Raw genomic sequence first — 63,969 nt, 5'->3', positions numbered from 1 at the left:
TCTTAACATTTCTTAATGAAGCATCCCTATATTCTTGTTGCTTCTTGCTGTTTCTTTATTTGAGGTTCTTGAGCCATTGCTAGCTTTAAAATAAGTCTAAGTTCATCTAAAACGGGATTCGTATGCATCTTCTATTGCGTTTTCATGTTTGGAGGTTTTACCGGTTTGTTTTTTTATAGATAGGCCAAACCTTTTATATTGTTGTTCTTACTCAATGGTTGGACTATGATGTTCCTATGCATAATGTTTTAGATCTCGTTGTCGTGATTCCAACGAGCCCACAAGATCATCGAAATCGGAGCTCGGATGCAAAAATTGTCGCATTTTCGGCGTGTGGCTCGGCTAGCTGGGTGCTGTTGTCGGGTAGGTCGGCAGCCAGCTGATGTCTACGGGTGCTTCTATTCTTGTAGACAGTGTTGGGCCTCCAAGAGCAGAGGTTTGTAGAACAGCAGCAAGTTTCCCTTAAGTGGATCACCCAAGGTTTATCGATCTCAGGGAGGAAGAGGTCAAATATATCCCTCTCAAGCAACCACTGCAACCACAAAGCAAGAAGTCTCTTGTGTCCCCAACACACCTAATACACTTGTCGGATGTATAGGTGCACTAGTTCGGCGAAGAGATAGTGAAATACAAGTAATATGGATGGATATGAGTGGTAATAGTAATCTGAATGAAATATGGCAGCGAGTAAACATGTAACAAAACATTAAACAAACGGAGATTCGATGCTTGGAAGCAAGGCCTAGGGATCCTGCTTTCACTAGTGGACACTCTCAACAATGATCACATAATAGGACTACTCTACACCCTCTTGTTGGATGATGAACACCACTAATTGTGTAGGATTACACGAACCCTCAATGCCGGAGTTAACAAGCTCCACAATATTCAATGTTCATATTTAAATAACCTTAGAGTGTAAGATAGATCAACACAATTACACCAAGAACTAACATAGCATGCACACTTGTCACCATCATACCATGAAGGAGGCATAGATCATATCAATACTATCATAGCAATAGTTAACTTCATAATCCACAAGAGATTACAATCATAGCCTACGCCAAGTACTAACACGGATGCACACACTCTGTCACCATTACACCGTGCAGGAGGAATAAAACTACTTTAATAACATCACTAGAGTAGCACATAGATGATATTCAACTAGATCACATAAAGAGAGAGATGAACCACATAGCTACAGCGGAGCCCTCGGCCCAGGGGTAGATTACTCCTCCTCATCATGGAGGCAGCGATGGCGGTGAAGATGGCGATGGAGATGGCTCCGGGGGCAATTCCCCGTCCGGTAGGGTGCCGGAACAGAGAGTTCTGTCCCCCAAATTGGACTTTCGCGATGGCGGCGGCTCTGGATGGTTTTCTCTGTTTCCGTCCTTCTGCCCGATGTTTTTAGGTCAGGGACGAATATATAGGCCGAGAGTCGGCGCAAGGATGCGGCTGGGGCCCCCACACCATAGGCTGGCGCGGCCAGGGGGCCACCCGCGCCGCCTTATGGTGTGGGCCCCCTGCTGCCCGCCTCCGACTCTCCTTCGGTGTTCCGGAAGCTTCCGGGAATTCTAAGACTTTCGGTGTTGATTTCGTCCGATTCCGAGAATATTTCCTTACTAGGATTTCTGAAACCAAAAACAGCAGAAAACAGCAACTGGCCTTTCGGCATCTCGTCAATAGGTTAGTTCCGGAAAACGCATAATAATGACATAAAGTGTGATCAAAACATGTCGGTATTGTCATAAAACAAGCATGGAACATCGAAATTATAGATACGTTGGAGACGTATCAGCATCCCCAAGCTTAGTTCCTACTCGTCCTCGAGTAGGTAAACGATAAAAGATAATTTCGGAAGTGACATGCTACCAACATAATCTTAATCATACTATTGTAAAGCATATGAGATGAATGCAGCGATTCGAAGCAATGTTAATGCACTGAGTAAACAATTGAATCATATAGCAAAGACTTTTCATGAATAGTACTTTCAAGACAGGCATCAATAAGTCTTGCATAAGGGTTAACTCATAAAGCAATAAATTCAAAGTAAAGACATTGAAGCAACACAATGGAAGATTAAGTTTCAGCGGTTGCTTTCAACTTGTAACATGTATATCTCATGGATAATTATCAATGCAAAGCAATATAACAAGTATAATATGCAAGTATGTTAGAATCAATGCACAGTTAATCACAAGTGTTTGCTTCTAAGATAGAGAGAAATGGGTAAACTGACTCAACATAAAAGTAAAAGAATGGCCCATTCGCAGAGGGAAGCATTGATTTCTATATTTGTGCTAGAGCTTTGGTTTTGAAAACATGAAACAATTTTGTCAACGGTAGTAATAAAGCATATGAGTTATGTAAATTATATCTCACAAGTTGCAAGCCTCATGCATAGTATACTAATAGTGCCCGCACCTTGTCCTAATTAGCTTGGACTACCGGATCATCGCAATACACATGTTTTAACCAAGTGTCACAATGGGGTACCTCCATGCCGCTCTGTACAAAGGTCTAAGGAGAAAGCTCGCATTTTGGATTTCTCACTTTTGATTATTCTCAACTTAGACATCCATACCGGGACAACATGGACAACAGATAATGGACTCCTCTTTAATGCATAAGCATGTGGCAACAATTAGTGTTCTCATATGAGATTGAGGATATATGTCCAAAACTGAAACTTCCACCATGATTCATGGCTTTAGTTAGCGGCCCAATGTTCTTCTCTAACAATATGCATGCTCCAACCATTAAGGTGGTAGATCTCTCTTACTTCAGACAAGACGGACATGCATAGCAACTCACATGATATTCAACAAAGAATAGTTGATGGCGTCCCCAGGAACATGGTTATCGCACAACTAGCAACTTAATACTCCCTCCGTTCCTTTCTATAGTGCCTATTGTTTTTTGGCACGGAAATTAGCGCGAGCCATTTTTTCACACAAAACCCCCCAACGATATCACAAACAAAATAGGAAACTGAAAATAGATCTCAGAAATACATGAATAGATCGGTTTCCAGAATTTCTGGACTTGACCTGATCGGTGAAAGGGGTTCTTTGCAAAAAAAACATAGCTTTTCTCTTATATTCTGAAACAAATGCTAAAAAACAATAGGCATTATAGAAAGGAACAGAGGGAGTAAGAGATAAAGTGCATAAGTACATATTCAATACCACACTAGTTTTTAAGCTATTTGTCCCATGAGCTATATATTGCAAAGGTGAATGATGGAAATTTTAAAGGTAGCACTCAAGCAATTTACTTTGGGATGGCGGATAAATACCATGTAGTAGGTAGGTATGGTGGACACAAATGGCATAGTGGTTGGCTCAAGGATTTTGGATGCATGAGAAGTATTCCCTCTCGATACAAGGTTTAGGCTAGCAAGGTTATTTGAAACAAACACAAGGATGAACGGTGCAACAAAACTCACATAAAAGACATATTGTAAACATTATAAGACTCCACACCGTCTTCCTTGTTGTTCAAAACTCAATACTAGATGTTATCTAGACTCTAGAGAAACCAAATATGCAAACCAAATTAGCAAGTTCTAAGTGTTTCTTCATTAATGGGTGCAAAGTATATGATGCAAGAGCTTAAACATGAGCACAACAATTGCCAAGTATCAAATTATCCAAGACATTTTAGAATTACTACATGTAGCATTTTCCAATTCCAACCATATAAAAATGAACGAAGCAGTTTTAACCTTCGCCATGAACATTAAAAGCTAAGAACACATGTGTTCATACGAACCAGCGGAGCGTGTCTCTCTCCCACACAAGCATTTATTCAAACAAAAACAAAAACAAAAGCACACGGACGCTCCAAGTAAAGTACATAAGATGTGGCCGAATAAAAATATAGTTTCAAGAGAAGGAACCTGATAATTTGTCGATGAAGAAGGGGATGCCTTGGGCATCCCCAAGCTTAGATGCTTGAGTCTTCTTTAAATATGCAGGGGTGAACCACCGGGGCATCCCCAAGCTTATACTTTTCACTCTTCTTGATCATGGTATATCATCCTCCTCTCTTGACCCTTGAAAACTTCCTCCACACCAAACTTGAAACAACTCATTAGAGGGTTAGTGCACAATAAAAATTAACATGTTCAGAGGTGACACAATCATTCTTAACACTTCTGGACATTGCTCAAAGCTACTGGACATTAATGGATCAAAGAAATTCATCCAACATAGCAAAAGAGGCAATGCAAAATAAAAGGCAGAATCTGTCAAAACAGAACAGTCCGTAAAGATTAATTTTAAAAGGGCACCAGATTTGCTCAAATGAAAATGCCCAAATTGAATGAAAGTTGCGTACATATCTGAGGATTACTCACGTAAATTGGCATAATTTTCTTAGTTACCTACAGAGAATTAGAACCAGATTCGTGACAGCAAAGAAATCTGTTTCTGCGCAGTAATCCAAATCTAGTATTCACTTTACTATCAAAGACTTTACTTGGCACAACAAAACATAAAACTAAGATAAGGAGAGGTTGCTACAGTAGTAAACAACTTCCAAGACACAAATATAAAACAAATTACTGTAGCAAAATAACACATGGGTTATCTCCCAAGAAGTTCTTTCTTTATAGCCATTAAGATGGGCTTAGCAGTTTTAATGATGCACTCGCAAGAAATAGTAGTTGAAGCAAAAGAGAGCATCAAGAGGCAAATTGAAAACACATTTAAGTCTAACATGCTTCCTATGCATAGGAGTCTTGTAAATAAACAAGTTCATGAAGAGCAAAGTAACAAGCATAGGAGGATAAAACAAGTGTAGCTTCAAAAATTTCAGCACACAGAGAGGCATTTTAGTAACATGAAAATTTCTACAACCATATTTTCCTCTCTCATAATAACTTTCAGTAGCAACATGAGCAAACTCAACAATATAACTATCACATAAAGCATTCTTATCATGAGTCTCATGCATAAAATTATTACTCTCCACATAAGCATAATCAATTTTATTAGTTGTAGTGGGAGCAAATTCAACAAAGTAGCTATCATTATTATTCTCATCAAGTGTAGGAGGCATAGTATAATCACAACAAAATTTACTCTCCATAGTAGGTGGCACCAAAAGACCACTATTATAATCATCATAAATAGGAGGCAAAGTATCATCAAAGAAAATTTTCTCCTCAATGCTTGGGGGACTAAAAAGATCATGAAAACCAGCTTCCCCAAGCTTAGAACTTTCTATATTATTATCAAAAATGGTGTTCAAAGCGTTCATACTAATATTACTACCAGCATGCAAATAAGATTCCATAGGTTTTTTAATTTTCGCATCAAACAATCCAAGTTTTAAATCAGGAAATAGAATAATAAGCTCATTGTTGTCCATTATGCCAAACTAGTGTAAACAAGAAACAAAAAGATGCAATTGCAGGATCTAAAGGAAATAGCTTCGAGCACAAACACAATGGCGCCAGAAAAGTACTGCATTACGGAACCGGAGTATGAGTGCCTTTTTACCTTTCCTACCCGGCAACGGCGCCGGAAAAGTGCTTGATGTCTACGGGTGCTTCTATTCTTGTAGACAGTGTTGGGCCTCCAAGAGCGAGAGGTTTGTAGAACAGCGAAGCAAGTTTCCCTTAAGTGGATCACCCAAGGTTTATCGATCTCGGGGAGGAAGAGGTCAAAGATATCCCTCTCAAGCAACCCCTGCAACCACAAAGCAAGAAGTCTCTTGTGTCCCCAACACACCTAATACACTTGTCGGATGTATAGGTGCACTAGTTCGGCGAAGAGATAGTGAAATACAAGTAATATGGATGGATATGAGTGGTAATAGTAATCTGAATGAAATATGGCAGCGAGTAAACATGTAACAAAACGATAAACAAACGGAGATTCGATGCTTGGAAGCAAGGCCTAGGGATCCTGCTTTCACTAGTGGACACTCTCAACAATGATCACATAATAGGACTACTCTACACCCTCTTGTTGGATGATGAACACCACTAATTGTGTAGGATTACACGAACCCTCAATGCCGGAGTTAACAAGCTCCACAATATTCAATGTTCATATTTAAATAACCTTAGAGTGTAAGATAGATCAACACAATTACACCAAGAACTAACATAGCATGCACACCTGTCACCATCATACCATGAAGGAGGCATAGATCATATCAATACTATCATAGCAATAGTTAACTTCATAATCCACAAGAGATTACAATCATAGCCTACGCCAAGTACTAACACGGATGCACACACTCGTCACCATTACACCGTGCGGGAGGAATAAAACTACTTTAATAACATCACTAGAGTAGCACATAGATGATATTCAACTAGATCACATAAAGAGAGAGATGAACCACATAGCTACAGCGGAGCCCTCAGCCCCGGGGGTAGATTACTCCCTCCTCATCATGGAGGCAGCGATGGCGGTGAAGATGGCGATGGAGATGGCTCCGGGGGCAATTCCCCGTCCGGCAGGGTGCCGGAACAGAGAGTTCTGTCCCCCGAATTGGACTTTCGCGATGGCGGCGGCTCTGGATGGTTTTCTCTGTTTCCGTCCTTCTGCCCGATGTTTTTAGGTCAGGGACGAATATATAGGCCGAGAGTCGGCGCAAGGAGGCGGCTGGGGCCCCCACACCATAGGCTGGCGCGGCCAGGGGGCCACCCGCGCCGCCTTATGGTGTGGCCCCCCTGCTGCCCGCCTCCGACTCTCCTTCGGTGTTCGGAAGCTTCCGGAATTCTAAGACTTTCGGTGTTGATTTCGTCCGATTCCGAAAATATTTCCTTACTAGGATTTCTGAAACCAAAAACAGCGAGAAAACAGCAGCTGGCCTTTCGGCATCTCGTCAATAGGTTAGTTCCGGAAAACGCATAATAATGACATAAAGTGTGAACAAAACATGTCGGTATTGTCATAAAACAAGCATGGAACATCAGAAATTATAGATACGTTGGAGACGTATCACCAGCCTGGCCTGCCGGGATCAGCACCGGGTTGGCTTGATTTATGTCTCAAACGGTCATATTTGGATGGCCTATAAAAGGGGTCTTCTTCCCTATTGTTCTAAGTGTTCTTTAGCACGTTTTTGACCATCATTGTTGAACCTCTTAAGCTTGCTTTCTCCCCCTTCACTCCTATGATTCTTGCATCTTTTTAGGGCTTTGTAAGAGGAGATCTAGATCTACAATCCCCACCAAATAAATCCTCCTCTAAGTGAGGGGAACTCTTGGGATCTAGATCTTGAAGTCATTTGTTGATTTCCACCATTATTCTTCCTCTCTAGTTTCTTCATAGCATTTGTTGCTTTGGCGGAATTTGAGAGAGAAGGACTTGAGCACTTTTCTTGGTGTTCTTGCTTTGCATTCTTGTATAGTGTTGAGCTTTCCAATATGATTATTTCGAGTGAGAGACCGCGAGCTTGTTACTCTTGGAGGGGTGACCTCCTAATTGGCTTGGCGGTTAGTGCTCCAGTGACCTCTTCGTAGAAGATTATGAAGAGGCCCGAACTTATCCTTTGTGGAGCTTGTGAAGTGGTTGTAGAGCTTGATATCTCCGGAGTGGAGAAAAAGCTAGCCATAAGGGAAATGTCTTTGTCCTTCGTGGTATTAGCTTAGAGAAGAAGGTGAGCTTTCGTGATATTCGGGAGACCTTCGTGGTGGCCCGCATCTCTCCAACTCCAACGTGACGTACCTCACCTTGTGTGGGGTAACACGGGAATACATCTTCATCTCCGCGTGCCTCGGTTATCTCTATACCCGAGTTTACTTTTTGTGATAGTCACAGTGCCTTGTTAAAAGTTTATAAATTTCACACATTTATAAAAAACATCTTTTCCAATAGGGCCATTTTTGAGATTTTTTTATGAGCTTTTAAATGTGGGTTTTACAAAACTTTCCACTGGCAGTGTGATTGTTTGCTTTTGTTTGTTTTTTTATCTCACACGCGATTTTCAGACGGTATTTTCTGATTTTTTCATAGCAAATCCGCGAGGACGCCCTCTCTTCCATCTTCAGTCTGCCGCTCTCCTCCTATCCACCACCGCCGTCGACCCGCGCGACCTCACCTGCCCACACTCGCCGGCCATGCCGCCACCGCTCTCCTTCCTCCACATCCCTCCCAACCCTCCCGTGCTCCACCCCTCGCCCTTCCTCCCTCGCTCCCACCACCGCCTCTCCCTCCGCACCGACCCCCCACCCCGAGCGGCGGCGGCGGCCGAGAACCCGTTCGCGGCGGCGCCCACTGCACCGGACGTCGAGATGTTCCGCGGCGGGGACGGCGTGTGGACGGCGCGCACCCCTACGGTGGTGGTGCTGTGGGACCTCGACAACAAGCCCCCGCGCGGGCCGCCGTTCGAGGCGGCCACGTCCCTCCGCGAGGCGGCCTCCCTCCTCGGCCGCGTCGACTCCGTCTCCGCCTTCGCCAACCGCCACGCCTTCACCCACCTCCCTGCCTGGGTCTCCGCCGACCGCCGCGACCGGCGCGACCTCGACCGGGCCGAGCGCGCGGGAGTCGTCGCCCCGCCGGTCCCCTACTCGTGCGCCGTCTGCGGCCGCCGCTTCCCGACCCGCCCCGACCTCACCCGCCACTTCCGCCAGCTCCACGAGCGCGAGCGCAACAAGAAGCTCGGCCGCCTCCGCTCCCTCAAGGGCAAGAAGCGCCAGAAGTTCCACGAGCGGTACATCGCCGGCAACACCAAGTACCAGGACGCCGCGCGGGAGCTCCTCACCCCCAAGGCCGGCTACGGGCTCGATTCCGAGCTCCGACGCGCCGGCGTGCACGTCCGCACCGTCCCCGACAAGCCGCAGGCTGCCGACCAGGCGCTCAAGCGGCAGGTGAAGCACGCTATTGCCTGCGGCGTCGACTGCGTCGTGCTCGTCTCAGATGATTCCGACTTCACCGACACGGTGCGCAACGCACGCGCTGCCGCCCTCAGGATGGTTGTGGTCGGGGATGGGTGCCGCGCGCTCGGGAAGGTTGCTGACATTTGGCTGCCTTGGGACAGCGTGCAGAATGGGGAGGTTGATGAGGAGATGATGCGCAGTGGGAGGGTTCCGGAATTTAGATATGAAGAGGACGACGATCAAAATGAGGACGATGAGTTCGTAGTGGATTGGGATACGAATGAATTGGATGATGTTGTAGATGACATTGTTACAACAAGGACCAAAATGTTTGGTGCCACAACAGTGTCTGCATTTGCCGAAGAGGACATTGTTGATGGTATATTGGGGCGTCGATTGAAGGAGGACGACATTCTCTGGAGTAGTGACGACGAGGATGATGATGGTTATTTGTGAGATCCACATGGACTGGCAGGTAAACAATTGGAGATGTCTGCAAATTTCTTTTCATTTTGATATATGTACCATGGCCAGTTGGTCCTACTGTAGGGTTAGTAACAAGATGGTCAGTGCTGCATGCAGTTTGCTTCAGCCTTTAGTTACTCGTCGCCTGCATTCTGTGCCACAGTTTTCGCAGATATGCTTGATAGTTGAGCTTAATGAATATTCTTTTTTGACTTTTTGAGACTTGAGCCATCTGCTTTGTTAATATATAATGATTACACTTGTTCATTACAACATTCTTCTGAATTTGAGGAACCAACATAGGACCAAGTACTTAAGTCATTATCAGCAATTCAGCAGACTGCCAAATTTAGTTAACTTGGCGATCTCAGATTTGCTGATCAGCAGGTTTAGACATTTAGTCAGGTGCAGGAGGGAAGACTCTGTACTGCAATGATCAACTGTTCAACACGAAGATAACACTGGCATGTGTCCTTGGAATTTTATCATGCTACAGATATGTCTGACGCCAGGACTAACTTAACCCAAGTTTGATTGCTTTCCTAAGTGCTACTCTGCACGCAAGTAGCCGAGAATTTTAGGATCTTTTGTCTCTTCAGTTCATTTACTGCCACTTTCATTTCCTGGTTGGTCTCAGACGATCACTTATCCACCTCATTAAAGAGCACCATCGCCGACCTTCATCAGGTGGCTTTAATGTCTCTAGAATGTAAAAAAGGCCGCTAACTTAACCGCTCGTTAATGTTACTTAATTGAACATCATAGCATCAGCTGTCTTTTTTCTGGCAGTTTCATCTTGTCACCTCCATAAGCAAGATTGTCTGTTCATGACATCTCATAGAAACCCTTCACCCCGATCATGTGAGCGTTGTTCAGCCTCTTTATTTCTCTCTGCAGTTCTCGAACCAATGTCATCTGACATTTCTTTTGCTAATTTTCCGCAGTTGGTGTCCTTGATTTCTTTGGCAATCTTTCCAAACCTCGTTAGATTAAGAACCTTGCCGGAAAGTATCTTTAATTGTTTCCTCTGACCAAGATGGGGACACTAAACTTCTGTTTTGACGTTCCTACATAAAATAATCACCAGACACCGACCTACTAGAAATATAAACAATACTTTTTAGGTATTATAAACGTTACTTATCCGAACTTCTTTGCTGATTGTTGGAACACATGCTTATGTGATGAATTTGTAACTGTTGCAGCGAAATGCTGGTATATGACGGATTGCTGAGCGAACAGTTCTTGTGATTAGCACGTCTAGAGATTTTAGTGTTCAGTTGCTTCAGGATGAGCAGGGTATCCTGTAGGCCCTGGGTGCAGGGAACCCAAGTTACAGGATGCATTCTGTACTGAAGCTTGTGCTTGCATCTAAGGTTTGAGGATGGCTCGTGATCTTGGAGTTAGCACGATGGTAGTCGAGTCCGACGCGCAAAATCTGGTTGATGCCTCCTCACTAAATAGATTTGGACTGAGAACAAACCTACTATCACTTTTCATGTTAGACACATGACTTTATTGTAGTTATGGTTTTGCATTACCATAGAGGTAACAAGTTAACCTATGGAAGTGCAAGTCATGGTGTATTAGTTTTGTGGCCAATCCCAAACTAGTGCTTTTGAAGACAAAGGTAGGCTCATTCCCAAATAACAGAGCGAGCCCTTAAAGATATTGAGGTTAGGGTGAATTTACCTCCTCTCCGGTGATATTTTTAAAGATAAATTTATTTGGACACAAGGACAGATCACCATCAGGTTGACAACTAAATTAGAATGGAAGACTGGCTGCTAACTAATCCAGTCCAACCTGGCATAAACAAGATTTAGTTCCTACCACTAATAACCCAACTTGACATAAACAAGAAGCAGTTGCAAAAAAAAATTCACCTCTAAGGACCAAATAAAAGAGGCTGCAAATTTGATCATGTTAGTGACTATGAAGTTGATTATTCTGCAGTTAAGACGTACACAACAAGTATAAGTTCCCTCTTTCGTCGAAGTTGAGCCTGCTTTCATTTCGTCTTGAGCAAGTCTTCTGAACTACTTATAAAGTATATGTCCTTTTAACAAGCCTTGGTTTTTTTTCTATTCGGCATTGTGTGCCTATTTATATCGCTTTGGATGCCAAGTACAGAAGACCACAGCAAACAAGCATCAAGAAAGCTATGCTACACTATACCACTATGAGAACATCTCACACAGCATTCCTTGTCCTCTTCATCCTCTCGTGCCTTGGCACCGGCTACTCTGGCGGTGGCCAGAACCGCTTCACCTCCATCATCAGCTTTGGCGACTCCTACACCGATACAGGTAACCTTGTCAGGTGGGCTGACCCTGTCCTTGCACCACAGCCTATCAACAATCTCCCCAATGGCGAGACTTTCTTCGGTCGCCCGACCGGACGGGCCAGCAATGGCCGTATTGTGCTGGACTTCATTGGTAAACTTCATAGGCAGTTCTTAATTAACTACTGTGTATAAGTTAACCATTGCTGATCTTTGCTTCTTTTTTTTTGCACACCTGGTGTAGCGGATGCTTTGGGTCTGCCATTTGTGAAGCCGTATCTGGCCAAGGGGAAGGCCAACTTTGCCACCGGAGTAAACTTTGCGGTGGCTGGAGCTCCGGCTCTCAACCTGACATACCTGCAGGGGCAGAACATGACGGTGAATCCCCCGATTAAAAGCTCCCTCGGCGACCAGCTCGTGTGGTTCGAGAAACTGAAGCCTTCGCTCTGCAAGGGTAGGTAGCTGAACATCCTTTCAAAATTGACTTCATGACTTTCAGGAAGGACAGTAACTTACCTGATCGTTCATGGCATGCAGGACAAGGCGCTGAGTGTTTCGCGAGCACTCTATTTGTAATGGGAGAGTTTGGAGCAAATGACTTCAGGACCTTCATAAACTCGAACAGGACCGTGGAACAAGCTAGAGCTTATGTTCCTACAATTGTCGACAGCATTTCCAGGGGCGTGGAGGTACTATACCATAACACTGGATGAATGAAATGTCATGTTCTGCATTTGATTCCCACAAACTAATACTCTGAATCGTTTGTCTTCTTTGACCTTGTTAAGTCTGCAATGCAACACTTGGTATATCTTGATTTTGAGGATTGGATCGGTGAAGTTTATTCACGTAATAACTAGAGAAAAAAGGGTCAAGTTGATTAAGGAACCACTTTAAAACATATAGTATTCTCTCCAACTAAATCTGCGACAAGTTATATGGATCGGACGAAGTATATGTGGAAAAACTATAAAAATGATTCAAACCAGGTTACAAAATCAATTTCATTTTACTTTTGGGATGTTTTATTACTGGATCCAAAATCAAATTCCAATTTGTGGGTTTTGGAACTAGAATACTGAAAAGTACTAATAAAAGTCCAACTGGAATGCAATATATCTAATTTTGTCAAAATAATGCTATTGATAAGAGGACAACTAGATTATCAAGATATGCAATACACGGGAATGGATGACATGTCTTTTTGTATGCTATATGTTAAGAGTAAAACTGAGAAATTGACAATCAACCGTGTGCAGAGATTGATCCAGCATGGTGGCAAGTACATCGTTGTGGCGGACATCTTCCCGGTTGGCTGCTTGCCAATGGTACTCACTCTGCTCGCTAGCAGAGACAAGGCAGACTATGACCAACACGGATGCCTCAGGGGTGTAAACAGGCTAGTGCCGCAATACCAAAACTCTCTCCTCCGGCAACGGATCAAGGTGCTTCGGAACAAATATCCGCACACAACGATCATCTCCGCCGAGTACTACGGACCCCTCATTGCATTTCTGCATAAGCCAGGACATTTTGGTGAGCTGGTCCTCTCACTTACGTTTTTTTACAAGGGAAACAACGCAACCGTGCTGTAGCTTCATTTCTGATATTTTATCCCAAAATATACGTACTGTGGCAGGATTGAACGGCAGCACGACCCTCCTGACCTGCTGTGGAGCAGGAGGCCCTCCATACAACTCCAACTCCAGCACATTCTGCGGCCTGCCAGGCGTAATGGCGTGCACAGAACCATCGGAGGCACTTCAGTGGGATGGTTTCCACCTCACGGAGGCCGCCTACAGGCTCATCGCCGACGGGTGGCTCCACGGACCATACGCGGATCCTCATATACTGCATGTTGCACACTAGTTCCATGTCAGGTAGACTTTACTTGAATGCAGCGGGTGTGTAAAATTCTTCCCTATATGTTTTGTCTTCATGAAGTCATGCTTTTACTGTAATTTAGTAAATGGGAGAATGTTCCTACTGTTTTTTGGACAATATTATCTATAGCTTTACTTTCTTTTCTGAGATCAACTACTGCGATTTATATTAATACTCTGAAATATCCAGTACAGGCCGCAATCAAATTTAGTTAACTTGGCGACCTCAGATTTGCTGATCAGCAGGTTTAGACATTTAGTCAGGTGCAGGAGGGAAGACGCTGTACCGCAATGATCAACTGTTCAACACGAAGATAACACTGGCATGTGTCCTTGGAATTTTATCATGCTACAGATATGTCTGACGCCAGGACTAACTTAACCCAAGTTTGATTGCTTTCCTCAGTGCTACTCCGCACGCAAGTAGCCGAGAATTTCAGGATCTTCTGTTTCTTCAGTTTGTTTACTTCCACTTCATGTTCCTGGTTGGTCTCAGACGATCACTGGTTCACCTCATTAAAGAGAGCACCATCGCCGACCTTCATCAGGTGGCTTTAATTTCTCTTTAATAAACTTAATTGAACATCATAGCATCAGCTGTCCTTTTTCTGGCAGTTTCATCTTGTCACCTCCATAAGCAACATTGTCTGTTCACAACATCTCATAGAAACCCTTCACTCTGATCATGTGAGTTCAGCCTCTATATGTCTTTTGCTAGTTTTCAGCAGTTAATGTCCTCGATTTCTTTGACAATTTTGCCAAACAGTATAAGAACTGTTGAATATGTGTACAAGTTGGGCTAATGTTGGACTTGTAATTAGCGGTAGGTTACGTGTTGGAATCAAACTCTTATAACCTGGGTCTAATATATAAGGCACCGCGGGGTAGCCAAAAGAGACTAGGCGCAAGTTGTAGGTTAGACACAAGGTTGGTTTGAGGACGGTCCGGCGCTCGTGGCAGGGGCTGCCCGGACCGGCGCGGCGGTTGGAGACCTCAACGGTATGTTTCACAAGTGGTATCACAGCGAGATTGATTTCGAGGTCTCGGATATGTTTGATCTAGAGGGCGATGTTGGAAAGTTGATCAACCGATGTGGAAGATGATGACGCCGGACACGCCGTGGGATAGATCAAGCGTCGATGTATCAGAAGCTTGTCATGGAAGGCAACATCAGTTGTAAGTGAATCCGGTAGCAGATTGGTAGAGCCGATATGGCAAGGCAGATTGCCAGCGGTGGTTGGTCTCTGAAAGCTAAATTGTGTGATGCAGAGAAGAATTTTTCGGCGGAATCTTCTAAGAGCACTAAGGGCATCTCCAACCGGGCGACCCAAACGGACGCGCTGGGCCGTCCGTTTTGGGCCGTTTGCGTGCCCGAGCGGACGCGCGGACGGTGCCCCGCGTCCGCGCGTCCGTTTGGGTCGCGCGCTGCGCCCAACGCGCCAGATTTGGGTCGCGGCGCCCTCATGGTATGTTTTTCTTGTAAAATCACTAGAAAAACGCAAAATAAATTATAGAAAAAATATATAAAATAGTTGAAATGCTCTAAATGTATTATACATTACATAGTCCATGTAATCAAGGATAAAGTATTATTCAAATAAAATGAAGAAACGATACAAAATGCTCTAGGCTCCTTCATCATTGTTGTTTGCAGCATTGTTGCCTACATGCTGCCACATGTGCTCGACCAAATCAGCCCGAAGCTGGTTGTGTACAGACTAGATCTCGAATTTCATGGTGCGCATGAAGAATGTCCCTGGAATGATGCCGGAGCACGTTGAGGAGTAACCAACTCTCCTTGGCCGTCCCATTCATTATCAAAGAGTGAATCATCCCGCTCTACCTCAACAATCATGTTATGCATGATTACACAAGCGGTCATCACCTCCCACAGAGTTTGCACATCCCGGGCTCGGCAGGGTGTCCGACGATAGCCCAACGAGCTTGGAGGATGCCAAACGCCCGCTCGACATCTTTCCGGGCTGCCTCCTCGCTCTTTGGCAAACCTTGCCTCCTCGCTCCGAGCCGGGGTTTCGGATTGTCTTCACGAGTGTAGCCCAAGGTGGATAGATACCATCGGCAAGGTAGTACCCCTTGGTGTAGTGGTGGCCATTGATCTCAAAATCCACATCGTGGGACCGACCGTACGCTAGCCTATCAAACACCGGAGAGCGCTGCAGCGACATTGATGTCATTGTGCGAGCCAGCCCATTCCGAAGAATGAGTGCCAAATCCATGTGTCATGGGAAGCAACAGCTTCAAGAATGACCGTGCACCCCTCGGAATGGCCGTCGTATGACCCCTGCCAACCAAAGGGGCAGTTCTTCCACTCCCAATGCATGCGGTCTATGCTGCCAAGCATCCCGAGAAACCCCCGGAAGCGTTGATCGACAACGGACGAGCCGTGTCCTCTCGCATTTGGTTGCCGGAGGTACTTGTTCTCCGAACGAACCGATGACCGCTCTGCAGTAACCCGTACATCGATTCCAGGCCGGTTGACTCACTCATGCGCGTGTACTCATCTACGAAATCACCGGCAACGCCATATGCGAGCATCCTAATCGCTGCCGTGCATTTCGGTACGAAGAGAGGCCTACCTTGCCAAGTGCATCCACTTTCGCACGAAGTAGTCGTCGTAGATCTTGACGCCATCCATTATCCGGCGGAACAGCGGCCTGTTCATCCGAAAACGACGGCGAAACAAGTGCGGCACGAACAATGGATTGGGTTGGAAGTAGTCGTTGTAGAGCTGGTCGTGGCCGCGTTCTCTTTTGCGGTCCAAGGCGGCCGCGCGACCCGGCAAGGACCCCGGAACACGGGGATCCGCGAGACAATGTGCTCGTGGATGAGCACCGCAAAGATCCGTGAAAAATTCGTCGTCGGACTCCTCTTCCGACGACGTGTCGATGAAGTTCTTGAAGTAGTACTCGTCGTCGCTGTCCACCATGATCCGAAAAGGGACACATATTAGTTCGAGCTTTGAACGAACACCTCGCAGGCGGAGGCGATCCAAATGCTTCTCTTGGGACTCCGCAGCCATGGCCGTCTCGGCCGACTTGCGGTCCGGAAACACGGTGCAGGAGGGCTCACCTACGGCGGAAACGGCGCAGGCTGCGAACGGCGGGAGGTGTCGCGACGGTGAGAGGACAACAACGCCGGCGCCGGCGTCCTCCGACTACTGCTACGACGCGGCGAAAGCGACGCGGGACCTCGACCTATGCTTCCGCCCGCTTGCCGGCGTCTCGACGACGATGGCCGGCGTCGACGCGCTCCGAAATCGCCGGTCCGTGGGTGGCGGCGGAGCGGGTGGGGAGATGTGTGCGGCGGCCTTGTGTTTTGGGTGGCAGACGGGCGGGCTGGGCGGACAAGGGGAGGACGCGAGCGACCGGCCTTTCGCGTCCGCGTGCCACGCAAACCCGGCCAAGATTTGGGCCGGGTTTGGGTCGTCCCGGACGCCGCGGCCATCCGTTTTAGGGATGGGTCCGCGCGCTGGGCCGCGTTTTTGTCCGTTTCGACCCATCCGGACGCGCGGGCGCGGGATGGGTCGCCCGGTTGGAGATGCCCTAAGCTCCCAGTATCGGGGGCGATTCTGGTCGATTTGCCCGTCGCTTTCATGGGCCCCGCCCAGAGGATGTTCGCACTGCGTTTTTTTCGGTCTGGTGCTGCGTTTTTTTCGGTCTGGCGGTAGGCGGTGATTTGGGCCAGCGTGCGCGTGTCATTGCAATGCAGTGTCTACGTATGTGTTCGACGTGTCGGCGGCGCCAATGGACTGCGAGTCGGTTCGGGGTAGGGGTTCCTTTGACCGCGGCTTCATCCATTGGTTGTTTCTTGCCTGCGGAGGCAGTTCTCCTCGCCTAGTTGTGCTCTGTTTCTCCTCTTCTGTCCTGGATTTGCGGCGGCGCGGTTATTCGGTGGCGTTAATGTGGCCGCCGGTCTTCCCCGTCGCATCTGATTCTCTGAGCTGGTTCGTTTCCCCTCCTTTCTTCTTTTAGTTTTTGTGTGGATATTTTGCCTGGTGTGTGTTGTCTGTCCTGCATCGGAGTGTGTGCGGTCGGGTCTTGCGGATTGGGCTCATTCTGCGTGTGTTTGGGGCGCATTGCTGCAGATTCGTCGAGTTTGGGGCACATTTTGCTGGGTTGCGGATTGTCTATAATTTGGTTAGAAGCACCGGCCGTCTACAATTCATCGGGGAGAGATAGAACCAAAATGGGTTTGAGGAGCGACCAGCGACCGGATGGAGAAGGGCTTCGTCGCCCCTGTCAAGAATCACGGCCAGCGCGTTGAGAAATTTCAACTCTTGAGCGATCCTATGTGCTGGTTAGATGTGATTCTCATATTCTCTGAATTGGAATCTCACATCTGAGTGCGTGCACCTCAATTTTATCTCAGTTCTTTTGCATCCCAAATCAATGATTAAAAGGCTTGCTGTTGTGCTAAACAGAATTCGGTTCGGCTTGGTTGGCTACAAAAAAATCCAGTACAGTTTGGTTAGTTGTAGTCTAATTGCTTTCAAATGTGCTTCTTTTCTTCATATTTTGCTTATGAAGAAATATAGGCCAACTGGTATTTGTGATTCCCTATAGTTTTGTAGTGTTTTTAGTAGCATTTCTTTTCATATCACCTGAATTGATGGTTCTGCTATCATATTTCTACATAAATAATGTTTCTAGAGGAATGGCCATGCCGCAGATGATTATGAAACTAGGACCTGCACCTCATAAGAACCAGGGAACCCGTTTAAGCAGGATGATGACTGCACGAGCCTTTAAATATCATCAGTATATCAGGTATAATCTGCAGCTTGCCGAAGTTTCATGTAGTTCTTTTTTCGGCATGCTTGATGATGTTCTCTTGATTTTGTTACATCTCAACTTGGAGTTGGATAATCTACATGTATGCACTGGCGGCGCTGCTAGTGGACCATACTGGGCCATGGCCCAGTCTTCTGAAATTGCAGACAAAAATTAGGGTGTTTTATGTTCCAGTGCTATGGGCCGGTTTGTTCCAATCGGTGGAAATTAAAGCCTCCCTAGTTTACCAGCTAGGCCACGTTCCGTTATGTACGTCTTCTCTATTCTCAGCTTCACAGTTCGTTTCTAAATTTTCCCATGGCTGCTAGCTTAGGTTCTCTTTCTTCCCCAAAATCCCCATTCATAGCCTTATATTTCTCATTCCCCTTCACTCACTGGTTCAAGCCAACTCAAATGGCTGCCGCACATCTAGTCTTGGGATTTTCTTAGAAGTTCTAAAGCTTCATCATCAGATCGGCTATGCAACACACGGGAACTTCTCTTCTCCTATCTTGTTTTACAAATCCTTAGCTGGAATGGAGCCTTTTCGGTTGCTTGATTATTCTAGATAAATACCAATATTAATTAAATTTTGAATCAGTGTTTGCCGATTGGAGATATCTGTGTATTTTAGCCACACATTATTTGAGATTTGTATATGCTTTGCAAGTTTGGATAAACTGACAATTAGGTGTTTGTAAAATCCAGTTCGACTCATGAGCGTGTTCTGCCTTGAAATTGCAGCTGTGATTTGTGATTGTTCTATGGTTACAAAATCTGCATTTTTTTTTGGGTCAATTGGCCCCTCCTTTGATGTGCGTCTAGCTCCGCCACTGCATGTATGTGTTGTTGTTAGGTTAGTTCTAATCACATAGCTATTCACTGCAGTATTTGTAAGCATTATTAAAATATATATGCTTTTTTCAAGTATGAGCAGCAATCAAAGTGCCAGGCAACACCCTAAAGGATGTTTCACTGAAGGAATGCTGCATTACCGAGTTCTGCAGGTGGTGGCAACTGATGAATCCACAACTCCTACAGCCTGGGAGACTTGACAAGCATGTTTTCTGCGACTCAGCTGCACCCAAGATGGCAAGATGTCATGGGATTGGGATGTCGTTGGGAATATTTGCTTCAGGTTTATATCTTTACTCTTACCTAGACATTCCTTTCATTTCTATGTTCCTTTCATTTCTATGTACATGATGATAATTGCTACCTAGGATGGGTTCATTCAGTCAGAATTAAGGGCACACATACACTCATTTCTTTCGGCAAATTGGTACCATCGGCACCTGTATTTCCAAGGGAGCTAGCTATTCCAATAGAGGCTATTTCTGTATTATTTTTCCAAACCATTGGTCATGTTTAATTCAGCCTCTCTGTATCGATATTGGCATCTATTTTAGTTGTGCATTTACTCTCGAACATGTTTCAGCAGTTTGAATTTTACTTAATCTGTAAATGATGATAAAGCTCCAGCAATCCTGACGATGGCAATCTGTGCTGAATATTTTTCCAAGGGACATAATGTGATTGATCGCTTTACATTTCTTTCATATTACTTGTCCAATGCAATACAATTGCTGCCCTACTATACTTTATGTTATTGTTCACTCTTTTTGATCACTTGTTCTATAAACATGGAAAAATATCAGCTACCAACAACATAGGATTATCTTGCTGCTTATGTTATTAGGAATGCTTTATTTCAGACCATTATAATTTTGTACTAACTATTGCACTCTACTGTTTTGACGGGGTAGGTCTCCTTGTGCATATATCTGCTGCATTCTTCGTTTAACATAGGTGAGACCCATGTGACATACTCACATGATCCTAAAGCCCTCTTTCTTTTAGCTATCAGGGAGATCATAAAATCCTAGCTTATGGTACGGTGGTCACTAGAACTGCAATTTGTTAAATTTATTTGAAGATATGCAACTCCTGCCTAGCACACGGAAACAAACTGAAGTACTTCCTTTTTCGTTTAGTAGGTTAAAATACCTTACTAAAATGTCTTATATTTTGCTATGGAGGTAGTACATATGATTCTTGAGCTCACTGTTGTTGCACTAAATTAACACAAAATGGATCAGGCACATGGGGGCTGTTTGGTTACCCGAGACAATTCATTATTCCTGTTTGTTCACAACTCTATAGTTTACTATATATATAGATTGTTTTTATCTTTCCAAAGAATGGAAGTAACAATCCAACAAGTAGATTAGAGAAAATGGCGGAAACCAAATGTTTGTGTGATTTGATAAGGACATGTGCTGCTATAGTCATTACCATTTCCTACCTGCGATCTGAACCTGTCTAGATCATATCTTTGACGGCTCTAGCATCTTCAAGAGCTTTGTCATGGCCATTATCTTCGAGTTAGTTCGTATCCACATCAATTTGATTCAGTTGGTTCAGTTTTTGTTCAGTATGCACTTGTATGAATTGGTCATCTTGTGGATGTGATTCCAAACTAAAATTGGAAGTACAAGCTGTTCCTCCAGTTTTAGAGAGACAAATATGTTTATTCATTTGGATTAGTTGTGAACTCAAGTGGATGTGATTCCAAACTGAAAACACACTAGGCATGCTATCATTAAAATTGGGGCCATCATATTCTCGGTGAGCAGCGGGAGAAGGTGCTATGATTTCAGTTTCCATTATTTATATATTACTCTACATTCTTTATAGTCGGCGATTATCAGTTTCTAAATTGTTTATTAAGTTTTAGAGTTTGAGACCTACTATACTTAATGGTATGAAAATTGAAAAGTCAAATAGCTCATGCATCAGACTGTGTGAGGGGGACATGATTTTTATTTGCATCTGTATGTCTGAATTGTAATGAATATGGTCGGTGTACTCTCGAAAAAAGGAAGAGGTCAATTTTACGTTGGTCAATTTTTCATCTGTCAAGTAGCCAAGGGTTATTGTGTAAAGAAGTAGCAGGAAGTTCTGCATCTATTAAGTTTGTCATCCAGCAAAGGTTATTTTAAGAGACTATAATATGTATGTCATACAATGTTATAGTCAGAAATTAACTTTGAGCGTACTTTACGTCTTTATGGAGACACAATGAACAGTAATTTGTTTCCAGAATACATCTTCCCATGCATTCTTCTTCTCCATTGCATTTTGAGTAAGTAAGAACTGCACCTGTGGAAAATTCAAAGCAGGTCCATATGTGGAACAAAAAGATGCATGTTCGAGCCGACTATAAAAACTAACGCGCGCCGCAACGCGCGTGAGGTCCTTCTAGTAGAGAAGTAATCAGGTGCAGATTGGTTCTAGCAGTTGGCGGCGTCTTGCGAGGCACATGGTAGCAGATGGATCGGATCGATCCGATCTGATGCATGCAAGCCGTGGCGGGGCAATGCACGCAGCAGCAAGCGCCCTCCCCTAGGGCAGGAGCAGACTCAACTCAGGCGCTTGCACATGGCTAAGCCCAGGCCGGGCCGGTGGTCCACCACGTGGGCGTGAGGCGTTGGAGGGCCATCTCTGGTGCGCAAGAAGCCCAAAGTGCAGAAAGGCCCATATAGTGTCAAGTGGGATCCCATCTAAATCCCACTTGTATTGCATTTTGCTTTTTCTACTAGTGTAAATTTTGACACTAAAATTTGAAAAAGGAAAAATACGCTAAGTAAAATTCCGGTGCGATCCCACCTTGACACCTTAGGCCCATAGGGCAGCATACAGGCCTGATTCAAGGCTCATGACGCTGGCGGTGCTGGCTGTACGGCGGGGATGAGCAGTGTATGCGTGCGAGAGTTGCAGACACGTGCAAGGCCGAGTGGCAGTTTCTCCAAAGCCAGGAAACTAGCTGATACGGAGCTGACACATGAGGTTTGTTAGTCCTGGTGATTAAATTGCTGCATTATGGTCAGGTCATGTTTTTTATGGAGATACTAGCTGAAGCAAATAAAAGGAATGAGAATAAAATAATGGTGCATGGACTATGGACTTTGGTTTGCACGGCAATTTATTTTTTACTTTCTTATCAAGTTTGTTGATTGTGTGTGAGATCTGTACCACGGCTAGTTACAACCAAAAAAAGGAAAACAATGCACAGCTAATCTAGTACTACGACCAGAATACCAACTTGTCAATCAACAAGAGGTTGTAAAGAGATAAATAAAGAGAGGATTGGAAACCTTCCTCCTTTATTATAGTAGTGTTACTATCTGGTCAAATCAGAACAAAACAGAAGGAGAAGGAGAGCTGAGAACACATGGACGACTGGCTGGCCAAACGGGAAGTGTGAAAACAAGAAGAAAGAAGAACTCGAACACTACAAAACAAGAAGGTTCAACCAATCAAACGAAGCCATGCTCCTCCAGAATCAATAAACAAGAGGTTGGGAAGAGGAAAACAAAGGAGAGAATTGGAAAGTTTCCTCCTTTATTATAGTAGTGTATTCAGGTTAGGGTGGTTTTATCTCCTCTCCGGTGATATTTATAAAAAATAAATTTATTTGGTCGTAAGGATAGATCATGCACCATCAGGTTGACAAAATGACAATTAAATTAGAATGGAAGACTGGCTGCTAACTAATGCAGTCCAACTTGACATAAACAAGATTTAGTTGCTACCACTAACAAAACATAAACAAGAAGCAGTTACAAAAGACATTTACCTCTAAGGACTAAGTAAAAGAGGCTGCATATTTGATGATGTTAGTGACTATGAAGTTGATTATTCTGCAGTTAAGACGTAAGTTCCCTCTTTTGTTGACTTCTAAAGTATTTGTCCTTTTAATAAACTTTTTTTCTAATCCGCATGTTGTGTGCCTATTTATATCCCATTGGATGCCAAGTACAGAAGACCACATCAAACAAGCATCAAGAAAGCTATGCTACAGTATACCACTATGAGAACATCTCACACAGCATTTCTTGTCCTCATCATCCTCCCGTACCTTGGCACCGGCGGTGCCCAGAGCAAGTTCACCTCCATCATCAGCTTCGGTGACTCCTACACCGACACAGGTAACCTTGTCAGGTGGGCTGACCCTGTCCTTCCACCACATCCTATCAACAATCTCCCCAATGGTGAGACCTTCTTCGGCCACCCCACTGGACGGGCCAGCAACGGCCGTATTGTGCTGGACTTCATCGGTATTGTCCATAGAGCAGTTCTTAATTAACTACTGTCTTGAAGTTAACCTTTGCTGATCTTTGCTTCTTGTTTTGCACACCGGGTGTAGCGGATGCTTTGGGTCTGCCATTTGTGCCGCCGTATCTGGCCGACAGGAAGGCCAACTTCTCCGGTGGAGTAGACTTCGCCGTGGTGGGAGCTCCAGCTCTGAACCTGACATACCTGCAGGGGCAGAACATGACGGTGAATCCCCCGATCAACAGCTCCCTCGATGACCAGCTCGTGTGGTTCGAGAAACTGAAGCCTTCGCTCTGCAAGGGTAGGTAGCTAAACATCCTTTAATTGAGTTCTTGAATTTAAGGAAGAACAGTAGTTTACCTCATCGTCCATGGCATGCAGGACAAGGTGCTAATTGTTTCGGGAGCACTCTGTTTGTAATGGGAGCGCTTGGAACAAATGACCACTTCAGCTTCCTAAGCTCAAACAGGACCGTTGAACAAGCTAGGGCTTATGTTCCTACAATTGTGGACAGCATTTCCAGGGGTGTGGAGGTACTATACCGTGAAATGTCATTTTCTTATTAAGTCTGCAATGCAACACTTGTTATATCTTGATTTTGAGGATAGGATCAGCGAAATTCATACATGTAGTAAGTACAACTAGCGAGGAAAAGAGTCAAGTAGATTAAGGAACCAAATACCAATATCTAGTATATGCTGAAAAACTACTTGAAAAAAATCAAACCAGGTTAGGAGGTCAACTTCAATCTATTTTTGGGACTAATATAATCTGATCGTTAATAAGAGTTTATCATTGGATTACAAAATCAAATTCAATTTGTGGGTTCTGGAACTAGAATACTGAAGATTACTGCTAATAAAAGCCCAACTAGATTGCAATATATTTGTTTTTGTCAAAACAATAGTACAACTAGATTGCCAAGAGATGCTACTATACAGGATACACGGGAATGGATGACATGTCATTCTGTACTCTATATGTCAAGAGCGAAACTGAGAAATTGACAATTTGCAGAGACTGATCCAGCACGGCGCCAAGTACATCGTTGTAGCGGACATGGTCCCATTCGGCTGCTTGCCAATAGTGCTCACTCTGTTCCCGAGCAAAGATAAGGCAGACTACGACCGATACGGATGCCTCAAGCTGGCTAAGGCGCCGCAATACCAAAACTCTCTCCTTCGCCAACGGATTAAGGTGCTCCAGAACAAATACCCGAGCACAACGATCATCTCCGCCGAGTACTACCGACCCATCATTGCATTTCTACATAAGCCAGGACATTTTGGTGAGCTAGTGTTTGCCGTAAGAATAACAGGTATTATAACTTCCTTTCCGGTATTTTGACCCAAAACTTTGTATTGTGGCAGGATTCAACAGCAGCACGACCCTCCTCACCTGCTGTGGAGCAGGAGGCCCTCCATACAACTTCGACTCTAGCATATTCTGCGGCCTGCCGGATGTAACAGCGTGCGCACGTCCATCGGAGGCGCTTCAGTGGGACGGTGTCCACCTTACGGAGGCCGCCTACAGGCTCATCGCCGACGGGTGGCTCCACGGACCATACGCAGATCCTCCTCTACTGCATGTCGCACACTAGTTTCACCAGGATGTAGGCTTGAACTGGGTGCAGGGACACCTGTAAAATTGTGTCCCTATATGTTCTGTCTTGATGCAGTCGTGCGTTTACTGTAATTTGGATAGATGCAAGAATGTTCCTCCTCCTTTTGGAACAATATATCTCTAGCTTCACTTATACCAACCGTTTATCTCTCACATGGAAACTCTTCCACTTTCATTCACCATCTCAGACTGTTCTCTGTCCGCCGGTTCATTTGGTCAGAGAATCTCCAATCGTGTCTCCAAAGCTATTTGGGGCGCACCGGACAAAAAAACGCTTCCAGCCACGTCCCCTAAACCCGTTTTTTGTCCGGCGCGCCCGATATGGTGTCCGGCGCCCCGAAGCCGTCCCCGTCCCACGGGGGACGCACCGGACACGCCGGACACAACGAAAAGCGAGGCGGGCTCCCACATGTCGGCGACTATTTGCATAAATTGTTGATTCACGCATTTTTTTTCCCGTCGCTCATTCCTTCCCGCGCCTCCCACCCCTCCGCCGCCGCTGGATTTGCCGGCCGTTTGGGCGTTCGATCTCTTCTGAGAGTTGGCACCGTCGCCACGGCTAGCGCTCCCGCCGGTCGTTCCGCCGCTGCCGCTTCGTCATCGCGTCCCAGAATGCGGCGTCAAATCTGCCCCACCTCCGCGCACACAAGGTGCTCGACGACTTGCCAGGTAGGCGCGATTGGCCGCTGTTCGTTGCGTCGTCTGCCTCGGCGCAATTTTAACCATTGATTTTGCTTTAGACATGGATAGCGACGATGAGATGCTTGCCCTGCTGCTGGAGGACGAGCAAGCCTCCGACGACGACCTCCGGGAGCATTTGCTGATCATCGCGTCTCTCCAGGACATGGTTGACGCCGATGCGGAGAAGATGGTATATATCCAAAATGGGCCACTTTTGTCAAAACAATCACGAATCCATCAGGTCTGTAGAATTCCCACTTTGCTACGCGACAAGAGGCTTGCAGGAAGGATGTCGAGCGGCATTTGGTGTGCTTCAAGCATAATTTGCCATTGTCCGGTACCCTGCTCTAAGCTGGTCTCACGACCAAATGTGGGAGGTGATGCAGGCTTGTGTGATCATGCACAACATGATCATCGAGGATGACCGCAAGAATCATGCCAGGACACATGTTGGTCTCTATGAGTGTGAGGGCCCTCTTGCGGAGGTTGATCATGAGTTGAATGCAGATTTTGCTGATTTCCTCACCATGTACGCAGAGATCCGTGACAACAATGTTCATGATCAACTTCAAGCTGATCTTGTTGAGCATTTGTGAAGGATCAAAGGAAATGCCGCAGCACCTTGATCTAGCTCTATTTATTACATTTGTTTAGTTGTTTTATTGTTTGTTGTATTTTAATTTAAAAACTATATCCGCAAACATATTTATATTCCTATGTTATATTTGATAAATGATTCTGTGTTAAAAAACTTTAAAAAAATGTTTAGGGGCGGCGTTTGGGGAACGCGGCTGGGGAGCGACGTCCCCCAAACGCGACATGAACAAAACACGTCCCCCAAACGCTCAATCCGGCGCGGTTTGGGGAACGCTTTGGCACTGAAGATGCTCTTACTACTCTTGGCTTCAGGGCGATTTCGCTATTGCCACTGAGCTCCGACTTTGCTTGCACCAATTTCCTGGCAACGGAGGATGCGATGCATAGTACAGGAATTGAGCTGATACTTGCACGACGCTAGTTTGGCGCGGCTATCCCTGGAGCAACTGTCTGAAAGGAAGTGTCGGCTTTTTTTCTTTGATTTAAGGAGCAAAGCTCCTAACTTCAGTAAGAAGCTGATAAACAGCAAAATAAACACAGTTATCTGAAAGAAGTCCAGGGCTTGTGTTTCTTTGCACGCACACCACACACACCTGTGCCCTCCCCTACACTGAAAAATCTTACAGAACATCAGCATACCCCAGCATCTCAGATAGACAATCAGAAGAACCAGACAAACTACATTCAGCTAAAACAAGATATCAATAACAGCTACTCTCTCCGGTTGTTTTTAATTGACTTAAATTTAGCATAAAGTTATATTAAATCAGAGTCAATTGAAAAAGTCTGGGGTGAGTACACGGAAAGAAAGTGTCGGTTAGCAGCTGTAAGAGAGGTCTTATAATTCCTAATAATTTGGCCTTATAATTCGTAATGGGTGGAGTATATTGTCATTTTTATGTAGCCTAGAATTTAAAAGAAATTTGATTGGCAGCAGGATACATCATCTACTACATCTAGAAACTTTTTATATCTTTTTACATCTTGTTAATATGATTTTCTCATTTACAAAGCTAAAGATATCACTGGAGCTCAAGAGCCCAAGAGGCTTCTTTTTTTGAGTGTCCAGTAATTTGTTTTTGAAAATTCAAATGCTAGTGAGCGTCGGGTTGCATGGACGTCAAGATTATGTGTCCGTTGCAGCGATTTCTCAGCGGTGGTGTCGTTTATCCACCGCTATCTCCGGCCATAGGGATGGCGTCCCCGCGCTTTGGACACTACGGCTCAGGCGTCTTCTTCCTTAAGTCGCACTAGAACCAACTTAGCTCTCGGTCATCCATCCAATTTTATGTATGACCTATGTGTAAGAGCATCTCCACTCGTTGCCCTCTCCACGCCGAAATCCGGGGAAATTTACCTCCGGATTGGAAGTAAATTTGGCGTGGGGAGGACTAGTTTCCCAGCCGCGATCTCAGGCGAAGACGCCGATCTAAATTTGAAAAAGGAAACTTGACAAAATACGGCAAAAACGATTGAATTTAGACTAACTTTAATGATATTTACTATATAGAGGGCAAAGTTCATACATAGGGGCCGAATTCGACTATATTTCGAATTCGGCCAGGGGAATACAACTCTAAATATTAAAACACGGCGCTCTACATGCCGAGATGGCGGTAGAACACCGTGTAGTCGCCGTCGCCGCCGGCGCCATCATCGTTGGAGCCGTCGTCGTCGAACTGCGGCGGCGCCGACGCCGCCGCCTGGCTGCTGCCTTGGCCGGCGTCTCCCCACCGGCTACTGGTGCGAGGCGGAGACGGCGATGGCTTGTACCAGTCGTCGTCGGATGCCTCAAGGTCGATGACGGGGACGGCGACGCCGGATGGAGGAGTCGCAGGCCGGCGGTAGCGAGCGACGTCCTCGAGGAGCCTCGCCTGCCGCTCCGCCTCCTCCTTCTCCCACTGCTCCCTCGACCTGGTCGAGGGGCATGGCGTTCTCGGCGAGAAGGAGGTCCTGGAGGGACCTCGCCATGACGGCCTCGAGGATGGCGGCGTCCTCGGCGCTTTCGGCCTCCTCCACCTTCACCTTCGCCGGCTTGCGCTTCCGCTCGCCGGAGGTGTCGGGTTCGCGCTTGGGGCGTAGCCATCCTTGCGCCGTCGAGGGCTCGCGGATGACGATCCCGCCGTTGCCGCGCGTGCGGGTGCTCGGCGGGGAAGACGGTTCCTTTTTCACCGGCGCCCAAGATGGCGCCGACCTGGAGATCGACCTCGACGCCGAACCGGACGACGAGGAACTGGCAGCCATGCGCCGTGGCTGCCGCCTACTTACCCGGCGGCGGCCGGCCGATGCCCTCGACGACGGGGGCATCGTCAGAAGGGGGAAGTTGCCGCCCTCGATGTGCTCGAGGACGGCCTCGAGCGTCCGGCCCAGCACGCTCCACCACCGCTTGCGTCCGGCGGTGTTGTTGCGCGGAGGCGGAGGCGGCGGGCCATCGTACGCGGCGAGCTCCTGCTCCCACCGGCGAAGGAAGTAGGAATTCCACGCCGTCAGGTTGTCGGGGTGGTAGCGTGGCTCGGCGCGGTCCTGGTCCGACAATGTTAGTCGGACCTCCTCGATGGCGGCTTCGAGGGCGCGTCCCTGGGGCGGCGGCGGGATTGGCACGCCACCCGCACTTAGCCGCCACCAGAGGCGGGAGGCCTCGTGTCCGGCGGGCAGGGGTACCCCGCCTGGTGGAGAAGGTGCCCCTCCCATGCGTGGAGCGACCGGCGAGGGAAGCCGTTGTTGGCCGCGCCGTCTTCATCGTTGTAGGCCATGGATCTCCTCGAGGGTCGAGGGAAGGAAGAGGAATGGTGCGACGCGTCGCGGCGAGCGGGGTATTTAGGTGGGGCTGGAGCCGCGATTTAATGCCGCGTGGATGCTACGCGTCCGCGGCGAGCTGACCGGCGGCAGCCTTTACCCCGCGCGGAAGACGATGCGTCTGTCGCTGACCGGCCGGGTCCATCTCTCGCGGGGAAGCCGCAGCCAAAGCGCGGGAGAGAAATCTCGGCGTTTCGCGCGCTTTCGCTTCGTCCGGAGTCCCCGAGCGCGCCTCGGGGGACCGGGGATGGCGTGGGCTCGCCGGATGTATTTAGGTCCAAATCCGGAGAAAAACGAGGAATCGGGGGCGCGACTGGGCTGAAATTCGCCGTCCGAATGAGAAAAACGGCGCTCGGGGGCCAAATCGGGGAGACGAGTGGGGATGCTCTAAGTGGGGGCAACCGGGCAAAGATGTGCAGTTGTGGCCCGCCAAACTAAATATCCATATGTATGCAGTTTCCAGTGAACCTAGAACTAACATAATTCACGGAGGATCTGGAAGCAGCAGCAAAGGAGGTTTATTAACAGGAAGTTACTCCAAATAATATTGACCCTCGGAAGAGAAAATATCTCCTATCTAGCAAGCTAGTCCAAAGTGCCGACGTAGCATGGAGCACCCGAAGTTCTACCCGTTGGTATAGAAGCTACTAGAAAATCCAGGGCGGCAGCAGCTGGCCGCCCACTCACCGTCCGTCGGGCCGGCCACCGTCCAACGGCAGCCGCTCAAGCAATAAACAAACGGAGACCGGACAAAACCAGACCGTTCGCCCAAGTTTGACGAGGCGGGAAAAGAACAAAGAGAAACGGATAGCAACGCCGGCCGTCGCGGTCGCCGCCTTTGTCGATCGGGCCGGGCGCGCGACACCTCCCCGCTTGGCTTTGCGTATCGCCGCCGTGAACTGCCCTACCAACGTCGGCGCCCGGCCACGTGGCCGCCGCTCTGCCGCTGCAGCTAGCTAGACTGCTAGACCTCCTAAGTTTGTTTGGTCCCATGCATGGGCCACCGTGCTTCTGCTGCCTGCCCGCCTGCGGCCGCCGCTCTCCCGTGGTGCCGTCCGGCGCGACGCCCACACGTGGCCCCGCCGCCGGTCGACATGGAGATCGATCGGTCGACCGGCGCCACGCCACGCCACGCCACGGCTTGGACTTTCTTGTGCCGACGACGGTGGTGTGATTGGGGCGCGCCACAGCGACACCACCACCGCATCGACAGGGATCGAGCAGCGGAGCGGCGGTAATTCCATCGATCGACCGGCCGCGTCTCGTCGCGCGCGCGCCACGGTTGCCGGTGACCACACGCGCGGTGCCGTGCCGGTGGTACTACCGCGAGGGCGAGGCTAGCAATTGATTCGCGGTCCTGGTAGCTACAGCGACTGGTCGTGTCTGGTGCACACACGTGGCGCTAGACGTCAGGTTTACCTTCGTCGCATACATCATCGTCCAACGATCAAATCAAAACCAAGATATGCAGAGCAGGATTAGTCGTCCACCGCTCTGCTCGATCCCACGGATAAGACCAGCCAAATGCTGCTACACTTCATTCTACTAGTGGTACTAAGGGTGTTCTTTCTCCTAAATGGCTATTTTTGAACTCTAGATCATTTTTGGCTCCTCTTAAAACTTTAATACTTCTATGATCCTTTTTAGTCACGTCATGTAGGGTGGCTAAACTGAAGTGGAGGTCACCACTTTGGTTGACGATGTTGCTCAAAATCTGTGCGAAGAATGACAGTCATTTCAGTTTTGCCAACCTAACCCGCATGACCTTCACTTCAGAAGGGCCAAAAGTGGTCCAAACTCCAAAGTCTTGAAAATGGCCACTTAGGATAAAACACTCGTGCTAAGGGCATCTCAGGTAGCAGCATAAGACTACTCATAGTGGGAGTAACTAAGGTAAAACATAGAGCTATATGCATTGCTAACTAGGTAAATTGATGACATTGCATGGTATTAAATGAAGAAAGAAATAGTTGTTGTAACTACGTATGTTACCATAACATCACACTTTTCAAGATAGAATGAGTCTACTATACGTTACTCCCTACTATGACTAGTCTAACGATAGTGTGATCGTTTGCCTTTTTTTGTATCAATGACTGTGTGCGCCTCGTCTTCTGCATGTTAGAACTGGCTGCCGGCCTCACCTGTTCTTTTGCGCCTCGTCGATGGTGTTTCCCCGCCTCCCGAGTGGCAGTGCTGGCCCGGGCGGCACTTAGGCATCCTCGCCATACATTGTAGGCAAAGGAGCGCCTCGGCCTTTTTAAGAGGAGCAGGCGGGCTCTGTTCTGGCCACTCCGCAGACTACACCCAACACCATCGCCACAACCAACGTCATGGGCAAGGGCTGGCCATCCCGCAAGATATGTCCCGGTGGACTTCCCGCAGCGACGAGAACCGGCCGGTTCCTTAGCGGGATGCAAGCCTCGGCGAGGAGGATGAAAACAAAGTCTAGGACAACAACACGGCTGCTCCAAGCGTCAGCGTGAACCAGGAGTTCCAGCTAGTGAACCTCACATAGGAGGATGAGGCGTCCATCGAAATAGCCGTCGCCCAGAGCGCTCAATGGGATGGCCTCTTCGTTCAATTGCGGGAGTCCAAGGAGGTCAGTGACTACTTCGACGACTCGTTCCGCACCAACACCGCCGCCACCTCAGGAGGCTCTACACTGGCCGTTGCCTTGGGCGCCTCCAGTCTTCTTCGACCTCGTCGACGACGAGTAGGCAGCCATGGCGTACGCCCTTGTTAGCTAAGGGTTTATTATCTAGTCTTTTTATTTATTTTTCGGCACTATGTAAATCCATTTTATTAATTAAAATTGCTATTGGAAAAAATAATCCAACCAGACATAAATAAATGTTTTTTGCATGTGGGGAATGGATCGAGCCGGGAGATGCCCTAAGCTCGAGTGCTAAGACAGAGCCACGAGACTAACTAATACTAAATCACAGACAAGAGAATGACTCTGAGTGAGCAGCGCCGACCTCCGATCATCATGACAGAGCACCAGTGTTAGTGACGATTATTAAAAATAAAGAAGAAATCGAGCAGCGTCACCAGATATCTCCTCCGTCCCACCCGTAATCGCCCTCCCACCAACTCACCACCGCCTCCTCGCCGCGCCACGCACTTAATCACCCGCTATTTATAAACCCACCACCCACAGCCCCAGCCCCACGCTCAGAGCAGAGAGGCCACGCCGCAGGCAGGCGCCGCACGCAGCACTGCACCAACTAACTCGCCCCACGCGCCGCCGCGGAATTGGTTGCCGGCCATGGAGACGGACGCCACCGCCTTCTACCCGCCGCCGCCCGCCCACCAGCGCCACCCCACGGCCGCGCAGCCGCTCTCGGCGAAACCTCCTGCCGGCGGCGCGGGGCGAGCCGCGGCGGGGCGGCAGTACCGCGGCGTGCGGATGCGCAAGTGGGGCAAGTGGGTGGCCGAGATCCGGGAGCCCAACAAGCGGTCGCGGATCTGGCTCGGCTCCTACGCCACCGCCGTCGCCGCCGCGCGCGCCTACGACACCGCCGTCTTCTACCTCCGCGGCCGCTCCGCGCGCCTCAACTTCCCCGACCAGCTCCTCGACGGCGCCGCCTCGGTCGCCGCCGGCCCCGGGGACCTCAAGGAGGGCGGGCTCTCCGCCGCGGCGATACGGAAGAAGGCGGCCGAGGTCGGCGCGCGCGTCGACGCGCTGCAGTCCTGCGGTGGCGGCTCTCCGGTCTCCCCGCCCCCGCCTTCGCCGTCCTGCCGCCGCGGCCGGGCCAAGCACCCCGACCTCAACCGCGAGCCCACCCCCGACACCGACGACGACGAGTGAACTGTAAACCCACCCCGCCGACTCTTCTTCGTCTTCTTCAATCCCCCACCACCACCTACCTAGTGCTTAATTAGTCGGCCAGGCGAGTAGCAGCTAGCTAGCTAGCAGTAGCAGAGTATGGGTAATCAAGCAGATAGTAGTCCAGTGCAACCAGATAAGTATGGGGAAGCATGGATCCGACACGCAAGGTGTTCGGCGAAATGCGGGCGAGCTCGGGAAACAACCCAATCAATCAGCCAAATCAATAATGGAGCCGCGACATCGCCGTCGGTCGGCCAAAGTAGGGGCCTAGGCTACCAGTTAATCACCGTCCGTCCGTCGTCGCCCATCAGGTCGGAAGCGGCGAAGTAGCGGCAGCTGGAGGTAGGAGACATGGAGTGTGCGTGCGTGAGTGTGTGCGTGGGCGGTGTAGCTAAGGCGAAGCGCGTGGCCTTCACATAAGAGTGTTGTTTGTTTGTAAAGGAAGAAAGAATACCGGCAAACAAAGGCTTCAAACAATCTTTCCATGCATCTTCGTCGTCCACCTCTTGTTTCTTGTTCATGATCGCTACGGCATCACCATGCAGTTGCTGAGCTCGCTTGCCTTTTTAAGATGAACACGGCTTCAAAAGATGAAGCCGTCGTCGACGTTATCCCGAACCTTGTCTGGTCGTGCACGCGGCGGCGCCGCCTAGGCGAGACGGGCTTCCACTCCACCTCTGCCGTGTCGGCCACCGCCGGGACTTGGCTAGTAGTGCTCCAGGTTTTCACCAGGTTTGGCCTCTGTGGGGCCGCGCGCGTGGTGGATTAGTGCGTGGGTGATGCGTCTTATCGGCTAATGATGCCTGCGTGTCGGCAATTCATTACGCCGCCCTGGAAGATTCGTGGAGCCAGACGAGAGTCCGGTGCAGGAACAAGGTGTCGACCCCTTGCACCGGCACTTCTCCACTAGTGCTGCTAGTACACTACCAGGTGTACTTGTTTACCCTTTTCTTATGGAATCATGCACGTCCATTACTGTCACCAAACGTTGGCAACAAGGCGGTGAGACCCATATGGAGCCAATCCAATCATCACTTGAGAAACTATCCGGATCATTTGTACGAACAATAAGGGCATGTCCAATGTTGGGCTTGGAGTACGATATTTGAGGCTGCGGGTGCCACCAGTTTTGAGATTTTTGACGCATAACTACAAGTGTTAGGGTAGGACTGACAAATAGCACTGACTCACTCTTTTAGTGGTTTTAACGGACTCACTCTTTTAGTGGTTTTAACTGACCATGCGGCCCCGCTGTCAGGTCGATGTTTTTTTTGTCATTTTCTCTCTTCCCATCTTGTTGACCCTAGAGGTTGCTGTCTTCTCTCTTCCCTCACCTTCTCTCACCACGGCGGTGCCTCCTCTCTTCCCTCACCTTCTCTCACCACGGCGGTGCCTCCCACGACCACCCTAGGGCGGCGGTGGCAATGCAGCGAACAACCGCCTTCCTCCTCCCTTGACGAGTTGACACTGCTGCTTGAGCCATCATCAAGCCTCTGCTTGCGCCAAGCGCCGTCTCCGCGTCCCTAACATCGTGGCTCGTGGCAGAGCTGCCACACCCTCTTTCTCCCTACCAAGTCATGGTTCGCTCAGACATTAAGTCAGAGACGAGAGGTCACTGGTGATGGCGGCGAGGGGATTCGGTGGTGCGGGTGGGTGACGAGGGTGGCGGGGAGGGGGAGGGGGGTTCGCCTCAAGAGTCGCCTTTCGAGCGACCTGGAGGCGCTAAGGTTTCTATGAGTTGGATCTTGACTAGACAGTATCGCAAAATTAGAACTAATCATCTCCTCAAACAAGTGGACGCCATCAGTATAGTTGTTATTATGAATCGCCCCCACCTGGATTTAGGATCAGGCGATCAGCTTAAGCTAACAATGATTATACACTAATCATACATTGAACCATCGTGCCGCAACTGTGCAACTTTATCAGCTCCGATACCGACTGTATCAATATCTTGTGCCCATACACAAAAAGAGATCAGCCGTGTCTTGTAACTCTTGTTGCATTTAAGCATTTCTTTAGCTGCTGAACACGATTGATAAAAAAAATGCACTGATTGTATGAGAAAAAAAAAAGCGCCATTTACAGCCGGGCTAAACTAAAATGGTAACTCCGTCACTCTGCAGAAAAAGGAGAAACTTCCACGAGCACATCGCACGTGTGCTTAAAGCATAATATAGCGCCTCGACCCAAACCCATCCTAACCGGTTTGAAGCAAATTGATAGTCGTGCAGACCGACACACTTCAAGTTTAAATTTAGGTTGAGAATGTATCTGACATCAACCCCGTCCGCGCGTGTCCCCTCCTTCTCTGGGCCCACCTGCTAGTGGCACACAAGCCACTCTACCCTCAAATCGCGCTGCTTCAGTAGTAGTATGTTGTTTATTTGCTGAAGTACATTGATTGTGAACAGGCGAAGACACCGCCGAATTTATATACACTAGAGGCTGGGGCGCCCGCCTCCTCACCGTACAGTGGCACTCCAATCATGGATTAATCTCGCTCCTAGCAGATTTTGTACCGTCCAGTTGCAAGTTTGAAATTCTGAGCCAGACAGTTGATGTCGATCAAATCTAGTTTTATGCTAAAATATATCAGGCCAATGCATTTTATTATCCATATCCAGTATCTAGGAGCATCAAAAAGACATGTTCCCTTTGTCCCAAATTAATTGACTCCGTGTAGGAGCACAGACCTCATTATTTTGGTACCACATGAGGCTAGCCAGATGTGAGATAGATGACAGATAATTCAGAGTAAAAATGTATAAAATGTAATAAAAAAATCCACACTGCTCATGTGCAAGTTGACAAGTTGTGACCAATATATATTGTATCTATACCTAATACCTAATAATAATAAAGGAAGCAAGGTTTCTGCCAAAATTTTCGTCCAACTTTTCGTTGGACGGAATTGCCCTCCCACCAAATCACATAATACAAACAATGCCACGATACCGGTTCGTTCGCTTGTTCCTTCTTTTTCCAACCGGTACGAGCGCTGGCCAGAAACAGAGCAGAGTCCGGCTCGAATTACATGTAGTCCTGTAGTCCAGACTCCAGAGACCTGTTCGTCCCCGAAAGAGGAGGCTGGCCCCGATAAAAAGATCCATACGCCGCTGTCCCAAGCCATCGTGATCCACGCCACCTCTCCCTGCTCTGGTCCAACCGCCTAGATCCCATCACGCCGCTAAACTAATCCTCCCGCCGTCCTGCCCAGAGAGGACCTCCGGAGCCGAGGCCCGCCGCCAGCCGACGAATCCTAGACCACCTCCGATCACCCTCCGCCCGCGGGCGACTCATCTGCCCCTCCTCGTGTGCGTGGAGTTCCTCCAGTGGATGGATCTGGCGGCGGCGGAGTCAGGTGATAGGATTAGTGGTCCTCGAAGGCGGCCGAGTCCAGCACTCCAGCTCTCTACGGCATTCATGAACAGCGGCCGAGTCCAGCTCTCTACAAAATCGAGGTCGGCATGCTAGAACAAATCGAGGTCGATCTACTGCCCAACGGCACCTTCCTTCTGAATTCGCCTACTCCGCACCTGGAGTGTACACATGTGCCACAACAGGGTGCTCAAGCTCACATCCTACTCCATCGTGGGCATCGCCATCAACGACCTGCCAGCCTGTGAGGAGCTGCGGCACCTACTAGAGCAGATGTGCCACCGAGCGGTCGAGGGCAACAAGACGAAAGACTTTTCTTTTGCTCAAGGCGGCAGAAGATTTTTTTTTCCCAAAAAATAAGTTTTCTGCTGTCGCCTGTCGGCGTATTTTATCTGGTCACTGGTCATCGTCTCCCGCTGGACAAGCACACTGGTGCGTTCTTCTAGCACGTATACTGGGATTCCCTCTAGAGTGGCAGGACGGCTCTTCGGCATCACGCTGAACCAACCGTGCTAAGCTATAAGAAATCAGCGTGCGTATGAGTGTTGGCCTTTTATAATCATCGTGTGGTACGCATTGGCTGGCAGATTTGCATGTTAATTCGTGGAAAGGCCTAGCTCCTGCTGTGTGCGAAAATTTTCACATTAAGTTCCATATTTGTTTGTAACTTATTTTATTTGTCTTTTATGACATAGAATTTTCTTTCCCAGGACAGAGCCAGAGGCTGCCCGGCTCCTTCTTAGAGGCACCGCGGGCACGTCGGTCTAACTCATCGGCTGGAACTCGTACCGACTCCTCTCCTCCCGCTTCTCGTATTTTTGGGTTCTTATATCTTTGATTTGGTGCTACTTCTTGCTCCTCTTTTAATTGTGCAACTCGGCAGCCATATTGATTAGATTTTCCACATGTGTACTATACTGAAGTTTACAACATGTGTACTATACTAATGCCTACCCTATGATATTGTGAAAAGTGCTTCTGGCTCCCGAGCTACAGTGCTCTCACCATTTGTAAAAAAAATAAAAAATGTTTATTAGTTATCAAAAAATCTAAAAAATAATTTTGTAGATGGTCAGTGATACATCTCACAATCATGGAAAATCTCAACCTAAAATTCTTTTTACTTTGTGCTACACAAAAATAACAAAATCTGATATATTTTTGAAGATTTGAAAATAACTACTCAGATCTGCACTTTTATCTTTTTTGTGTAGCTTAAAATATAAAGTATTTGAAATTAATATTTTACACGTTTGTGGGATACATTATTAGCTATATGTAGATTTGTTTACCGAATTTATTGAAACTCAAAAATATGATTCTTAATTTATTTAAAAAACGAGATCAGTGGTGCCCATGTGCACCAAATCTCTGTCCATGATATTGTGGTTATATACGGAAGACAAGTTTAGTTAATATGTAGCCAAACATAGCAGTCGACTTGCCAACCTAGGTTCTCAAAACGAGTTGCTAAGCATATCGGCTGCTGCTTGAATCACGATTTGGGAACCTCTGGTGGCCGTGTTGGGAAGAAAAATGTGGTGAGCCAACTGCGGATTTCTGGTGGCATTATTGGGAATGAGTGGAGGGGATTTCAGGGAAGACTGAAAGGATAAGAGAGTAGTTGAGAGACGATTCAGTTCTTGTGCAATGGTTATACTGTTGGAACTATATTTAAAGTATGAATAAAATATTATATCTTTTATTAAATAAATTTAGGATTAAAGTTTTTTAAACTACATGGGTGACTATTGAAATATACCGAAATATACCGGAATGAGTAACCCGTAATGATAAGCGAGCATCTGAGAGACGAGTCAGTTGTTGTGCAATGGATACTATTAAAAACATTTTAAAAATATGAATAAAATGTTATATCTTTTATTAAAGAAAATTATGACTTTTTTCTAAACTACGTACGGGACTATTGAAATATAACAGAAGGAGTAACCCGTAGCAACGCACGGGCACTTTTGCTAGTAATACGAAAATTGGTATCGGACACGTTAAGACTTGACAATACATCATCGATACATAAACAAAACCAAGGATGTAACTTGCCAGCTGCACTCCCATTTTTCCTTTTTTACTTTGTCCCGTGGTCATCTGCTCCCTCGGCATGCAAGGATGTAATGCCTGCATTAAACTGGATTACTTGCACCTTGCAACTGATAAAGGAGTGATAGAAAGGAGAGCATGTCCACTGTCAAATAATGAAGGGACAACTTGATCAATCGTAGATGTCTCCTTTTAAGGTTGTACCTCGAAATGATTGGATAGCTAGCTTGATTTTATAGAAAAAATCTGAAGGTTTTGTGACAATTTTGAAATTCTTTGAGAAACTGAACAACCCAACCAATCATGAATACTTCAGAGTTGCTGCACTGGCCATCTGATGAAGTAACAGTGCAAGCTTTCATATTTGGCAGGTGAACATAGCTATTTCCTCTTTATGTTTACCATGAAAGAATGGGCCACATAATTTTATCAATATAAGCTCAGTTGAGTGGCAATGCTAACTGTAAATCTGTGTATCCTAGTCTAGAATACCATAGATCATCTTTTTTTTTGTGTCATACTAACCACCACCCTTGATCCAAAAAAAAAAAAAATCTGCCCAACTATTGTACATGAAAGATACAATGTGAAACAGAACAACTGGAAAGAAGAAAACGTACCTGAATCTGAATGTTTAGGATCCATGAATCACTGGCTAAAGTGAAATGAAAAAATAAAAAGGATATGAAGTGTTAAGGTTGCAGGAAGATAAGCCGGCATAATGGAGAGATTTCTTAACCTAACATAGCTAATCTAACCTGAACATATTGTACATTCTAAAGATGCTAGCAATCATTTTCACTAATGGGAAACAAAAAGGTAAATGATGAACACATCACAGAATATCACGAGGCAAAGCAACCCATTTTACAAAAGGTAAGCAAAACAGACAGTACACATCTGGAAATGCTAGCAGTGTGTTTCTCTATAAGTGAAACATAAACGGACAGTAAGAAGAACAGCGGTACCGAATCACAAAGCTGTCAAGCGAAAAAGAAAAAAACTGCGTGTGTGTGCAACGGTTAACCAACCCAGATAGGTACACTGAATGTGCTAGTAAATAAATTTCTACGTGATGTTAGTGCAGAAAGAAACCAGGTATAACCGAAGCCTTGAATAACCGAAGCCTTGAGTACAAATAATGTAGCAAGATGCTCAGTACAAAAGATAGTCTATGAACCTGGAAGGTCAAAAGTAAATGATTTGTATTTTTACATTATCTAGATCCTAGCTAAGAGAAACAAAACTATGGACACATCAACTGGATTCTTTGTTAGTATCAAAAAATATAAATTTCTGAATAGCAAACTCACATCGGCAATCTAGGAGACCATAGATATCTTGACTAAACTTATCGTAGGTTGCATCAGCAAATAAAACAGAAAAGAGCATGGTCAACTAACTGGGATATAAAACTGTACTGTAATCGTAATTTGCAGGTCTTCTTAACCTTCTCGTGTGCCAAATTAAGGATTTCTGCTTGTGTATAAATGTGGTACTACATTAGAAAATGAATCAATCAACGTGCCATTTCTTAATGCATTCACTCATGGAAAGAGAAATGGAAAATCTTGAAGGATCAAGGCATGTGTCATGATGATAACTGACGGAGTCACACATTTTATATGGTTATTCATAATTTAGAACAAACACACTCCGCCACGACATGCTTAACGAGTACCCACCTTTTTAGTAGACAAAATTATCAATAGAATATACGGAAAATAATAAGAGCAGATCTACAACAAAGGGAAAAATAAGTCATGTAAATCAGTTCTCGGAATACCTGCCTATTTTAGTGTTGATTTTACTTAGAGCTCATGGTCCTTTCTTGTGGATGCATATCCTAACATTACGCAAGCTTAATGAGGAAGTATAACCCATCATTCCCAGATGATTTAATTATGTGTGGACTCCCAAGTGTATATTCAGAACCACATACATTGTTCAAGACCTTAAACTTTTTGACAGAGGCCAATGTGGATCGCAAACAGGTTGTGCAGTCATGGAAATGAACAACCAAATCGGTTGGGTGGTTATTCAGGAGGAAGCCAGGGAGGATGATACAAAAACCTGAAATTTATTACCTCGACTGCTGCATCTTGGCTACTACATAGCATAATCCCTCAATAATTCTTCAAAGGTATCAATAAACTGCATGGCTGTCATAGTATGACAACAACATTGAGAAATAAACAATAGAGGCACAAGAATTCTCACATGCCTGTTCTAATCCGGGAGACGATATGCGCTGCCCTGTTCTAACCACATGTCTATTAGGATGTTGCAAGCACGGCAGAGCAATGTTCTACTGAAATCTTCTGCAGAATCAAAATTAAACGATAACATGGAGTAAAACTGAATGCATGATACGTATAATTATCATAACCAGAAAAAATGTTTCTTCGCTATAAATGTATACAGGCAAGAAATACCTCATCATCAAGTAAAATCAATGCTCCATGAGACCATCATCTCTTGCCATATCCCATAGGCATAAAACCAAGATACCAATAGGCCATTATCCACCACCAGGTTAATTAAGAATATGAGAGAGAACCATGTAAAAATTAAATATAAATCAATTTCACCAAACTAAGATAGTGAGTATCTACTCAATTAGTTAACAATTTATCAACCAAACACCAGTCAAATGGCTAGCAGCCTACAAAATTTCTAAAGCGTCCATAAACTGCACGTAAATCCATACCTTTCTTGAGACGAGCTCTTTGTTTCCTTTCTCAATCTCAATCCATTTTCCTTCATTCATAAGAAGAAGAGAGAAAAAAATGAGAGAGAAATAGGGACGTCAACAATGGCCATGGATATCACATATATGTATGAAATCAAATTTACCAAACAGGAAAAAAAGGAAGAACTCACCCAAGAAAGCGATAGGTCGTGAGGCGTAGATGCCATCCTTGCATCACGCCAAAGATATTTGTCTAGAGCTGGAAGAGGACTTCTTTAACAAACTTGCGTTACAATAGAAGACAAAGTTAAATTTATCCAGTATTCATCCGTAGGGGGGGGGGGGGGGTAAAAGCATAATGATGATTACCTCACTAATGGCAGCTGCTAAATAGTTTCGCCTACTGTTGCTGCAACACATTGTAAACCTTCTTATTTTGCAACCATTCTACATCACAATCTCCCTTGGCCTCCATCCTTTATTTGTATCTTGGATAGTATCACTGCAATCTATAAAAAGAAGTAGGGCAGTAACATTATGCTCAATTTATCCAGCTGCTTACTATGCAAAGTAGGGGAACATGTTTAGTGCAACTTGCGGAGATGTGCTCTACCAAAAACCACATTACCTGGACGACACCCACCGCCAAGGCAAGCCGATGATGCAGGTATCGAGCCTCCTCGAGCAGCCGCTGGTGCGTCACCATGTCCTCCACCCTCTCCACGTTCACATCCAACGCGTACCTTTGAGAACGGACAACGAACACGCATGAGGGCCGCCGCCAGCAGTACAGTGCAAAAGAATAGGCAGGTAGGGGAGGAGAAACTTACTGGGAGGTGGTGGAAGTGCTCCCAGGGCACATCATGGATCGGCAGCGAGATCTCCGCCACGCCAGCGATGTCGGCGTCGGCGCGTCGTATACCTTCAGGCGCGGCCCTGCTCTTCCATCCGCCGTCGACCCGCACCGATCTCCTGCTGCAGCAGCTGCGGACATGGCGGCGGCTGAGGCGGCCACGACGGGGAAGAAAACAACGCCTGGCGCCGGCGCAGAGGAGGAGCCGGAGCAGAAACCGGCAGCCGCTTGGGGGGAGGAGAAGCGCGCGTGGTGGCGGCGGGGATGTGATTCCGTCGGCGCAAAGTTGAGGGGAGGCCAGGGCCGGCGGCGGCAGCAGTCCTACGCGAGAAGCAATGTGGATAGGGTTTCGCTGGGTCGGGACCTTTTTTCACCTTGTTCTGATCCTCTTTTTTCTCTCTCTTAGCTTAGCCAGTCACGCTGTGACACGTTGACCAATCGCTGCAATGAAGAGAGGCCAGCGCCCAGCCCGTGAGTGTCTCGTGGCTATCGTGGAGAGCTCTCAGATGGGGCAAAGGGGCACGCACTTGCTTGTTCTCAATAGTCCCTAAAATATACATATTTAGTGTTTAAATAAGCCGGACCACCATCAGACCGACGGCTCGCAACCGATGAGCGACGAGGGCGGGCATATTATTTGTCGGACAGTATGTTGTAAGTGTCAATATGTACATTTCTTTTCACTTGTGTACTATATATACACTAGTGGAGATAGGTCATTCTGTCCCGGCATGTAACAGGCTCTAGTTTCGGTTGGCCAATCGAAACTATACATGCGGGACTAAATGCTCCTTTAGTCCCGGCCCAGTTACCGGCCGGGATAAATGGTCCTCCACGTGGCCGCGATACAGGGTTTGGCTGGAGAACCTTTAGTCCCGGCTCGTAATCCCAACAGGGACTAAGTATTATTTTCAATAATTATGTTTTTCATTTTTCTAATTTCTTTTTTCTATTTTTTTGTTTGACTTGCTACCCTCTCACTTGGACTATTTTTAATACTAATTACACTTAATCTGTACTTAAATTGTAGACTTGGTCATCACTTCTCGGTCGGTCATCCATCCGTACACTACTCCACCCTCGGCACCATTAACTCCTTGGTTCTTTCCAGCGTTCCCGCGAATGTGATTATATCTTGTTGTAAATACTACCATATCAATCCTATTAACTCTTATACCATTGTGTCACATTTTTGTATTTTTTGAAACAAAAAACAATCGTTAAATGGAAATTGGACAAATAATATATGCTTTATTATTAGAAAAATGTGAGGAATTTGAATATGAAAATAATTATGTTTTTATTCATTTATTATTATTATTATCAAATAATATATGCATTATTCATATGATATGGCCAAATAATTAATATCTTGAAATCTGTAAACCGTAATTGGACAAATAATATATGTTTTATTATTAGAAAAATGTGAGGAATTTGAATATGAAATAATTATGTTTTTATTCATTTTTATTATTATTATCAAATAATATACGCATTATTCATATAATATGGCCAAATAATTAATACCTCTGTAAACCGCAATTGGACAAATAATATATGCTTTATTATTAGAAAAATGTGAGAAATTTGAATATGAAATAATTATGTTTTTATTCATTTTATTATTATTATCAAATAATATATGCATTATTCATTTAATATTGCCAAATAATTAATATCTTGAAATCTGTAAACCGCAGCGTGATGATGGAACGCTGGGTGCAGCGTGATGGTGATGGAGATGGACATGGAGGTGGCGGCATGTAGAGATATAAGAAACGTGATGGTGATGGAGGTGGAGGTGGAAGGGAGGCGGCATGGAGTGAATGCAGAGATGTAAAATACACAAGGATATGTGTCGCTAGCTCATACACATAGTTTGATATATCTTCTTCGGTTGCAGCGTGATGGTGGAGCGCCGGGTGCAGCGTGATGGTGATGGAGGTGGCGTGGAGGAGGCGGCATGGAGTGAATGTAGAGATGTAAAATACACAAGGAAATATGTCCCTAGTTCATACACATAGTTCGATATATATTGAAATACACATAGTTCGATATATATTGAAGACGATTTATAGAAAGACACATAGTTCATACACGTAGTTCTTTCAATGTTGAGATGATCAACATGGCTATTGTAGCCAACTAGCTGCCATTAACTCCTAGCCATCTCAAAGTCCAGACGAGCGTCCAACGCGGTATAGCGCACTTGCTCGTAGCTTAATGGAACATTGGCCCACCCAAATATGAGTTCATCTTCTTTTTGTTGCGCGGTGTCCTTCTTCTTGTTCTTCTTCCTCTTTTTCTTCTCAAGATTTATCCCAATGATAGAATTCGCCAGATCATATAGACTCGGAATGTGATTCATTGTGGGATTCAGGAGTATCTTCTGGAGGTCGTACGCAGAAGTAATATGAATACCGTACGGACTCAGCATCTCCACATCCTTGCCAATAGTTGCGCCGCAGAATCGGATGTTCCCATCCTGCAAGAACTCCCTGAGAACTTGTGGCACTTCATCAGCATGGAAAATCTAGAATACCAAATTCTCGGACGCCACCGAGAGTTGAAGGATGGCGGCACGCTGATCACCCTCGCGAGGGTTGGTGAACTCGCAATCCAAGCCGACACACTTGATTGGTGCGTTGTCGAGATAGTCCCTCTTCACGGCGCGGATCCACTTCTCCACCCTTCTTGCACGGGGAGCGACCGTGACCTTGAACGACATCCCTTCCGTCATCAGGTGGTACACCCGTGTTCGAGGAGCCGGGTCGCGCGCGAGGTGCTGCATTGAGTCCGAAACATCGACGAAGAGGAGAACTTTTTTTGCAATGATGGAGGAGATGAGAGATGGAAGAATGTTTTGTGTGGCAATGGTGGAGAAGATGTGAGCATATAAAACAAAGGAAGATGAAGATGAAGAGGCCAGCCACCGGGTGATCAATTTCCGTGGCTGGCCGGCGGCGCCGGCGGCTCAGATTCCCGGGCGCGTGGCGCTTGATTTCGACGCCAGTAATGGCGACGCGATCGGCTTCCACAGAAACGAAGCGTTTGACTTTAAGTCCCGGCGCGTGTCACCAACCGGGACTAAAGGGGGTATCGCAGGCACAGCTTGCCACAAAACCATTTAGTTCCGGTTTAGGATACAAACCGGGACCAATGGGTCATAACGAACCGGGGCTTATGGATGCCGTACGATTGGACGGATGGGCGACGTGGCCAGGCCTTTGGTCCCGGCTCATGACACGGCCGGGACCAAAGGCCCCTGACGAAAGGCCTTTTCTATTAGTGATACTTCCAAAGCTATATTAGTTTTTTTGTAAAGGCTATCGGTTCAGTTCGGAACTAACCCAATCGCCCCAGGTATAGAGGCCCCTATCGACTGACTGGACGTTCGTTTTCAGTTACTTCCTCCGATCCATGTCACTGATATAGATGTATTTAGAATTATTTTAATTTTAGTTAGATCCATAGTAGTGTTAAGTAATATGAATAGGAGGTAGTTCAAATATATAGCCAAGTTGCAAACATGTGACATAATGTGCCCCTAGCACACCTCCAGTCAACATCTTCAGAAGTCAAAATAATAATACAGTACCTGAATATTCATGGCCGGCCAGGACGTAAGCCTAGCCGGCTGATGAGAAAAAGAGGTTACAGTGCACTCGTGCTGTCGTGCACCTTGGTAAACCATCGATCACCTCACACGAGCGACTCTGCTGCACAACATTTGTCTCTGAAGACGGAAGAAAGAAATTCAGAAAAGAAAAAAGCGGGGAAGGGATTTGGAAATTATGTCCCAGTGATATTTTCGACATGAACTGCAAGACGTGGAGACAAACATGTATTACTAGTCATGTAGTGCTCTATCACAGATACATGGGAGCAAATTTAACGTACTCCTACCAGTACAGTTATTCTTTTTTTTTTTCTCGAAAAGGAGGATAACCTTGGGCAGTATAATTATTCAGTAAGCTAACACTTGCCACCCTGATCGACGCAGACACACGTGCAGATCGATGACGCCCAACCAAATTTATATCTAGCAGGAGCTACGGTACGAGTATCCTGAGCCGTTTGGCTGACCTGGCAAAGTCCCTGCAAATGATCGATCGAGTTGTTAGTCTGAACGACACTGACGATGCGGTGTGTTGCTAAATCAATTCCATCCCTGAATAAGGTAGGGAGAATTCATGCGGCACAGTACAGGAAAATGGAAGTGACCACGATGGACTTACTCCCACGGCACGTCCCCGACCAGCAGCCAGTCCCCGTCCCCGTCCTCATAGGTCACCGCGTATGGGCCGCGGCCACGGCGGCGGTGTTTGCAGATTGATGGACTCTGGTGGGAGGAGGAGGTCGGGAACATGAGGCGGAGCGTGCGGAGGAGCTGGTGGTAGGAGCCGTGGAGGGAGAGGTCCAGCTTCCTCCCGATGGGCACCCCTTCCATGCTCACCTTCACGTGGCCGCGGCGGCGCGCGCTCCTCACCGGCGGCCACCCCACCAGCTTCCTCTTCCCGTTGCACATTTCCCATTCGCGGGCGCCAGCGCCGTGTTCGCCGCCGCCGCCGATGCGGGCGTTAATGTCGTTGTCGTCGCGCAGAGAGAGCGGCAGCGTGGCGTTGGGAGCCCCGAACGGCTCGGTCCACGCCCTCTTCCCGCAGGAGGCCGCCGCTGGGTGCGCGTGGTTCGGCGGCGCGAGCCCCAGCTCCAGCTCCATTGCGCCGATGGCTCCTTGGCAAGACAGTGATCGATTCGTCTCGTATATATACACGCCGGGGCACCGTCCGGGGCCGACGGTTACGCCCGGGGCATGGTGGAACTGGGTAGACAGTGTGGATCACTGGATCACTGGACCTAGACAGTGGAGGGAATAACAAAGCGTGGGGCGGAGAGGGGACATGATGTCGCGGCTCAAGGGGCAGGGCAGCGGCCGGGGCTGTCCGCCTGCCGCCGCCCGGTGCGGCACTGCATGCCCTTCCCTGTGCCGCCGCGCTATAGTGGGGGACTGGCGGTGGTGCAGTGTAGCGTGGACCGGGGCCGGTTGCTCTGCTCTGTCTCACAGGAGCGCACCAGCGGGATCGTTCTACCTACTCCCTCCGTCCACAAATGTCCACAAATAAGTGGACACGTGGTGTTTCAAGAGATCTTAAACTTTTTATAAAAAAAATCTTCATTCCTTCAATCAATCTGCTCATTAATTAAAAAGATGCTTTGATTTAGGTGTTAATAAATATTGTGCATGCTAGTAATCAATAAAATAATATTGAAAAACAAAAAATGATTAATGAGGGCTGAAATCAAGGGCATGCACTAGGGGTCTAAACGTAAAAAATATACCAAAAAGTCTAGATGTACACTTATTTGTGGATTTCTTAGAAGGTTAGATGTGCACTTATTTGTGGACGGAGGGAGTATGCTCTACAGTTTCCTGGGTTACTAGGTTAGCACTAGTCGCAACGCCTTGCGATGCGAGGTACTCGCTCGGCTCTAAAACAAAAAATATCGCTATCTTTTTAAATACAAATATATTTAGATGATATAGCGCATCTACATACATTTCAAATTTAGTTAAAGTTGAGATATTTATTTTACAACAGAGATAGTATAAGTAGAGGTCAACCACTCCTAGCTCCTCTCCGGTGTTGTTCTAGCCACGGCCATCAAAGGCACAAGGCACGGAAGAATTTAGACTACTCATAGTGGGAGTAACTTAACTAATAACATCACACATTTTAAGCCATTTTGGTGACATGATATCATAATAAATGAAGAAAGAGATTGTGGTGGTAACTAGCTATGTTATCATAACATGCACACCCCAATGCAAAATGAGTCTACAACAGTACTAATGACACAATGCATGACACCACATGTAAGTTACTATGCACTATAAAGGTATAGACTAGTAACATATGTCATGTTAGAGCAAGTACAATAAGACCTAGTCAGCTGGCTACAAGAATTAAAATAATATATTTATGTCTAGTTGGAAGAGAGAGAAGAGGAGAGAGAATGTAAGTGAGCTCTTATTCAAGAGCTAGCTCTAACACGTGCTCCTAGGCAAGGTGTGTGAATGAAAGGTGGGCCAATCATTGAAAAGTAGTACATTCTTATAGCCAACTATTGTATTTGTTGACTATATGTTAACTATAGATGACATCTTGCTTATAGCTAACAACCGGCTATACTATTGGAATTGCTCTTACTAGTCTAGGTTACTACCTTCATAGTGGGTAGTAACTTAGACTGCTCATAGTGGGAGTAACTTAGGTAGTAACATCACACATTTCAAGGTGTTTTGGTGACATGGCATAGCAATAAAAGAAGAAAGAGAGGGAGGTGGTAACTAGCTATGTTACCATAACATCACACACTCCAAGATAAAATGAGTCTACAAACTAATACATGAGACTTTGCATGATACCATCTCTAAGTTATTTTCCACTATGAAGGTAGTAACATGGACTAGTAACTTATGCATGACACTACCTTATGTTACTTCCCACTATGAGCAGCCTTATATGTGGTTCATGCATTGTATCATTTATTATGTTGTAGACTCATCTTGCCTAGAGGTGTGTGATGTTATGGTCACATAGCTAGTTACCACATCACTCTCTTTCTTCATCTATTAGCATGCCATGTCATCAAAATGCTTTGAGATGTGTGATGTTACTAGCTATGTTACTCTCACTATGAGCAGATGAATACCTAGACCCCAACATTAGCGGGTCTACACGTTGTTCCCAATTGACTTTACATTTTCCAAGTATTCATCGATCACTCATTCAGTTGCCTAATGATGCCGTTGTATGTAGCCTACACGAAAATGACAAAATATCAATGATTGGTTGTGTACCGTTCACGGTAATGGAAAATCCCATTCACATTTATGTATTGTTCACACGCTAAATATGTCTGTGCCCCCCGGTGGCAATACCCCCCACCAGGATGCCGTTGGAATGTGCGAGGAGATTCGTGCCGAGCAGAACGTTGATGAAGGTCGAGTGAAACTAATCACAGAGGGCTCTGCAAATCCTGACGCTGAGGTTGCACATTTCCGAAGTTTAAGCGCGCGATAGGCGGGAGCTACATACGGTAGCAGTATACAGCAGGACCTGCCTAGTCAGTCTAGCCTGTACCGGCCGCCACAGTCAAAGTATAGCAGAGGCACAGTCAAAGTACCGGCCGGCAACAGTTGACCGGTCCAAGCTGCATGCTGCGGGCGAGGATTGGTTGATGCTTGGTGGTGACAGCAGCGCGGTGTTCCCGGTGAACGACTAATGGATGAGCTGCACGGCGGCTGTCTACAGGACATGGTGATGAAGTTCATGAGCGATGAAGTGACCGTCAACTAAACAAAGGTTATATTGGTTGAGAACCTCATGCTTATATAAAGCTTAAATGTCTGAACGTTCCTTAGTTCCATACTAAACTAAACAAAGGTTCATGTACAACTAGCCGTAGAGCGCCGGTCGTCTGTTGCTTCCGCCGCCATACGGCGCCGTAGAGCGCCTGTCGCCTGTTGCTTCCGCCGCCATATGGCGCGCTTCGCTGGCCGCCGGGACGAGCAGTGCTTCTCCTCCGGGTCGGCAAGTGCTTCTCCTCCGCGTCGGCCATCGGGCAGCTCGAGCAGTACAGAAGGTCGACCGGCTTAGCCAAAAGAGTGGACAGTGTATCGAGACGTGCATGCAGCACTCAACAGTATTGTACAAACAGGGCATGCATGCAAAGATCAGTACGACGCGCCATGCATGCATTATTTTTGACACATTGTAGCATGTGTAAGAACTGGCAAAAGGAGTCAGCTAGCCGGGTTGTACGCTGCATTGCTGTGCTGTTCGCTGACACATGCACGTAAAATTAGGTCACAATTCAGTTCTTAACAGGATCCATCGAGTCTTAACTGAAATGTGGTGCAGATCTAGCAGTGTGGAACGAATCTCAACCAAGTCATCGGACGGCAGCCACCGGGGGGGCATTGCCACCGGGTGGCAACAAATCCACACTCTTGTTCACACATGGTCATTTGTTATGCCAAAATCTGCACAAATAAGTATCAACATTGCATATGCATACGTGCATTTTTTAATTTTTTTTGAAACTTTAAAATATTATTTTTTGGAATTTTTTCATTATAGGGTGCACGTGCACCTGGGTTCATATCCTCTACATCCAATATCTAGATGCATTTTCATTATAGATACATCCATATATAGAAAAAGTTAAATAAATTATTTTGGAACCGAGGGTTTAACTGCACACTTCTGCTATCAGGATCAGGTTCTCAACTCCTGCAGGATTGACTTCCTGGTGCTATCCAGCTGCATTTTGTTGGTCCATTGAACCCTGCGCGCAAAGGAGGCCGGTACGCAGCATCAAGTCGTGACCACCGACTCGCCAGAGAAAAGAAGTCTAGACCATCGTGGGAATCGACGGGCACCCAGACAGACAATTGTGAGAGAGTGCCCAAGTAGGCAAGTACAACGAACGCATCATCGATCAATCTTGAAAAGACACCCGTGTGTCCTGTCCGGAGAGATGGCGCACTCACCAGTCACGGCCGGCATCTACGAAACCAGGCCGCACGTGTCCTTGTGGTTAAAGTTGGAAGCATTTGAGCCCGTGCATTGCACCGAGCCTGTCGATCGATAGCCAAGATTCGACCACCAAACGTGCTGATAAATTGAACCAAAATCGGCCGGCCGGCACTGACTGATCTCGGTGCTAGTTTAATTAACGCTCCATGCGTGCATGTATAGTTTCAGCTACAGCGCTGCAGGTTTGCTATATCGTCAATCCATTATTTTTCTCCTTTTTTTCCGCAGCTCCCAGCACTCCTCAATAAAGTCATTCTCTATGTTACCTATATAATCTCTCCTTCCCTCTGGACTCTCAACGATCTGTGTAGTTCTTGCTCTTATCATTGTTTTTTTTCCTTTCTTTTGCTCGGTCCTACCTCGAGCCTGCGACGCCTCTTCCATGAAGGACGAACCTCCTCTACATGCACCATATTTTTCATATTTTCCCTTTGATGAAAGGCCTCATAAACATGCGCAAGAGTTACTTCTTCACAGCTTAATAATATATGATATCTCGGAAATTCGCAAAGGATATCATGCAGCGAGCCTAAAAGTAGAAGACCCAAATCATCTTCCTCATACTTTACTTCCGCCGACTGTAAATCAGAAATGGTATCTTGAAAGGTAGATGAATAATTTAGTATTGAACCTCCCTCAAGCAACTTGTGCGAAAAGGTTCATCTTCGTGTGCATCTCGCTTTCTAGACTCTTAGACATGCACATCGATTCCAGCTTCAGCCACATGGTGTTGCGGTCAGAAACCCACCGGCGGGCAGCGACGGGCAACACCGTAGAGCCGGGAATCTCCCAGGACTGCGGCTGGCCCTGGTCCCTCCGAGCGACGGCCCGCAAAGCCTTCGGCACGCACGTCCGATGCTTGATGCAAGGGCGTGCCACCGACCTATACCGGTCGGGAAGGTGTTGGATGATGCCTCGCTTAGTTTCCTGCATGGCATACACGTAAACGTTAAATACGAGCCTCGATCGGCTCTCAGGTTATCCTGTGAATCGGCTCAAGGAGCCGATCCACCCATGATGCGTACGAGGTGTACGATCAGATGGTGGTCCTGCTTGATCAAGATGAAGCTAAAACGACCTACAACGATTTGGGGTTTTCACCGCATAATCGGAACATCCTACTCGTGATCGAGCCTCGGCGGCCACGCACGGTGATCGTAAACCGACCCTAGACAAGGCCTAAAAACCAACACAAAGTTGATCCTCGGAACATCATGTCTAGGGCTAGCAAACTACACCCTACGCGCCACTGGATCCTTCGACCCGTTTGTAAGGCCTAACAATGCAGATATTAAACTAATCCTTGAAGAACAAGGAGCAATCATAACGGATCGGATCTACTAGACAATGATCAAGTGGGGTGCCGCCCTTACACCCAAGATAGGCGTAAGGGCGGCTAGATGCCTAAGGGTTGCACGACGATAACATATGATATGATGAACAATGCTAACCCTAAAGCATCTATGATAACTACGTTGCTCGCCATCAAATAGGCTTCAGTACGAGCAACGCATGAACGACGAATAAACGTGTGCTGCCTAGATCGCAAGATGCGATCTAGGCAGCATGGTGCTACCGGAAGAAACCCTCGAGACGGGGGAGTATGGCGATGCGCCTAGATTGGTTTGTGGTGAACGTGATTGTTGTTTATTTCATAAACCCTAGATACATATTTATAGTCCGGGGGACTTTCTAATTCAGGCGTGCACCTAACCGTGCACGGGTTAAACTCTAACTTCTAAACGACACGCATCCTACTATGTTACAGATACACGGGCAAACTAGCCCAAACTTGGTATACAAGGCCGATTCATATATTCCTTCTATGTATATTCTTCAAGCCCATCTCCAATCGCGGCCCACCTCTGATCCGGTCAAATTCTGGTGATAACACATCCCCCCCTGGTTTTGGAAATGACATTTCCAAAATCATTATGCTTTTCCTTCGTCGGGTCATGTCGTGGCAGAGCAAAACTGCCGCAGAATCTTCCATCATTTCGCCTCGCCTCCTTGGCTTCTCTGCACAAATTGATAATTTCGGCATCACGTCCTCGAGAACCGTCATGGCATTAAATCTCCACTACACCCCCTTTATTTATCTGTGCCGAACGGTTCGCCACTTCATCCCCCTGCTCCGTTACGTCCACCGGCGCCCAAAAACCCTCTTCCCCTGTAGCAATGTCTTCCTCTTCCTCTTCCTCCTCAGGCCTCCCCCTCCAATCTTCGCCGAAGAGCAAGAGTGAAGACGACCTCCACTCCGGGGCGAACCCCATCTCCTCCGACAAGGAGGAGAAAGAAGAAGAAGTAGAGAAGAAAGAGGCCTCCTCCTCCGCCAGGCACCCGCCGATGAAGCGCTCCCGCATGTGGGCGGACAGCGAGGACGAGGATGATGACGAGGAAGGAGAAGAGGAGGAGGAGGATGATTCCTCCTCTTCCGCTGGGTACCCGCCGGCGAGCGCTTCCGCGCTTGGGCGGACAGAGGATGATGATGATTACGAGGAAGAAGAAGCTCCGGCCGAAGGCTGGGGCAGCAGCGACGAGGAATTCTCCGGAAGTAGCGCCGACGGCAGCTCCGATGCCGACGATGATGCTAGCGAGGATTAGCAATGTAGGATTAGTAGTCCCTGAGCAATCGGCTCTTCATTGTAAAAATCCTCTAATGAAGAAGACTTTCCCTTAACTTGATTTTGCCGATTTCCTTTCGTACTGATTTTGCCGATTGTTAATTTGATCAACGCTCAATGAGCCGATGGCAACGCATCGGCCTCTTACGATAAATTTCGAGATAGACCAATTTAGCCACCTCCTCAAACGGTAACCTGTGAACCTTGCTCAAACTCAGATCCCCAAACTTCCAACCGAACAGGTCCAAACCGCAGTCACTGAGCGTAGTGTTAGATTTAACGGCAAAACTCCTGAAATAATGCCTGGTCTCATTATTAACTTTAGGTTTCCAGACGTTCCCCTGCCGAATCCTTCTTTCCCAAATTCCCTTTGCCTTCGGGAGAGCTCTAGGCCCATTGCTGAATCAACCCGGAGGCTGGAGCTGATACTTCTGCAGGACAAGCATCACTTATCCACAAATTTTCTTTCGATAATCTACAGCGATGTTTGAAATCCTGCTCTGTTTCCTCGCAGCAACCATTCCTCAAAAAAGTTGAGATGCAGAGCCGGCCGACTTCAACAAAATCGGCTCCCTATAGTCCTTCAGGGCAAGCTGCCCCCCGAGCCTCAGTCAAGGCGAGAAAAGTAGTGAGCCAGCCAAATGTGCCACCCTTAGCTTCCAAGTTATAATGCAGAGCCAGCCGATTTCAGCAAAATTGGCTCCCCAGAGGAGAGAACCTTCAGGGTGAGCTGCCCCCCCGAGCTTCTCCAGTTCAATTCTTGCGTCTTGCTGATCAGATCGGCTCATCATTTTTGGCAGGCTGATGCAACTTCCGGTGAGGATGTTTTGAATTTATGGTGCTCTCCAAAACTCTGGACGTAACAACCTCTGAAAGTGACATCGACCAAGTCGCCACCTTGGTTCACCCCAGGCAAAAACGTCACAGATAGGTATGCTCTCTTCGCTGGACTCACCCTGTACGCTTATACTGGCACTGCTGAACTCGAAGATTTGCAGAAGGAGTTGGAGACCTTGAGAAGGAATTCATCCAGTAGGGCCTCTCCTTGTAACTCGACAACTGCTTCATCCCCTGTTATAACAGCTGTACCTCTTGAGTCGATGGCCATGCATCGGCTTTGTTCCTCATGAGAATTTTTTTTTACGGGCCGATTTTTCCTATCGGCCCCCAATGTTTTCACTGCACATGTATCGCACATGTTCATCTGATTAGGTGCCCCCCGAGCCGATTCTGCCAGGTAACTGCTGATATCGGCTCTGTGGTTAGCCAAGGCACTATATGTGAACATCGGCTCTGTTAGGACCAATGTGGACTTCTTCCAGCGCATCAGCCGACGCAAACCCATTGCCCATTAGATCGACGTTGAACCCAGGCAGAATGAATGGTGAGGATAATTTTGGCCGATTGCTGGAATCGGCCTCCATGTTGAATTGCTCAATGAAGGTTTTGTAATGTTCCTCCATAGATCCTTGGGGCCGATCACCTGGATCAGCATCGCCACGTTTGTCCATAGATGTTGCTCTTGTTACACGGTCAGGCCGGTGGATAAAACCAGCCTAACCCCGTCCTTTGTCACGTCGATGCGCTCGCGATCGTCCAAATTGATGCCTGAGAGTGGCTCTTGGCCTGATGTCTCCCAAACGTTCATGCCAGCCGTTGAAATCTCGGCTGAATCATCCGCGTGGACGACTTCTACTTCATCTCCATCCCACTGTATTAGGCATTGGTGCATCGTGGATGGAATGCAACAGTTGGCGTGGATCCAATCTCTCCCTAGCAGGACAGCATAAATGCTCTTGCTGTCGACAATGAAGAACGTCGTATGGACGGTTTTCCTTCCTACTTGTCGGATCCACGTTCGGAACACCTTGTGCGTCGGACGCTTGGCCGTTGAAATCGCTCGAGTCACATTGGTCTTGATCAGATCCGAGCTAGAGCGTCCCAACCGACGTAGCATGGAGTATGGCATAATGTTGGCTCGCCGCTCCGGTGTCCACCAACATCTTGTTGACGGGATGCCCATTGATGTAACCTCGCAAGTACAGGGCCTTCAGATGCCTGTAGCTTCTTTCTCGCGGCTTCTCAAAGATGACCGGCCGTGGGCCGCAGTCAAGTTGTGCCACAGGTGCTTCGTCTACTCCTGGAGCACTAAACTCCGTTGGAAGGATGAACATCATGTTTGTGCCAGCCGATGTCTCATCATCGGCTTTCTTTTGTCTGGGGCGCCACTCTTTCCTTTGTGGCCGACCTTCTTCGTCCAGGGTTCGCTGAATTTTAGCGGCCGGATCGGGCCGCGCCTTCCTCAACGTGTGCGGTATAACCTTTCGGCTTCCTCCAACCCACGTAGTCGCTGAACCCTTCGCTTTCGGGAACGGCTGAGCCCATCGGGGCACCACCTTGGCCGATGATACTTGTCTTCTTCTTCATCATCGTCCTCTAGTTCCTCGAGATCTTCCATCCGAGCGGACTCGGCATTCTTATTCCGAGGCGGGAGAGGCCCTAGACGTTTGAACACGGACACGTTAGCTGCATCCTTCTTCTTTTGTTTACATTACGGGCGGTTGCCGATTGTAGGCAATCGGCTCATTCCTGAATCCCGGCGAGTGTACGAAGAAGGGGCGGTCCCGGTGCCTATCCACGTCGTCTTGCTCCCTCGACTTTTCCTTGGCGTGGCGCTCATATCGCTCCTCGTCGCGATCATGCCGACGGCGTCTCCCGGCGTCCCTAGCCGACGATCTCTTTCATCATCGTCGTTGTATCGCCGGCGTTGGTCGTATTGACCCACATACTTGTTGAGGAGGTGATCGGAGAGAGGTCGGCCGATATCTTACGTTCCTCACTTCTCCCTCTCGTGATGTAGCGCTTGCCATCGTGACGGAGCCGATCGCGTGGAGCGGCTTCCTCTGTGTCCTTGCTATGAGAGCAGCTGCCCTCATCTCCGTCCTTGCCGAGTGGTGCCCGGGTCCTACCATGTTGATATTGCACGAGAATCCTGGCTGGCACCCTTCATGGTAAGTGCACTCCACCATGTTAACGGCGGGGAAGGGGTGTGTGTCGACCTTCATGGCGTCATCGGCTGAAAATTAGCCGCCCTTGTTCTATCGCCATTTGGACCTGCCGACGCCACACCCTGCGGTCGTTGGTGGCGTGGGTGAACGTGTTATGCCACTTGCGGTATGGCTTTCCGTTCAGCTCTTGCACCGTGGGGATCTTGTGGCCTTCGGGTAACTTTAGCTGCTTCTCCTTGAGTAAGAGGTCGAAAATCTGCTCGGCTTTGGTCACGTCGAAGTCAAACCCTTTTGGAGGACCTTGCGGCTTAACCCATTTACGGGACACGGGGCTTGCCGCCGAGTCCATTCAGCCATTGCTACCTCTTGATCTCCCGCAGCACCTTCATCTTCATCCGCCTCAACCAGGACCACCGCACGCTTGAATTTGTCCCGGTAAACATCCGGGTGGCGCTGTTCATACGCCGACGCCTTCGCACCATGTGCGCCGATGAAGGGTAGTCACGCTTGGGAGGCCACGTCCTTGATCGATGATGAGAGACCCACCACCGCCAACTCGACCGCTTCTTTTTCACTTACATGAACCGAATAGCATCGGTTCCTAACGGTCCTGAAGCGGCTGGACATATTCCGCCACCTGTTTCCCGCGCTTCGTCGTACTTGTGCTAGATCGGCAATGCCGGCCTCGGAAGCCTCCGAGTGATACTCGTCATGTGGAACTACTCTTCCAAGCTGCTTCCAAGTCCGGATTGAGTTTGGTGGCAGCGATGTGTACCACCCGAAAGCCGATCCTGTGAGGGACTGTGCGAAGAACCTCACACGCAGCTCGTCCGATGCTGAGATCGTGCCCAGCTGTGCCAAATATCGGCTCACATGCTCGATGGAGCTGGAACCATCCGATCCATTAAACTTGGTGAAATCAGGGAGCCGATATTTGGGTGGTAGCGGGATCAACTCGTACTCATTGGGGTACGGCTTGGAATAGCCGATTGTCCTCCTTTTCGGCATCATGCCGAACTGGTCTTTCAGAATTGTACAAATCTAATCCGCGGTGATGGCTGCAGGCGTCGAACTCTGAAGATTCGCCGGGGTGGCATACTTAGCCAGCCATGCTTGCTTTTCCAGCTCTGAGCCAACTGCAGGAGCTGAGCTCTGGAGGTTTGTCGGAGTGGCGTACTTAGCTAGCCACGTCCGCTTCTCAAGATCTGTTCCCGACGTTCCTCCCGCTGTTCCAGAAGTCCCCGTTGTTGCAGCCTGGTTCGAGAGTGCCCAGTTACTGCAGTCTGGCACGTATGCGCACGTGTATCCGTGCGGGATCTCCTTGGGCGCCTCATGTAGGAATTGGTAGTCACTAGGGTCACCACCAATCTTGTAGACGACGTATGTGTCAACACCCGGATTTTTAAGTCCAGATGCCTGTTATGCCATACATCGCAATCCCAGGAATATTGTTGTTGCGAGACATAACAGTTGAATATCATAAGTCATCATTCATTACATATCATAGTCATCTTACAAATAGATCACATGATCCAATATTACAATAATAGTTGAACTATTGTTTCAACACACAACACAAATACATAGCGGAAGCGTAGTAGTAGTAGTGGACTATCTAATCCACGAGCCAACGCTTGACGTCGGGAGTAGTCCTAGTTGTCGTAGACGTCCCGCTGTCCATCATCTTCATACTGCTGCTCCTCTTCATAGTCCGGCCATTTGAATAGCCAGGGACAAAGCCGTGAGTACTTTAAAGTACTCGCAAACTAACACTAAAGTAAGTGCTAGACATTCTAGTATGGTTTGCTAAGCTCTAGTTTATTTGCGTAAAGCTAGTTTTAGTTCACAAAGTTTGAGAAAAAGCTTATTCAAGTGCTAACTAACTCAAGTGGGAACATTAGTGTCATTCCCACCATTCAAGTGGTGATTTCAATTCAATTCACCACAAGTCATTTCACCATCACCTTTCAACATCATTTTCAAAAATATGACGTCGGAAACTGTATGGCCTTTCCAACCGTCCGTAATCGTGGACGCGGCTATTCGAATAGGTTTACACTCTGCAGAGGTTGCACACTTGTGCCACAACATTTGATTTCATCCGTCGGGATTTCCCCGAATCATCGTAACACGTACGCGGATCATCAACCATAACCTTTCACTTATAAATCCTAGTATGAGCACCTCTCCCCATGAGCTTGGCCTCCCAGTGAAGACCAACCTGTCAACCTGGGAACTGCACAGGGCTTGGGCTGGACATTCACCTCATTTCACGTCATTTCTTTTGTTGTGGAGGCAGCTTTCGGCATAACCCCGATGACGCTTGTTTAGAGGGAACCCATACTAAGACACATAAACTTCCAGTTAAGCCCTACCCATAATCAGTGTATTGTGGGGGTACTTGATAATTGGAAAGGTATCGCATTCAAACCAACATCATTGTTTTATCAAAAATCACCATCTTCTCTTGTTCATATTCACCTTCAAAAATCATTCAATGGAATGCATCATCATTCCAAGGTTTCAAATTCATTTCAAATTCACATTGTTCCCATCTAGAGTAGTCAAGTTTTAATTCGTTAGCACTAGCTCTAATCCATGAGGGGTGCTATCTTGCTTTGCTTGTTAGAACTACTTCACTACTCTAGTAACCAACTTGTACTTTGACCAAAGTTAACTATAAAAGTAACTTATTGAGAAAACAAGTAAAAGCTTGTAAAGTAAAAACTTGGGATAGGCTTATGTAAGAAAAGCTAAGAGTCATGGTGCCTTGCCCCAAGGGGCTTTGCACTTTGCAAGAATATTAGCTTGCCTTGATGGTTGAGGTGATCAAAGTGTTCTTCTTCTTCTGGGTAGAATCCTTCCTCTTCCTGGTATTCCCCGGTACTAGCGTCTATACACGAATACGAGGATACAATCACCAAGCAATTCATGGGCTATTCTAAACATCACATGTATTCACACAAACTAATCTATTCACACCCTTAAAACAATTAGGGTGTATTGGTTGTGCTGTTTGAGGAAAAATAATTTCCTCTCATTACATATGTAAATGATAGTTTCCATATAGTTCTTGAGGAATAATTTCCTCTCATTGAATCTTCTTAAGATTTAACTTCTCAAACAATCATACATGAAATCATGTTTACCTAAGTCAACCATTCATCATCATCATTTGAGAAAATGATTTAAATGAGGTAGAATACCTCATACTATTTAACAATGCCTATTATGATTTAAAATCACCAAGCATTTCATTTGAAAGTATAAGACCAGGGGTCAATACTTCATATGAAAGTATTTGTGACAAGGTTTAAATGAAGTGAAGCACTTCATATAATTTGCATAATAGTTTTGGATAATATGAACTAAATAAACTAGCCATATTGTCCATTAATTAAACTAAAGCATGATCATGCAAAGTGACCACAACATTTTCTTGCATAAACAATTAGTGTAAGTCAAATGTGAGCTATTGGAGTTGGAATTAACTAAATATATATTTTGGTTGATTTTTAATAATCATTCTAAGGCAGAAAAGTCACTGTCTTGTTTATTTTGCTACATTAATTATACAACAGATATGGATTTGAATCCAATGGCATTGTGTAGAGAAAACTCTAGGCTTTCCAAAAATATAAAGTTTGTAAAATTTGGCCAAGTAGATTTGGAGTTATTCAATTTATAGCAAAGCATCTGATAGCAAATTATCTAAAAAGAAATAAACGAAATTTGAATTTAAACGGGGGGGGAAAGAAGTGGGCCGGCCCAGCTGCTGCCCGGGCCGTTCGTGCATGGCGCATGCACGTCGCCCGCGCGCAGGGCGCGCAGATCGTCGGATGACGATCCGACGGCGCGGGCCGTCGTCTTCCTCGCGATTCCGCAACCTTGCGGGGCCGTAACTTCGCCTCGGAGCTCGGATTGCGGCGGGGTTGGTGGCGTTGGAAAGCTCTTTCCAAGGGCTTCAAAGTGGTATAGGTGTTGGAGTCTAGGGTGACGAAAGTTTGGGCGGTTTTGAGGGTTGCCGCCGGTGCACTCCGAGCGAGGTTTTGGGGCCGTGGAGAGGCAAGGAGGGAGGAGGAGAGGCTCGAGGAGGGAGAGGAGGATGTTTCTATGTGTGGTGGTTCTGTCCAAGGCGAGAGGAGGGGTTTATATAGCGTGCAGGGGCGGGAACGCGACGAGGCGGCCATGGCGGCATGTGGCGAGGTCGACATGGTTCTGGCGCGTACGCCGGCACGGGAGCGTGTACGGCGGGATGCCGCCGTCTCGTGGTGCACGCTGGTGAAGGGAGAGGGCGAGAGGGGCCCCGGGTCGACGGCGCTGGTCGACGCACGGTCGTGTCCAATGCATGTCGGGGCACGACCCGTTCCGGCGGTGGCGGGTCTCTCTCCGACCCGGGCTAGGCTAGGCGAGGCTCGGTAGGGTGTGAGGGAGTAGGGGGACATGGTAGGCCGGGCTAGATAGGTGGGGAGAGAGGGAGAGAGGGGTGCCATGTGTGGCATGGCCGGCATGGCCATGCACATGCATCTCTAGGGTCTCCCTTAGGGTTGCTGTGCTGCTGTGAGGAGGAGAGGGGACCAGGGGACAGGGTAGAGTGGTTTAGGGCCTTAGGGTTGGGTGTAGGACACTATTTCAAATAGTGTGGGTTGTCCCCTATTTATGTTTCATCAAATTTTGCCCAAATTTGGTTGAGTTCATATGGCTGAAAAATTTGAAAATGGTGTGTTTGGTTAAGTTGTAATTGACCAGAGACAACTATGTGTGGTGGTGGAATTTTAAAAATCAAAGAATTGCAAAATTTGACCAAGTGAGATTGTTGCATATGTTAAAAAGTTCCAACTTTGCATGAGCATAGTTTTTGATCCAAGATGAATTTGGCATGGTTGTCTTTACAAACGTTGTTCATCTTGATGTCCTCTTGGATGAAATGCAAAGAGTTGAGAAAGTTTAGTTTGAAAATATTGAATTGCAAGGGCTCAAAGTAGTGATCAGACTATAATTGGCAGATTTGACCAATATCATATGTGAGCCAAATTTGAATTTGAAATTCATTTGAATTGTGTTTCTTTGATTCCAAAAGTTGTAATAAGTGTTTAGTATCATTATTCAACTCTTGGTGAAGGCCAAATTGGTCTAGGTCAAATATTTGGAAAAATGGCATAAACCATATGTGAGGGTTTTGTGAATTTCTAACTATTTATTCTTTTATTTTTCTTGGCCTCACTTTGACAAGGGTGAGGTTTATTTGATGTTAGATTGTGTGGGGACAAAGGTTCAAACCATTTTGAGGCAATGGGGGTGTCTAGGTCAAGATTTGCAAAATTGGCTAAATGTGTATGTGAGTGAAAATGGAATTTTCTCACTATTTGATTTCTCTCCATTTGATTTGACTTTTCTTGACTCTAATGTGATTCTTATTAGTTTAGAAACATTTTCAAACCACTGCAACTATTTCAAATGGTCTTGTTCAAAGATTTGCAAAAATGGCCATAACACATAAGAGGTGATGTGTCAAATTTCATTAAACTTGTAAATTGTTCCCATTGCTTTACTTGGGCATGGGTTAGGGTCAATTTAGTGTTATATTAGGTTGAGAGATGGTTTCACATCATTTGGGTAAGGTTTAAAGTCATAGGGCAAGAATTGAGTATTATGGCTATGTGCCACATATGCCTCTATGCATATGTTGCATTTGATTTTTAGTTTGACTAGGCTTGACCCAATTGATGTTGTTGAGTGTTGAAATGGTATATAGGAGTGATCCAACCATTCACTACAAGTCTTAGGGTCAAGATCCTCAATTTCACAAATTTGATATTTTGCTCTCATATGCCTCTATGGCATTATTACTTTCTTTTCAAAATCTTTTGTTTCACTTTGGATTGTGTTTGAGAAGTACTAGATAAGGTTTGTGAAGGTTTTCCAATCGTCTAAATAAAGTAGAAAGGCCTAGGGTAAAGTTTTACAAAAATAGCCATAGGCACATATACCTCTATGCATATGTTTGATTTTATTTTCTTTCTCACTTGAATTGGTTGATAATTACTTAGTTGGGTGTGTTGATGTATTTCAAATCATATACCAAGGTCAACACTCAAAGTTGGAGCATTTTCCATTAAGTAGCCATAGGCTTGCATATGCCTTTATTATTTAATATCATTTCTTTTTATTTTGTTTTAAATAGATGGTGATAATGAAGATGAGGTTTAGGTCTTAGTGGGCTTTACCATGGTTCATCACTATTTAGAGAAGAAAGAATGGTAGAGTTCAAAATTTATATATTAGAGCTATAGGCCCACATATGTCTTTTTCTTTTATCTTGGTTTCTCAAAATAGATCCAAATGATTTTTGAGAAGGTTAGGGTTTAGGGTTTTTCTTATTTGATTTCTTTCTATTTTATTTTATTTGGTTGGTGATCTTCACTTGATCACTTTAGGGTTTTAGGGTTTATCACATAGCAAAATAACACACATCATGACAAAACACAATTATTATGTATGAGCACTAGACATAGTACTCTATGTAAGAAAAGTTTTTGTTGGTTCTCATTTTTGGAAAAAGGAAATTCATTTTCTCTTTGCTTTAAAATTTGGGATGTTACAAACCCTTCCCCCTTAAACAAATCTCGTCCCGAGATTTTAAGAAAAGTTAGGTCCCTAAGAGAGATTGGGCGATATGATTTTAGCGGGGAACATACTTGGCATGGCTTGAGGTGCTTCTTGGTCTTCCGGCGGTCATGTTGTAGTAGCGGCCGTTGTTGTTACGGTTCTTTCTTGCGGCAAAGCGGCGTTGGTTACGAGCAGGTGCGGCGGTGTTGCCGGCAATCTTGGCGAGTCTCTTGGGGCACTCATTGGAGTAATGCCCAACCACTCCACACTCATAACAAGTGATGGTTGACTTGTCCTTGGGGTTGAGGGGCACCGTGTTGCTTCCAGTCCTTGGGCCAGTGCTGTTGTTGGTGTTGTTGTTGTTGTTCCCGTTGTTGTTGCTGTTGTTGGGGTTGTTGTTGCCGGTGTGATTGTTGTTGTTGCCTCCGGGCTTCGGGGGTCCTCCGTGGTTGTTGGTGTAGTTTGGGCGGTAATTACGAGCGGGGGCTTGCTGTATTTTGGAGTATATCCTCCAGGATGAGTTGTTGCGGTACTTCGGGTATTCTTGGACCCATGCTGGTTCATCATCCGGCGTTTGCGGTTCTCGTTGGCTTGGTGAAGCTTCCCTTCCATCTGGATGGCGGAGTCCACCAGGGATTCTAAGTCAGCAAAGGGAATGTTGACCAGTACAGTCTGCATCTCGTCGTGGAGTCCGTTCAGAAATCTTTCCTTCCTCTTCTCATTGGTGTCGGTTTCGTCCGGGCGTACCTTGACAGAGTAAGGAATCTGTCGCGGTATTCTACCCCGGACATTACCGCCTTGTTTGAGTTCGCGAAACTCGTCTCTCATCATCTTGATCGAGTCCTTGGGGCACATGGTACTTGCTAAACTTCAGCTTGAAGTCTTCCCGAGGTCATCATCCGTCCCGAGCATTCATTGCGCGGGCGGCTGGTCCACCGAGGCTCGTGCGAGTCCTGACGGATAGTGGGTGGCAAGCGAGTACTTTCTCCGTGGCTTCAACTTGCGCAACTTCGAGGTTGTTCTCCATTGTCCGGAGCCGGTCATCGTCAGCATCGAGGGGCTCTTCGGTCTTGCTGAAAATAGGTGGGTTGGTGTTTTGAAAGTTCTTCGGTTTTGACCCGGGGTGGTCGTGGTTTCCATGGCCATTGTTGTTACGAGCAATCAGCGCGGTGCAGCAATGTTGGCCTGGCGTTCAGCTCTCTCGGCTTCTCG

The 63,969-nt window shown here is 46.8% G+C and overlaps 5 protein-coding genes and 1 long non-coding RNA gene across 6 annotated transcripts; 4 read left to right on the top strand and 2 right to left on the bottom strand.

Moving 5' to 3' along the window:
- The first annotated feature begins 7,597 nt into the window (after positions 1–7,597).
- Positions 7,598–11,543, top strand: LOC124707939. Its single transcript, XM_047239626.1, has 3 exons — positions 7,598–7,615; positions 7,967–9,329; positions 11,453–11,543. Exons 1-2 carry the CDS (start codon positions 7,598–7,600, stop codon positions 9,308–9,310), a joined length of 1,362 nt encoding a protein of 453 aa, XP_047095582.1. The 3' UTR covers positions 9,311–9,329; positions 11,453–11,543.
- LOC124685353 (GDSL esterase/lipase At1g28600-like) lies at positions 11,484–13,488 on the top strand. The gene is made up of 5 exons (XM_047219703.1): positions 11,484–11,757; positions 11,848–12,057; positions 12,141–12,292; positions 12,863–13,139; positions 13,243–13,488. The coding sequence occupies exons 1-5, from the start codon at positions 11,484–11,486 to the stop codon at positions 13,470–13,472; spliced, it is 1,143 nt and encodes a 380-aa protein (XP_047075659.1). The 3' UTR covers positions 13,473–13,488.
- A 9,511-nt stretch (positions 13,489–22,999) lies between these two features.
- LOC124685352 (GDSL esterase/lipase At1g28600-like) lies at positions 23,000–25,178 on the top strand. Its single transcript, XM_047219702.1, has 5 exons — positions 23,000–23,396; positions 23,486–23,695; positions 23,776–23,927; positions 24,412–24,682; positions 24,765–25,178. The coding sequence occupies exons 1-5, from the start codon at positions 23,132–23,134 to the stop codon at positions 24,992–24,994; spliced, it is 1,128 nt and encodes a 375-aa protein (XP_047075658.1). The 5' UTR covers positions 23,000–23,131; the 3' UTR covers positions 24,995–25,178.
- A 7,110-nt stretch (positions 25,179–32,288) lies between these two features.
- LOC124673047 (ethylene-responsive transcription factor RAP2-9-like) lies at positions 32,289–33,415 on the top strand. Its single transcript, XM_047209184.1, has one exon. It carries the CDS (start codon positions 32,363–32,365, stop codon positions 32,903–32,905), a length of 543 nt encoding a protein of 180 aa, XP_047065140.1. The 5' UTR covers positions 32,289–32,362; the 3' UTR covers positions 32,906–33,415.
- A 6,145-nt stretch (positions 33,416–39,560) lies between these two features.
- Positions 39,561–42,022, bottom strand: LOC124685350. Its single transcript, XR_006997400.1, has 6 exons — positions 41,888–42,022; positions 41,686–41,800; positions 41,427–41,566; positions 41,249–41,340; positions 40,801–41,125; positions 39,561–40,686 (listed from the first exon to the last, which is right to left on the bottom strand). It is a non-coding gene; the product is annotated as an uncharacterized LOC124685350 (long non-coding RNA).
- A 3,943-nt stretch (positions 42,023–45,965) lies between these two features.
- Positions 45,966–46,633, bottom strand: LOC124707931 (auxin-responsive protein IAA20-like). Its single transcript, XM_047239616.1, has 2 exons — positions 46,152–46,633; positions 45,966–46,011 (listed from the first exon to the last, which is right to left on the bottom strand). The coding sequence occupies exons 1-2, from the start codon at positions 46,631–46,633 to the stop codon at positions 45,966–45,968; spliced, it is 528 nt and encodes a 175-aa protein (XP_047095572.1).
- Between the last annotated feature and the right edge of the window lie 17,336 nt (positions 46,634–63,969).

The sequence above is a fragment of the Lolium rigidum genome, chromosome 1, assembly GCF_022539505.1.
Source record: "Lolium rigidum isolate FL_2022 chromosome 1, APGP_CSIRO_Lrig_0.1, whole genome shotgun sequence".
NCBI lineage: Eukaryota > Viridiplantae > Streptophyta > Magnoliopsida > Poales > Poaceae > Lolium > Lolium rigidum.
The sequence above is the reverse complement of the archived record's forward strand: the minus strand, read 5'-3'. Positions and strand labels throughout refer to the sequence as shown.

What these genes read in the sequence shown, in the direction of transcription:
- LOC124673047 (XM_047209184.1), top strand. Translation starts at nt 32,363, where the DNA reads ATGGAGACGGACGCCACCGCCTTCTACCCGCCGCCGCCCGCCCACCAG.
- LOC124685352 (XM_047219702.1), top strand. Translation starts at nt 23,132, where the DNA reads ATGCTACAGTATACCACTATGAGAACATCTCACACAGCATTTCTTGTC. An exon ending in TATTGTGCTGGACTTCATCG is followed by an intron (nt 23,397 to 23,485) that starts GTATTGTCCATA and finishes CACCGGGTGTAG; the next exon opens with CGGATGCTTTGGGTCTGCCA. An exon ending in ACATAAGCCAGGACATTTTG is followed by an intron (nt 24,683 to 24,764) that starts GTGAGCTAGTGT and finishes GTATTGTGGCAG; the next exon opens with GATTCAACAGCAGCACGACC.
- LOC124685353 (XM_047219703.1), top strand. Translation starts at nt 11,484, where the DNA reads ATGCTACACTATACCACTATGAGAACATCTCACACAGCATTCCTTGTC. An exon ending in TATTGTGCTGGACTTCATTG is followed by an intron (nt 11,758 to 11,847) that starts GTAAACTTCATA and finishes CACCTGGTGTAG; the next exon opens with CGGATGCTTTGGGTCTGCCA. An exon ending in GAAGCCTTCGCTCTGCAAGG is followed by an intron (nt 12,058 to 12,140) that starts GTAGGTAGCTGA and finishes CATGGCATGCAG; the next exon opens with GACAAGGCGCTGAGTGTTTC.
- LOC124707931 (XM_047239616.1), bottom strand. Translation starts at nt 46,633, where the DNA reads ATGGAGCTGGAGCTGGGGCTCGCGCCGCCGAACCACGCGCACCCAGCG. An exon ending in GTCGGGGACGTGCCGTGGGA is followed by an intron (nt 46,012 to 46,151) that starts GTAAGTCCATCG and finishes GATCATTTGCAG; the next exon opens with GGACTTTGCCAGGTCAGCCA.